The sequence below is a fragment of the Carcharodon carcharias genome, chromosome X, assembly GCF_017639515.1.
Source record: "Carcharodon carcharias isolate sCarCar2 chromosome X, sCarCar2.pri, whole genome shotgun sequence".
In the NCBI taxonomy this organism is placed as follows: Eukaryota; Metazoa; Chordata; class Chondrichthyes; order Lamniformes; family Lamnidae; genus Carcharodon; species Carcharodon carcharias.
Window position 1 is genome coordinate 18995902 of NC_054507.1, and position 72089 is coordinate 19067990.

A 72089-nucleotide genomic window follows, 5' to 3' on the forward strand; every position below is an offset into this window, starting at 1 on the left:
TCCACCTACCCAATAAAGAGACAGACATAGCTGGGGCCCATGCAGGTACCCATAGCCACACCTTTTATTTGGAGGAAGTGAGAGGAGTTGAAGGAGAAATTGTTCAGCGTGAGAACAAGTTCAGCCAGACGGAGGAGAGTAGTGGTGGATGGGGATTGTTCGGGCCTCTGTTCGAGGAAGAAGCTAAGGGCCCTCAGACCATCCTGGTGGGGGATGGAGGTGTAGAGGGATTGGACGTCCATGGTGAAGAGGAAGCGGTTGGGGCAGGGAACTGGAAATTGTTGATGTGACATAAGGTGTCAGAGGAATCACGGATGTAGGTGGGGAGGGACTGGACAAGGGGAGAGAGAAGGGAATCAAGATAACGAGAAATGAGTTCTGTGGGGCAGGAGCAAGCTGAGACGATCGGTATACCGGGGCAGTTCTGTTTGTGGATTTTGGGTAGGAGATAGAAGCGGGCCGTCCGAGGTTGGGCGACTATCAGGTTGGAAGCTGTGGGAGGAAGATCCCCAGAGGAGATGAGGTCAGTGACAGTCCTGGAAACAATGGCTTGATGTTCAGTGGTGGGGTCATGGTCCAGGGAGAGGTAGGAGGAAGTGTCTGTGAGTTGATGCTCAGCCTCTGCGAGGTAGGGATCAGTGCGCCAGACAACAACAGCACCACCCTTGTCAGCAGGTTTGATGACGATGTCAGGGTTGGACCTGAGAGAACGGAGTGCAGTAAGTTCAGCGAGAGAGAAATTAGAATGGGTGAGAGGAGCAGAGAAATTGAGACGACTAATGTCGCGCCGACAGTTCTCAATGAAAAGATCAAGGGAAGGTAAGAATCCAGAGGGAGGGGTCCAGGTGGAGGGAGAATATTGGAGGTGGGTGAAAGGATCCGTTGAACGGGGAGAAGACTCCTGCCCAAAGAAGTGAGCCCGGAGACTAAGACGGCGGAAGAAGAGTTCAGCATCATGCTGAGCCCGAAATTCATTAAGGTGAGGGCGTAGGGGTATGAAACTAAGTCCTTTGCTGAGCACTGAAAGTTCAGCATCGGCGAGGGGAAGGTCAGGGGGTATAGTGAATACACGGCTGGGGCTGGGATTGGAAGATGGAGTGGGGACGGAGGGACAGGCAGGGGTGGAGGGTCCTAGATGGGTGTTGGTGTCGATGAGTTGTTGGAGCTTGCATTCCTTAGCACTTGAGAGAAAGAGAAAAAGTTTCTTCTTGAGGGGTCGGATGGGACGAAGAATAAAATGAAACTGGGGGCACACGCAGCTTTGAAAAAGGGTACGGCGGTGCTGCTGGAGGGAGAGGTCGAGTATGTTCATATGGCGGCGCATGGCACTGAGTGTGGATCTCAGGATGCGACGGGAACAGCAGTCCGAGAAACATTTTATGTCCCAGAGATACCTGTAATCCTGGGTGGGTTCGAAACATGAGAGGTGGAATTTCAGTTGAAATCCACGTGGGGTAATTCGGAGATGGAGACAGTCACTGAGAAAGGAGATATGGCTGTGAAAGCAGGTTTTAGTAAACACCTTGCCAAGCACCAGGAGAGAAATGGAAAGCAATAAAGGTGAACAAGGCAAAAGAGAGATGCTGCCAGACCTGCTGAGTTTTTCCAGGTAATTCTGTTTTTGTTTTGTATTTCCAGCATCCGCAGTTTTTTGTTTTTTGTTTTTATCTCTGTGTTTAATTGACTACCACTGCTCTTCAAGAAATGCCTACCTCCTTGAAGAAGTTCTGTTCGTCTCTGCGACAAGATTTCCGTATCTCTCTTTTGCCTTGTTCACCTTCTGTTCTTTTGTTCTGCTGTCTGTGACATCTTTTGATGATCTGCTTCTATCACTGCTTTTGCCTACAACCACACCACCCCCCTCCACTTCTCTCCCCCCACCCAACCCCACCCCCCCCCACCACCTTTAACCAGCTTATATTTCACCCCTTCCTGGGATTCGCCTAGTTCTGTCGAAGGGTCACGAGGACTCGAAACGTCAACTCTTTTCTTCTCCGCTGATGCTGCCAGACCTGCTGAGTTTTTCCAGGTAATTCTGTTTTTGTTTTGTATTTCCAGCATCCGCAGTTTTTTGTTTTTTGTTTTTATCTAAGTAGGGGAGAGGCCATGGAGGGATTTGAAAACAAGGATGAGAATTTTAAAATCAAGATGTTGCTTGACTGGGAGCCATTGTAGGTCAAAGATCACAGGGGTGATAGGGGAACAGGACTTGGTGTGAGTCAAGACATGGAAGCATGAAAGGTGAAGTCATCCGAACATGCAGCAACACTCTGATCAATTCTTGGCCTGTTCACCCAACAAAAAGGACATCAAATTCCATTTAATCTGTTCTCTGCTTACCAGATCTGAATATTGCAGCTTGAGAGCACATGCTGCATGGCCTGCTGGGAAAAGAACCCGTTACTAACTGTCCCTCATGGATCTGGGTGAAGAGCAGGGGAGGGATCCAGTGCTTCAACGTCAATGTCAGTGGCGACACTCCATTGGCCCAACCTCGGATTGGTGCACTGAATTAAACTCCTCTTTTTTTGTGGAGTTGGAATATAAAATGTATAGTTGATTTGAGGTCTCATTCTTAAAAATAAACAGGGCACCGCTGACATCGACAGTGATCAGTCCTGTCCTTTTTTTTCTGTGGATCCTGGGATTTCTGGAAGGATATTATCCTTGAACATTGCAGATTTGGTGGACCCCTTGAAAACCTCTCGCAGGCCCCTCAGGGGGCTTCAGATCCCCAGTTGAGAACCCCAGAGGAGTTTCGCTAGGCTGATTGCTGGTCTGAAGGGTTTGTCCTATGAAGAAAAGGTTGAGCAGCTTGGGCCTATACCCACTGGAGTTCAGAAGAATGAGAGGTGGTCTTATTGAAACATATAAGATCCTGAGGGGACTTGATAGGGTCGGTGCTGGGAGGATGTTTCCCTTCTTGGAGGAATCTAGAATTAGAGAACGCAGTTTAAAAATAAAGGGTTTTCCATTTAGGAGAGATGAGGATTTTTTTCTCTCAGAGGGTCGTTGGACTTTGGAATTCTCTTTCCCAGACAGCAGTGGAGGCTGGGTCATTGAATATATTCAAGGCTGCATTAGATACGTCTTTGACTGACAAGCAATTCAAGGGTTACAGGGGACAGAGAGGAAAGGGGGGTTGAGGCCACAATGAGATCAGCCATGATCTTATTGAAAAGCAGGAGAGGCTCAAGGGGCCGAACAGCCCACTTGTGCTCTTATTTCTTACGATCTTATGATGTTAACGGAAATTAGGGATGAGCAACAAAAGCTGACCTTGCCAGCGACGCTCACATCCCACAAAAGAATTTTAAAAATTGCCCCAACTGAGGATCATCCATAGCAGTTCAAATTAGGACTCAAACTTTCTGATTTCTAATGGTGGCAGACTTACCCAACATGGGTTTACATAGAGTACAGAAACAAGAGCGTTTTGTATCAGTGTTGCAGCTTCATGAGTCTCCTCCCACCTTACTTCATTTAACCACATCAGGATAGCCTTCTATTCCTTTCTCTCTTCACTTAAATGCATTTATGCGATTTGCCTCGACAATTCACAGTGGTAGTGATTTCCACGTTAAAACTACTCTTTCAGTAAAGATTTTCCACTTGAACTCCTTATTGGATTTATTGGTGACTGCCTTACATTTTATGGTATATATATTTTGGTCTCCCACCACAACATCAGGCTTGATTTTCAAAGCAGCATCATGAACCTGATGCCTGGATAATTTCCGGGTCCTGACTCCATGCCGCAACAGTATTGCCCACGTGACGCTATTTTGAAAAGTAAATGCCCTGCTTGGGCTGGAGGTGAGCTCAGCACCCAATTAGTGGCACCGAGCTTAACAGGAGGGAGGAGTGGCCTACAGAGCGCAAGTGGCAAAGGCAGACGGCAGCTATGATAGGGCCTTGCAGGAGAAAGGAGGCAGCCTCTTGAGGGCCAGCACAAAAGTCACCAAGCACAAAAGTGGCCAAATGGACAATAACGTCCATGATCCAGCAGAAGATACCCAGCTCCCAATATTTTTCAACTTAAAAAATCATTTAACTTCTTCCTGCTTTGAACCCAACAGTTGTGCACTTACGTGCACCAGGCTGTTTGGGTTTGGTGATTCTAACTGAAAATTCCCTTCTTGCCCTGGCCAATTTGTTAACAAGCTCAAGGAGCTTAATTGGCTGTTAATCGGAAGCAGCAGGTTCCTTGATCCCCCCACCCCCCCCCCACGCATCTCCTGCTCAAATTCCTCTAAACACCATTTAATAGTTTTTCACCATTCAAAAATAGCCTATTTTTCTATATTTCTCACCAAAGTGAATAGCCTCACATTTCTCCACATTATACTCCATTGGCCATCTTCTTGCGCACTCACATAACATATCTCTATCTAACTGCCAACTTCTTGGGTTGAAATTTTTGGGGGCTTTGAAGAGTGGTGAGTTTGGTTGACGGAACTGTCCTCAGTGATCCCGGGTGGGGGGCCTGTGGTGTATTGGCAATACCGTTGCCAAGGGGGCCAGCCATTGCCACTCAGGGGCACCTCCATTGGACATGGAGTGCTCATCAACATAGGGCACCCCCCCACCGGAACCCACTTGGTGGTCTCCCCAAGTGGCAGTGGGTCCTGTCAACAAGGGCAAAATATTGGTGGGGGTGGGAAGTGGCTGTTAAGGTTTCCGTCACTGGCGATATGCTGTGGTGGCAGGAAGACACTGGACTCCCCTCCCGACATCTTCCCCTGCCATATTGCTAGTCCATCGCCAATGCCAGGAATATACAGCCCCTTGTGTCATCCTCTCACAGCTTACTTTCTCACCTAGCTTTGTATCATCACCAAGTTCAGATATACTACACTCGGTTCCTTCACCTACATCATGAATGTAGATTGTAAATAGCTGAGGCCCAGCACTGATCCTTGCAGCATCTCCTAATTAACACCTTGCCAACCTGAAAATGACCCATTTATTCCTACTCTCTGCTTTATGTCCTTTAACTAATCCTCTATCCATGCTAATATATTACTCCAACCCTGTGAATCCTTAACTTGGGCAACAACCTTTCATGTGCTCCCTTATTGAATGGCTTTGAAAATCCAACAACATCCATTGGTTCCTCTTTACCTATCCTACTAGTTACATCGTCAAAAAAATCTATTAGCTTTGTTAAACACTAGTTCCCTTTCATAAAACCTGTTGACTCTGCCTAATGGTATTATAATTTCTTAAGTGCCTTGTTACTGCTTCTTTAATAATGGATTCCAGAATTTTACTGATATTTTCCTAACTGGTTTAGAATTCCGTTTTCTCCCCCCACCCCTTCTCTTGAATGTGGCATTAAATTTGCTACCTTCCAATCCGCCTGGATGTTCCAGAATCTAGAGAATTTGGAAATTGCAACTGTGCATCCACTATCTCTTCAACCCTCTCTTTTAGAACCCTAAGACGTGGGCTATTAGTCCCATTAATATTGCCAGTACTTTTTATTTACTCATATTAGTTACTCATTCTCTTGAGAACCTTTCGAGCCCTAGGCTCCCAAATATTTCTGGTACTTTTGCGTCTTCTATTGTGAAGACAGATACAAAATATTTGTTTTAAGGGCTGAATTTTCCTGTTGGCGAGCGGGGGTGGGGCCCACTTGCCGACGTGTAAAATGATGCATGGTGACGTTGGGCGTGCGTCCCGATATCACCGCATGTCAATTAGATTGTTAGTTTGGTGGGCGCGCAGCCGAAGCAGCAGTGTGCCTGCCGAACTGTCAAAGGCCTATTAAGGCCATTAAGAAAGTCATTAAAGTTGTTAAGAATGCTGCCTGTCCAACCTTAAGGTTGGGGAGCAGGCAAAGAGCCCAGGCAGCCTTCGCATTTTTCATGAAACCTCATCCATGGGCGGGATGAGGTTTCATGAAGGGTTTATTAATTAAATAAAAAATTTTGAAACAATTAATCGACGTGTCCCAGCTTATGTGACAGTTTCACATGAGGGGACATGTCCTTAAAATTTTTTTCCACCTTTATTAAACTTTTCACAACTTAATCTAATTTCCCTGAGGCACCTCCATGTCTTGGAGATTTCTACACTCGCACAGAGAGCACACAGTGTAATTGGCCCGTCCATGTAAAATGGTGGCATGCACCCGATCGGGGATGCCGATTGGGTTCACGCTCGCTCCCAACCGCCCTGCACAACCCCCCCAATGGGGGGGGGGGACTTTTTCCAAGTCTCTCCCATTTCCTTATTACCCATTATAATTTCACTTCAGCTTTTATGGGACCCCTCTTTCACTGCTTTCTTCCTTTTTTTCCATATTTGTCAAAGTTCTTACAACCTTTTTGTATTTCTTGCTGATCTACTCTCATATTCTATTTTCTCCCTCGTTATCAATATTTTGGTCTTTCTTTGCTGGTTTCTAAAACTCGCCCAAGCCCCAGGCTTACTACTCTGCTTGAAAATATTACAAGCCAATCTTTTAATCTAATCCTATCCTTAATCTCTTTAGTTAGCCACAGATGGATCACTCTTTCTGTGGCGTTTTTAATTTCTCAAGGGAATGTATATTCATTGAGAACTGTGAAATATTTCTTTAACTGTTCGCCATTGCTTATCTACTGTCACATCTTTTAATTTAATTTTCCAATCTATCTTAGCCAACTCACCCCTCAAACCTATGTAATTAGCTTTATTTAAGTTTAAGACTGTAGTTTTGGACTGGTGTGTCACTCTTGAATGTAATGTGAAATTCTACCATATTATGATCACTCTTTCCCAGAGGATCACTGATTATGAGATCATTTCATAAAACAAGATCTTTCATAATTAGCATATCCTCTCAGTTCTGTTCCCATCCTTTTGAATCTTCTTTTGTATCTTCTCCAGTGCCGCTCCATGGTTTTTATAACTTGGAGACAAGAACTATGTCACTTGGGAACCAGACCAATTTGTTTGAGAAAATTCATAAGAGATTGCTTATTGCCGAATGTGCAAATCTATTAATTTTGTAAATGGCAGCAAAGACGTCTAAGCTCTGATGCAAGTTAATTGTAAAACTACTCAAAACAGTAAACACATATGTAATGTATTATCAAGTTTTATTTCACACTTGGTATCAAGAATGGGACAAAATCCTTCATAATTCCTTATCAATGAGGTCTTGAGGTACATTTTAACCAGCAAAATTTGAAACTCAAAAGTTAAAAATGACTGAAATGATCAGACATATCTTTCTGTATAACACAAATACTTCATTTTCTTGGATAAAAGGGGGACTCAGAGAGTGTCTTGCCATCCTTGGTTTCAATCGTCTTGACGATAAGGGATTTGGTCACTCCGCTTGTTTCCAGCCCACTACGGCTCAAACTTTCGACCTGTAACTGCGGAAATCCAAAACCTGCCAAATGGTTACAGATTTTAACATGTGAGGAAAGAGAAGGAGCAACAATTGCACTGGAAAGCACGACTTTCCTCATCTACCTTTTTATTATATTGAGCAGTAACCTGTGACCAACATTAAACACTGGTGTGGTGCAAACATCTGCAACTGTATCAGAGGGGCATGGAGACAAATTGACTCTTCTAGGTCCATCAGATCTGTGCAACATAACTGACTTAAGGGTCAATCACAACCAATGTCTTACTCCAGGTTCTACACTAAAGGATACCACAACAGGAGTAAATGAAGGGACTCAGGCTCTGGTCATGATCAGCCCAAACAAGGTGCTATGGGCAGTTACCAGGTGAGGGCCAATACTTTCTCAAAACAGCAGAAAAAGAAAAAGAAAAATCAGATGATCAGACCAACTGCTCCATTGACAATAGGACTTTTTTCATGTGGTGTATGGAAGGTGGGATAGCCCTTCCTCCCTGCTTAAAATTCTCATCTATCCTTTCAAAATTCCTCCATGGCCTCATCCCTTGCCATCTCTGTAAAATTCGCCAGCCCTACAACCCTTCAAGATCTGTGTTCCTCCAATTCTGTCATCATGCACATCCCTGATTTTCACTTTTGCACGACTGACAGCCATGCCTTCAGCTGCATAGGCCCTAAGCTCTGGAATTCCCTTCCTAAACCTCTCCTCCTTTAAGACACTCTTTAAAGCTTACCTCTTTGATCATGCTTTTGGCCATCTGTCCTAATATCGCCTTATGTGGCTCAGTGTAAAATTTTGTTTAATGACACTGTTAGGTGCCTTGGGATGTTTTATTATGTTAACGGTGCTATATAAATGCAAGTTGTTCTTGTTGTAGTTGTTGTCATAGTATTCTCTTGCTATGGAGCAAGTGAAAGGCCATGAAATAGTATTGGGTCACTGTTAGCTGGCATCCTACAGCTGGGCAGGCCATTCGCAGAGGTCCAGGGGTGAATAGGAGAGCACCACAGCCAAGGGAAGGCAGGCCACCAAGAGTTCCTGGCTATATTCGGTGCACCACTGGGCTAGAGGATAATTAACATGCCTTTGGCAGGGTTCACATCCCAAATAAAAATATTCAGCACATCAACAAAGCAAGAGATGTTTTATCCCATGGATCATGCTGAATCTATCATGGCAAAACATCCAAAATGGCCATGCACAGGCCCATAGCTGTATAGATACAATAATGCCTTATCCTTCAGGATATCCAGGCTTTCATATTTTTACACCATCTTCTGCTTCTGCTGTCGCTTGTCTCTCTCTACACTCCAATTTTCACAGTGATTTTCCTCAAGGCCTTAGCATATGCAAGGCAGGGGTGGTACAGTTCTACAAATAGTATTCCATACCTGGCCAGAGTGGCAACTCTTTGTATGTGACCCCATAAGTGAATGCAAACAAGCTATTTTACTTTGGGATCAGCGGGGGGGTGGGGTACATAATAGCCAAGCTTGATATTCTCTACTTGGTGGGGTTAATTTTAACTTTGGTTTGAAAATTATAGATTGTGGCCTAGTTTCCTGTCCATTGAAGTCAATGCAAAGTAAATTTGGGCAGGGTGTCTAATGGATGACCAATTTGATATCACCCAAATGTAAAACTGCTCCCTGTTGTCTGGATTTGAGCACTGTCCAGTGGCAGGGTGGGAAGGGTGGGTTACTGGTTAATCAAAAAAGGGCAAAGGTTAATTTGGGACCTTCCGCCACCACTTTCTGACCTAGGAGCACAAAGACACCCCCCCTACCTGTCCCCAACCCCGCATCCCATGTAATACCTCATCCCAGCCCAGGCTACAGGGAAGAGAATGATTGCGTTCTTAGGACTCACTGCCATGCCTTGCCAAATGTATCTTGTTTTGCACAAAATGATCAGATTTTGTAATTTAAATAACTGAGGAGTTCTCTTACTTTTGATTGATTGGTGATAGGTCACATTCACTGGTGTTGATAACCTAAAAGTCAGAGAATAACAGTTAATGGACTGAACACGACCAAACGCACGCGCGCACACACACACATGTGCACGCACACACACACACACACATGTGCACGCACACACACACACACACACATGTGCACGCACATACACACACATGTGCATGCACACACACACACACAGCTTTGAGGATTAAATTATTAGGAGAGGTTGCATCAACTTGGCTTGTATTCTCTTTAAGAGAGGAGATTGAGAGATCAATACCATCAATCTTATAAATATTTATTAGGTTAGATACAGAGAAACTATTTTCTCCAGTGGGAAAACCAGAAGTGAGGCGGCATAATCTTCAAATTAGAGCTAGGGCATTTCAGAGGTAGATCAGGAAGCACATTTTCCACACAAATGGGTCATGGAAATCTGGAACTCTTCCCCAAAAGACAATGGATGCTGGGGGACAATTGGAGCTTTTACAAATGAGATGATAGATTTTCATTAGGCAATGCTATCAAGGGATGTGGAACTCAGGCGAGTAAGTGGGATTGAGATACAGATCAGCCATGATTGACTTGAATAACAGACTAGACTCAATGGGCTGAATGGCCTCCTGTTCCTATGTTAGAGAGGGACTGGTACTTCTTTTTGTTCTGGAAAATGAACAATGTCTAGGTTAAGAGTCAAAACTAGACACTCGTTAACAAGAATCAAAATTAGTTCGAACTTAGTGCCCTCTCATGCACCTCACCATGTATATCTACATTAAAAGTATTATACAAATGCGAGGCAGTGTTAGTAGTAGCATACCTGAGCTGCTTCAACTAAAACCCAAGCGAACTCATCCAGGGGAATAAAAATCATTTAGCATTTGTCCCCGCTCTTGCATTGCAGTGGGAGCTGTTTCAGTCACGCCCAAAGCTGTTGGTGTGGCAGATTTTACATTGCTGCAGAATTCAAGCTGCATTCAAATAGCTGACGGACAAGTGAGCCTCCCAATCTTGTGAAAACACGTGCCAGCACTCTGATTTGTTTATATTGTTAAAGATGCATCACGCTGTAACAGTTAAACATGTACTGCCCCCCACCCACCCCCATCAACATATACAAGTAGTAAGACACAGGATCGGAATAGCTTTAGGCTGGGATACCAGCAGCAAGTTTGCATCGGGCTGGCAGGCACACGTGCCATGACAAACATATCGCCCATGCCCACTTGTTCCATGCAACCTGGAAGATCTGACATGTGCTGATTATGGAATTGGAGGGGGGAGGTGGGGGAAGGAGGTTGTCCCCTCCTACTGCCTGAAACATCAAGATATCAGCCATGTCCAGGTGGACAGGTCCAAAAAACTATTTGTCTTATTGTTTTGAGATCCAGGTTCTTCCTTCTGTCGGGGCTCCCCGGTGTGACCCACTTACAACCACCTGGAAGCTAGTGTATCTCATTTCACTCAGGGTAGTGGTCTTCAGCCCAATGCTGGGTCCCAACTGAGCCAGAGGAGTGGGAAATCTTGGCTTAGAGAGTCCATAACCCTGGCTCTGCCCCCTGAGAGCTTTGCACTCCTCACCCACGCCCCTGCTTTGTATGCAGTGGGCAGAAGTTGTGTCCCCAACAAGCTACAAGGCTTCCCAGGAAGAACTGGAAATGGCAGAGGCCAAATGCAACCAAGTCCTTGGCCACCTTATGATGGGTTCCACTGGACCGACACCAGAAACCCAACAGGACTCTCACCAAATCTCTCTCTCTCTCTTCCTCCTAGGGGCCACATTGCACAACACCCTCAAAAGATACCCTTAACTAGAACCCTTTTTTTGTGCATCCATGAACATAGCCCTCTAGAAAACAGCCAAACTTATTGAACTCATTCAGACCAAGACTCAATGTACTAACCTGTTCTCTTCTCCTTCAAGCAGTTTTTTGTAAGTGGCAATTTCAATGTCCAGGGCAAGTTTAGTGTTCATCAGATCCTGATACTCTCGGACCTGGCGGATCATTTCCTTGTTAGCATTATCTACGACCTCCTGTAATTCGGCAATGCGTTTTTTAGCTTCCATAAGGGCCAGCTCCCCACGTTCCTCTGCTTCTGCGATTGCTGCCTCCAGCTGCTCTTTCTGTAACATATGAGAAACTGTCAGTGCTAAATAAACCAGGCCACAACTTAGGATTTTAATACAGTAGAGAGAACCTACTTCCTCCGGGGGGTGGAGGGGGGGTGGTGCAGTGGTAGAGTTCAGAACAAGGGGGCACAGCCTTAAAATTAGAGTCAGGCCATTCAGGGGTGATGACAGGAAGCACTTCCTCACACAAAGGGGAGTGGGAATCTGGAACTCTTTCTCTCAAAAGCTAATGAGGCTGTGGATTCAATTAAAAATTTCAGAACTGAGATTGATAGATTTTTTGTTGGGCAAAGGTTCTGGAACCAAAGCAGTAGATGGAGTCAAGATATAGACCAACCATAATCTTTTTGAGTGGCAGAACAAACTCAAGGAGCTGAAAGGCCTCCTCCTGTTTGCATACAACAGACTCAAGGGGCTGAATACCCTCATCTTGTTTCCTTGTTCCAAACTGATAATTAGCATTGTAGAGAGAAAGCCCTTCAATTCACTAATGTACATGCACCATTTTAACAAAACAAACACCTTTGCAACTAGTTCTAATTTGCACATTCAGAAAGCAACAGGAATCCTTTTCTGAGTCATGGGACTCAGTTGGTAGCATGCTTGCCTCTGAGTCAGAAGGTTGTAGGTTCAAGGGCTATTCTCGGACCTGAGCACCAAGATCAAGGCTGATATGGCAGCACAGTATTAAAGGAATGCTTCACCATTGGAGGGCCATCTTTCAGATGAGCTGTTAAACTGAGGCCTTGTCCACCCTCCCAGATAGATGTAAAAGATCCTATGTACTACTTTGAAGAAGAGTAGGGGAGTTCTTCCTGGTGTCCTGGCCAATATTTATCCTTCAATTAACATCACAAACACAGATTGCTGTTTGAGGGAGTTTGCTGTGTGCATATTGTTTGCTGTGTTTCCTACATTACAACAGTGATTGGACTTCAAAAAGTACTTAATTGGCTGTAATCCTCCACTCCCATTCCTTGAGCTATCACTGACTTGTCTCTGCCAATGCCCTCTTAGTTAGTCAGTTGGAGTGACACCAGAGCAGCCCAGGCTAGCTTAAGTTGCAAGTTCCCCTTTCTCCTTGTAAGCACATATTTCACATTATTAAATATAAACTGGAAGTTAGCACCGACATTTTCTGCTTTTAAATTCAAGATTGTTTTCATGGATTCAAAGTGCCATATTCACTGACAGTGAACACAAGTATCACAATTCCCTATGTATAATGTTAGAAATGTCTTAACTTGGCTCTTCCTTCCTCCCTGGTCAATTTGCTCCATTTCTAAATTCACCAGGCAGTGTGGAACTGAGCCACACAAATCAGGAAGGCTCCAGGCTCAGTCTGCAGTCTGTGCTGAGTCAGCTGTCCTCAGAATGGTACAGCAGCCCAAGATCAGAGAAGGGACAATCAGCCAGGGCTCTCATTCCTGCTTTGTTGCTCAGAAGCCCCTATTACAAAGGGTGTAGGGCTGACTTCGTGGAAAATGAGTGGTAACGGATCGGCCACCCGCATATACACCCCATTGACTTCAAACCAATCGAGATGGTCATCAAAATAACCCTTGTAAGTAAGGCCAGACATGAAACTTGGCCACTTGACTGAGGTACTGGAGGGCAGTTGGCACTTGTGGAACCAGAAAGTCAACACTTCTAGGAGAAGAGGAGTGGGAATTCCTGGGAGTTACCATTGACCAGAAACTGAACAGGACCAGCTATATAAATATTGTGGCCACAAGAGCAGGTCAGAGGCTGGGAATTCAGTGGCAAGTAACTCACCTCCTAACTCTCCAAAGCCTGTCCGTGAGGCACAAGTCAGGAATGTGATGGAATATTCTCCATTTGCCTGGATGAGTACAGCTCCAACAGCACTAAAGAAGCTTGACACCATCTAGGACAAAGCAGCCTGCTAGATTGGCACCTCAACGACCACCTTCAACATCCACTCCCTCCATCACGATGAACAGTGTGTACCATTTACAAGATGCACTGCAGAAACTCACCAAGGCTCCAAACCTGTGACCTCTACCGCCTAGAAAGACAAAGGCAGCAGACACATGGGAACACCACCATCTGCAATTTCCCTCCAAGTCACTCACCCTCCTGACTTGGAAATATATCACCGTTCCTTCCCTGTCGTTGGGTCAAATTCCTGGAACTCCCTCCCTAACAGCACTGTGGGTGTACCTACAACACATGGATTGCAGCAGTTCAAGAAGGCAGCTCACCACCACCTTCTCAAGGGCAATTAGGGATGGGTCAATAAATGTTGGCCTAACCAATGACGTCACACCCATGAAAGTATAAATGAAAAAAATTTATGGGGGTGGTGGCATTTACAACGAAGAAAAAGCAATGACTTAAGAATTTTGATTTTCTGAAGAACAATCTTACTTGTTTGTTCAGAGCCTGGATTTCAGCGTTTAGGCGTCCAGCTTGTCTTTGCATGTCAGAAATCTCAGTCTTCCTAACACGGAGCTCATCTGCATGTTTCCCAGAATTTTTCTTCATATCGTTGAACTAAAATGGAGAATCAATTTTAAGGTAAAATTCATAATCGTTCTTTAAAGATGCCCAAACCTCCCTTCAATAAAGGTGGCCATTGTGCTGACAGTTTCAACAGAGGGTCTACTCCCAAACATCAACATAATTCACTCTTTGCAGATAAAGATGGACTTGCATTATCTGTTGACTTCTAAATTGTAGCTGTGTTTGCCCTTTTTATCTGTCCTAGTGTTTCTCTTAGTTACTTTTCTTCTTTATTGAGAAACTTGAGGGAATGGCCAAGGCCCATAGTCCAGAAAGGAGTAGGTGGGGGAGGAGGAAAATCAGGAGGCTTTTGTTTTGGAATGTATGACGAAGATAAAACTGAGGAATGCACAGAGATCTGATTGTGGGAAATAATTTACAAACGGAGAGTGTATACACATTAGCAAAGACTGAAGAGGCTAGGTCTCTTTTCTATATAAAAGGGAGGCTGAGGGGGTGATCCGATAGAGACCATTAAGATTATGTAAGGATTCCATAAACTGGACATAGAGATGATGTTTTCTACCTGCTGGGAGGGAAGGTGGGTGGGTGGGGGAGGCAGTGGGGTAAGGGGAGACCAAAATTCAGGGCCACAAATATAACTTATAAACAAATTAAAGAATTGATTCAATATGTGAGGTTCGACATTTTCAAGACAAGTAGCTTTGCGACATTCTCGAAAACTTTGAAATGGAAAGGGATTTATCAAGCATAATGTGATTCACCTAGCAGTAAGGATATCAGTGCTGCAATCCATAGGGAAATCACACAGACCTGGGTTATGTGAGGACTCAGCAATTACTCTGGGGGGATCAGAGCAGTCTTCTACCAGAGTGCCGGTGGAAAGTTGGATAACTCCCGCAAAATTACAGAGCAGTTAGTTACATTTATGAAGGGCCTTATGTTGAAACGAACAAGCACTTGAAATGACTATTAATCACCAGTCTCATACCTTCAAATAAAAATGAATTGGGGTATAAACTGATCTTCTAAGGGGGGGTCAAATTTATCCAGTCCATAATTTGAGCGCAAAGGTTGACCTGAGTGCAGAATGGAATTTCTCATTTGGGATTTTTGAGTGTACTCACTCTGCCTGTTGATTAAAGTTATAGAGGACACAAATTTAGGATAAAAGAGCCAGAAGGGAAACAAGGAGAATTTTCACAACCTGTTGTGATCTGGAATGCACTACCTGAAAGGGTAGTGGAAGCAGATTCAATAGTAACTTTCAAAAGGGGAATTGTATATAAGGAATTGGGTTTGGGGAAGGAGCAGGGGAGTGGAATTAATTGCATCGCCCTTTCTAAACTCTCGCCCAGGCAAAATGGGCTGAATGGTCTCCTTCTGTGCTGTACAATAGGTGAGATTTAACTGAAAAGTTGGTTGAAATTACACTGCAGGACATTAGCAATAAGTACAAATGTGCGTGTAGGAGATTCTCCCCATATTATTCGTCAATATTTATGTCTACACAAGATACTAAGATTGTCTTTTTCTTTTTGTGAATCAAAACATCCTAGAAGGCCGCTCACTGATGCCAGTGCTGATGCCTACTTTCCAATTGGAGATACTCTTTGACAGAGTATGCCAAGCATTACCTTGCCTTCCCATGAGCTCATAGTGTCTTGGCGAATTTTAACTACCATTCCTTCATATTGAGATCGGACATCATCGAGGATGCTGGAAAGGTCCAGTTTACGGCTGGTGTCAACCTCCAGAGTAATAGCAGTATTCTTCATCTGGGCCTGCAGCTCATGGATTTCCTGGGTAGGAAAACAAGCAGATTTACTTCAGTTTAGCAATGCCACTTAACAGTTACAACTCGTGTTTAAATAAAAACATAAAAGCAGACCATATTTGTATTGTACACCATGTGAGAGTTGCGTCAATCAGGCTAACTGGAAAATATTGTGATAAAGGTCACTTCTGTTGGTGCTAATGCACCAGTGTTAGTTTAGTACAAACTTGCGAAATGGCAGCATTGCCCTAGAAGAGGGAGAGCACCTAATCACACCTTCCTCTCCTTCTGGGTTCCTGAACTTACCTGTTGAAAATGGAGCATTCCCTGTGAAAACTCTTTATGTCCTTATCTTCTATAACACAATTTGTTCCTTACCTCTTCAAATATGTCCTTCAGGAAATTAATTTCATCAGTAAGACTCTCAAGCTTAGCCTCCAGGTCCACCTTGTTGAGATAGCTTTCATCAACATCCTACAAGGCAAAGAAAAAGAGAAGGGTAAAGTATAGGAGTTATACAGGGTTGGGCGTGGGGGTTGGGTGGAGGATTTTGAATAGTCTCCATTGGTTTTCATTCTTTTTCTCCAATTTTCACCCCTCTTCTTTTGAAAATGCTTGCCCTGTTTGAAAACCAGTTTCATAATGGCCAGACATTTCTAGTGCCATGCCATTGTGACTGTTCTTTACAATATATGCTTATATTTCCTTCATTGGTGTAGGTGTGGCATGGTAGGATACGTGCCCACCCAATGGGCTCAGCCTTGACACCGGTGAATGTTCTAGGGTCAGCTTAATTTACTTGTTTTCGGCAGATTCCCAGAGGCATTGTCGACTGTGACTAAGCTTATCCCCAGGCTTGTGGTGGGGTTGGGAAGAGGTGGGTATGTGGAAAATAGCAACAGGATCTCCAACGCCTGCAGCAACTTAAAGGGCCAGACAAAGTCCCCACTGTTCATCCAGCAGTAACCTTAACTCAAACAAGAAAATTCCATCTCTCTCTCCATTAAAGTGTCTGCTATGCCCACTGAAGCCTTTTTCACATTTCCCAACACCTAGCAGTGCTGGATAAATCTACTATAATGAGGTGCAAGTTACAACCCACATATCTGAGGAGGCAATAAACCCTGATGCTATGCCATTATTGTTGTCTTATTTAAACACCCCTCTCCGTCCATTTGTGAGGATGCACCTGCAGCATGTGCATGGGTGATGCCAGGAAAATCTGCCAACCATAGAAATGGATGGGAATCCAGTGTAAAGGGTCCTCACCTCACCTTCTGCACCCAGCTGCTGAAAATACCAGCCCCCCGCCACCCCTACCCCCCAGCCAAAAATCCCTCCCGTGTGTCAGCAGGTATTCAACTGTGGGGTTTGGTGGTGGGAGGTGGGGAGGAAATCAGTCGGTTGTCAGGACAGATGGATGGATGGACGGACGTGCCCACACACACCTAAGTACCATTGCGGCACCTTGACTGAAATCAGTTAACTTGGCTCAAATGGAGCTCAAGCTATGGGGTTCCCATTTACAGTACATTTCCCACTAAAGCAGCAGAGATGAGGATTGGCGTTTAGCTTGAACTCACCTTCTTGATCATTACAAATTCGTTCTCCCTCTCGGTACGCAAGTTGATTTCATCTTCATACCTTCAGAACAAAGATAAACATCATCATAAATGATTGCTTGGAAGACCTGACTGTAGAATTTCCAAGTTATTAACTGTAGAATCATAGAATGGTTACAGCACAGAAGGAGGCCAACTCAGCTCAACACACTCCCATGCCCTTGCCCCATTGAACCATAGAAAAGTTATGGTGCATAAAGAGGCCATTCAGCCCATTGTGTTTGCACTGGCCAAAAAAGAGAAAAAAGAAACTAGCCACTTATTTTAATCCCACTTTCCAGCACCTGGTCCATAGCCTTGCCGGTTACAGCACTTCAGGTGCAGATCCAGTCACCTTTTAAATGAGTTGAGCATTTCAGCTTCAACCACCAACTTAGGCAGTGAATTCCAGACCCCCGCCACCCTCTGGGTGAAAAAGGTTTTCCTCATGTCCCCTTTAATCCTTCTACCAATCACCTTAAATCTATGTCCCCTGGTAACTGACCCCTCAGCTAGGGGAAACAAATATTTCCTGTCTACCTATCTAGGCCCCTCATAATTTTGTACACCTCAATTAGGTCACCCCTTAGCCTCCTCTGTTCTAAGTAAAACAACCCTAACCTATCCAATCTCTCCTCATAGCTGCAATTTTCAAGCCCTGGCATTCTCTCCAGGGTGATTATGTCCTTCCTGTAATGTGGTGACCAGAACTGTACACAAAATTCCAGCTGTGGCCTAACCAACTAACTGTAGCCCTGCAAATGTTCCCTCTTCAGCTAATTATCCCATTCCCTTTGTAAGTCATAATTGAATCTGCCTCCACCACACTCTCAGGAAGGGCATTCCAGACCTGCAAAGTATTTCTCAATAGAAGTTACAAAAATCATGAACCATGTTTAATCACTTTTGAAATCACATTTACAGAGTGCACTGATGGTAAATACCCTCCTACAAGTTTACCAGCTTCAGGGTTTTAAAATCCAAGCCACTGCTTCTCGATATGTGCCCCAATCAATCTAATCTCAGTGGTGTCCTGTACCTTAGGCTACAGCCCAACACCATTTCCCTTTCTAGAGGAAGTTTGCAGTGTAAAATTGTCTGTTAATGATGGGCCTTTACAAATTTTAGCTATGTTAAAGGCACTATATAAATCCAAGCTGTTCTTAATATCTTCAAGGTGAGATTGACTGCCCTTGACATCAACGCAGCATTTGACTAAGTGTAGTATCAAGGAGCTCTAGCAAAACTGGAGTCAATGGGAATCAGGGGGAAAACTCTCCACTGGTTGGAGTCAGATCTAGCACAAAGGAAGATGGTTGTGGTTGTTGGAGGTCAATCATCTCAATTCCAGGACATCATTACAGAAGTTCCTCAGGGTAGTGTCCTTGACCCAACCATCCTCAGCTGCTTCATCAGTGACCTTCCTTTCATCATAAGGTCAGAAGTGGGGATGTTCGCTGATGATTGCACAATGTTCAGCACCATTCGCGACTCCTCAGATACTGAAGCAGTCCATGTCCAATTGCAGCAAGACCTGGACAATATCTAGGCTTGGGGTGACAAGTGGCAAGTAACATTCATGCCACCCAAGTCCCAGAAATGACCATCTCCAACAAGGGAGAATCTAAGCATCGCCCCTTAACGTTCAATGGCATTACCATCGCTGAATCCCACACTATCAACATCCGGTGGGAGTGGGGAGGGGGGGGGTGTTTACCATTGACCAGAAACTGAACTGGATCAGCCATATAAATACTATGGCTACAAGAGCAGGTCAGAGGCTAGGAATCCTGTGGCAAGTAACTCACCTCCTGACTCCCCAAAGCCTGTCCACCTTCTACAAGGCACAAGTCAGGAGTGTGATGGAATACTCTCCTCATGCCTGGATGAGTGCAGCTCCAACAACACTCAGGAAGTTCAACACCATCCAGGACAAAGCAGCCCGCTTGATTGGCACTGCATCCACAAACGTTCACCCCCTCCACCACCGATGCACAGTGTGTACCATCTACAAGATGCACTGCAGAAACTCACCAAGCCTCCTTAGACAGCATCTTCCAAACCCACAACAACTACCAACTAGAAGGACAAGGGCAGCAGACACATGGGAACACCACCACCTGGAAGCTCCTCATCGAGCCACAAACCACCCTGACTTGAAACAATATCGCCGTTTCTTCACTGTTGCTGGGTCAAAATCCTGGAATTATCTCCCTAACAGCACTGTGGGTGTACCTACACCACAGGGACTGCAGCAGTTCAAGAAGGCAGCTCACCACAAGGACAATTAGGGATGAGCAATAAATGCTGGCCTAGCCAGCAACATGCACATCCCATGAATGAATAAAAAAAAAAGCCCACAGGAACCCAAATTCCAAATTTGGAGACTACATGGTTAACTGTAACACAGTAAAGGTCATTCAGCATAGGCTGTAAAATCTTTCAAACACCTCAGGATATAAATGTATTTTATGCTTGCATTTTTTGACATAACTGGCACACTACAACATTTTTATAAAATAAAGTAGTATGTTATTTATAAAATTTTATAAATTTTTGATTTCAAAATTGTATGCTACTGATAGCGAAATTATCAACACTGAATATTAATGCCCTAAATTGTAAATGTCCCAAGTCCCATTCACTTATCACTTCTGACCGAGATAAATAGGTTCTTGATTGGTAAGGGGATCAAAGGTTACAGGGAGAAGGCGGGAGAATGGGGTTGAGAAACTTATCAGCCATGATTGAATGGTGGAGCAGACTCGATGGGCCGAATGGCCTAATTTCTGCTCCTATGTCTTATGGTCTTACATTGACTCCTGGTCTTGATTTTAAAATTCTCATCCTTGTCCTCAAATCCCTCTGTTGCTTTGCCCTTCTCTATCTCTATAATCTCCTCCAACCCTCCAAGATATCTGCACTCCTCTAATTCTGACCTCTTGTGCGTTCATGATTTTTACTGCTCCACCATTGGCGGCCGTGCCTTAAGTTGTCTAGGCCCTGAGCTCTGGAGTTTCCTCCCTACACCTCTCTGGGTCTGTACCTCACTTTCTTCCTTTAAGACACTCCTTAAAACTTACCTCTTTGACCAAGCTTTTGATCATCGGACCTAATATCTCCTTATGTGGGTCAGTGTCATATTTAGTTTTAAGATGTTCCTGTGAAGTGCCTTGGGATGTTTTATTATGTTAAAGGCATTACATAAATATACGTTCTTGTTGTTGTTGTTTAACTTCTAACTTATCACACTCTGCTTGTTCACAACAGTCAAAGAGTTTGTTTTTAACTTTGAACACCAGCTCCCCAGTGGTGCAATGCATCATTTGGCAAGGCAATGGAGCTATACACACCAGGACGATCCCAGATTCAATCCAGGATTTCTGTTGAATTGGCTAAGTTGGTCCTTTCTGCTCTTGTGTGATTGCAAGCAAAATTAATTTCATAAAGAGCAGGCTATATGCCTCTTGGACTCGAAACGTTAACTCTGCTTCTCTCTCCACAGACGCTGCTAGGCCTGCTGAGTTTTTCCAGCATTTTGTTTTTATTTCAGATTCCCAGCATCCGAAGTATTTTGCTTTTATCATTATATGAGCCCCAAGCCTGCTCTGCCATTTAATATTAAAATGGCTGAGCTTCAGCCTCAACTTCACTTGCTTGCTCTTTCCCCATATCCCTTTTAGTGCCCAAAAATCTATCTACCCCACTCTTGAACATTGATTGAGCATCCACAGACCTCTGGAGTACTGTAGAGAATTCCAAAGATTCACAACCCCATAAGTCCTATACGTCCATGTCTTTCTACAAGTGTTTGTCAGGGCTAGTTAAATGATAAATTAATACACTCTGTGCAAAGCCACTTATTTGTTCTTTGAGATTGCCCTTTATACTTTGGAATTTATGGTGCTCTGGGGGCATGCTGAAGTGCCAGGGCTTGTAGATAGGAGTCCACAACAGCAGTTACTAACTGACACTAGACTGCTAACCATCAGTCAATAATTACATGGCCAGTTCAGTGGTGCTTTATCTTATGTCGTCATTTTGGCGTTTGTTCATGTGTCATGGGGCATTTGAATTATTTTGATCATGTAAGGGTTAACATGCTCACACAAAATTCCTTTCTGCTTGGTTTCAATGCAGTTGTTCAGCTTGATGAGAATGGGGTCAACCAGTCCATGGCTGTAGCAAATTAAACCACATGAGTGGTTTTGAGAAATATGTGATAGTGCATCAGCTGTGGCTGGGTAGATAACACACTTGCCTCTGAGTCCAAAGGCTGTGGTTTAAGTTCCACTCCAGCGACATGAGCTCATAATCTAGGCTGACACTCCAGTGCAGTTCTGAGGGAGCACTGCACTGTTGGGGGCACTGTCTTTCAGATGAGACTTCGAATTCCAAATTGTCTGATCTCTCAGGTGGATGTAAAATAGCCCATTGCACGATTTAAAGAAGAGCAGGTGAGTACTCCTCAGTATCCTGACCAACATCTTTATCCTTTAACTTTATATCCTTTATCCTTTAACCCTCAGGGCTGATTGCATTTCGGATTTCAGATAATTTTGGTTTTTGGACACTGCATATAAACTTACATTACAATAGCCTAAGCTATGCTAAACTATAGTCTAAAGTAAATAAAATGGCGAGAAAAGTAAGATGCATCACAGAATAATAAATAAAGGGTATGTGTAATAAGTTTCTTTTTGACATGTTCACCACAAAAATCACAAGGTAAACAGTGCAGACAAACAACTAGACTTCCTGTGCTAATAGTCGATGAGGTTCAAATAAAAGTGCAGTTTTTGGATGTGTTCGGTTTTCAGATAAAGAATAGCCAATCTGTAATACCAAACAGATTAACTGGCCATTCATCTCATGGTCTTTATGAGACACTGCGGTGCACAAATTAGCTGCAGCATTTGCCTACAAAACAACCATAATTGCCCTTCAAAGTAACTTGTTGGTTGTAAAGCATTTAATCAGTTCCGGGGATTATAAAAGGGCATTATATAATTTATTGCATTCCAAAGGATATCATTAAAATGATCAATCTTAAGGGGAAGATAAACTTAGGGGTTGTTCACTAACATACTTAGCTCATCTAAATAAGAAATAGCAAATATCATTATAAAGAACTCTTGAGCACCATGTTGAAGCTTAGCCATGTAGACCAGCTCCTGCCTTCAACCAGTGGTCTGTGCCAAATCAGCTAACCTTGGCTCGGAAGTGGCAGAAATCAAACTTGCATCAAGTCCCATTCCACACATCCCCTGGTGCTTGCTGACCTATGTTGGCTCCTAGTCTGGTGACACCTCCAATTTCTCCCTCCCAATCAGGAAGCAAATGTATATGAATGCCCCTCGAGAACAGGATGAGACTCGGACAATGACAAGGAGGTACCACCATCCCACAGTTAGGTAGATTGCTGACACATGCTGTCTAAGCTTGCCTATGAAGAATAGCCACTTGAGTGAGATACCAGTGCCAGTGAAACAGTATCTCCACCTAAGTCAAGCGCCTTTGGGACAGTAGCAAAGAGAATTGAAAAGACTTCATAAGTCGAATGGAAGTTGAACTTTAAATCTGCTTTCTCTCATTCTCATGGACAGCTACCCTTCCACGTATAAAAAAAGGCACTAAGCAGATGGCAGCTATACAATCAGTTAATGAGTGAGTGCTCAGGAAATCAAGTTAATCAGCTTTCTTCCTTTTACCAAGGGGGAGGGGCGGGGGGTGCGGGTAGAGATAAAAGCGAAATGGAAATTTCTATTTCCTTAAAGGGGAATTACAGTATGCAAATAATCAGTTTACAATAACCCAAGAGAGGAGGAAGAGCAGGGGTGAAGTTGATAAGATTGATATTGTGATTAACTTGAGATCCCTAAATCTCTCCATCTCTCTCTCTTCTTTTAAGATGTTCCTTAAAACCTATATTATTTGACCAAGCTTTTGGTCACCTGCTTCTCTCTTTAAGGACCACTGGTTAGGCCCCTTAATGCCTGGTACAAATGGATGGAGCTTGTGTCATATGCGCTCTGTCCACTTCCACCTTAAAATTACAGTCAGGGTCTGATGTATGTCAGGAGACATTGATCTGCCTATTGCAAGTGGCCTCCCACTCAAAACACACGGCATTCTAAACACCCAGCTGGGGCCCCTATCCAAGATGGTGTCAGTCAGAGCACTAGCATAAATTTGGCAGTGAGTGATCCAACAGCATTTTCAGGCCAGTGCTGTCCCAGTAACAGTTAAAATCAGCTCTCATTTATTTTAAACACCAGTGAATTTCTGGTGGTGATGGCAGAAGAGCTAGAATCTCGAGGAACACCGGCTACTTACAGGCAGATGTTCCTTTGGGAATGGGACTTGTGTTTCCTTTAAGCACACAAGGAAGGGAAGGGGAAACCACCTCATATATTCTTTTATAAATATATAAAATTGGTAGCGTGCCCGCCGACAATTATAAGACCTGTTAATGCTATTAAAGTATCAAATAACTTAAATTTTCCACTGCCCATCCAACCATAAGGTTGGCGGGCAGGTGAAAAGGCCAAGGAGCCTTTGCAATTTTTTTTGGAAACCTCATTCACGGGCAGGACGAAAAATACCTGGAAAAGCTCAGCAGGTCTGACAGCATCTGCGGAGAGGAAGAAAGTTAACATTTCGAGTCCGTATGACTCTTCATCAGAACTAAGGAAAAATAGAAATAAGGGGAAATATAAGCTGTTTAAGGGGGGTGGGACAGGTAGAAGTGGATAATAAAAATAAAAATAATTTTCTTAAAATTCCACCTATAGCATGACCCCTCTGTCACACGAGGGGACATGTTTCATAACATTTTTCAAATCTTCACTTTTTTTTGAAAATGCTTCATCTCCCTGAGGCAGCTCTGTGCCTCAGGGAGATTACGAAGCGCTCACTCGCATGAAGTTCCCCGCTCGCCAGCCCCCCCACCCCCCCAAACCAGGCAGCACTCGTGCTGCTGCTCACATTTCACGCTTAATTGGCCTGCCAACATGAAAATGCCTTCCAGCCTCGATCACGGGCAGCAGTCAGCTTCCCAACCGCCGCTGCCTGCCAAGTCAAATTTCTGTCCCTTGAAATCTATATGCACATCAAGGACATCTCTTTATTATCATTTATTTATAATGTCACCATTAGCACATCCTTTAGCTAATATCACCACTGTCAATACCCTTTTGTCCTTTTGTCTATGACAACTTTGGCAATCTCTTCCTGGCCCCCACCTATCACTGACCCCCTATCCAGCTCTACCTGTCTCACCCCCTCTACCAGCTTATATTTCACCTCTTTTCTATTTTTCCTTAGTTCTGATGAAGAGTCATATGGACCTGAAATGTTAATTGTGTTCCTCTCCGCAGATGCTGTCAGACCTGCTGAGTTTTTCCAGGTATTTTTATTTTTGTTTCACATATTCTTTACCCTAGTAATATTAAAAATAGGAGATGCCTATGAGCAACTGAAGAGGAAAGCATAAGACTATGAAGTAAAGAGAAAAACAGCAGAGAACCTGGCCTTGGGCAGATCACCACTACAAAATAGCCAAAAACTTTTTATGCAGACCCATTAACCTATCTGCTTCCAAGGAGAATTAACGCACCTATTGTCTGCAACTGGGGGCTATCAGAACTGGCTACAGATCTACTGAAGTAAATTGCTTTGGGCGTAGTGTCCTATTGAGGGGAAAGATTTCAAAGCTAATCCTTGGGTTGTCCAGGTGCACATATTGACAGGTGTGTTGAAAGATAGCTGAACTACTCCAGTTAACTTTATTTGCTGCCTGCTCACAGAACTCTCCTTTGAGGGGTGTTGATATAGAAGTAATGCTAAAAGAAATTATAACTTATTTCAAAAAATATTACAGACTATGTGTACATGGGAACTGGGCCAAAACAGAGCAGGAAAGTACTGTGTTTGATTCCTATCTCAGCTGAACAAGTAATGGGACTGTTTTGCAATGTGCTTCAGGGCCCCTGGGCTTAGGAACAAGAAGAAATCAAACAAAACAGTTCCTTCAACCTGATTACCACATAATGGCTCCTGTTGTAAAGCACGTGTGAACACAAAGGGCAGGGCTAGGAATGAACAGCACTGATGCCCCTCCCCAGGCAAACAATAAACTGACTAGGCTGGTGTATGAAGAATAATCACTCTGGGCAAGGTAGAGATAAGGGCTGCACGCCCAGTATGAGTCATTGCCTTTGGATACATGGCAGCGGTAGAGCTGGGGCATGGGGGTTGGTACGGAGAACCAAACAAACTTATCAATATAAAGGATCTACAAGGAGCTTAAAGTCCTTCAAGTCTTCTACACTAATTTTAACCCCAATTCACCCAGAGACCAACCAATGGGATCAGGCGGATGAAGATAATAAAGTCAGGAGGATATCAAACGGGCGACCAATCCAATACCATCAATCTCTCGGTTACAATTACCCCCATAGCTTCTCACTTTGGGTTACAATATTGAACAAATTGAAAGTCAATATTTTAATAAGCATGATTATTGCTATTGAAGCACTCCAAGATCGGTATACCACATAAGAAGCTAGATTCTGCACAAGCGAGAATGGGAGTTCACACCTTGCTGGAGTCAACAGACCTCAAAACCTTTAAGAGTGCTCTTTGAATTTAGCATGTCTAAACTCAAGTCCAGCATGGCATCAAATGCTCACGTGAATATATTATCTCCTTCTGCTCATCAAAGTGAATCAAACCTTTTCCTGTCACCACCCCCCACCTCCCATTTCTCTGCTGACTCATGCTGAGGTGTGGTTCAGTCAGGCAGCCTCCAGTGGCCATATTTCACCTGTGAATCGAGGCAGTGAGTGTGGGCTGACTATTTGATCTAGAAAGTAGCACAGCCAAGCTCGATCCTGACCCCATCCTTACATGCACACTATGCCGTAATGTTACACAGAATTTGAACACAGGAGCAGCTAATTTGTCCCCACTAGTCCCACTCTGGTGTTTTGACTCCAAGTGAGCAAAGTGTTCATTAGATGGGTTGGGAACCTTTGAGTTTTTGGTCTCCCCTCCCTAATCCAGGCTTTTCATAGTATCGCATTCACCACCTTGGCTGAGATCAGCTAATTAGGCACAAACTGAGAATCAAATATGGGAGCCTTTTGATCTGTATAATTTCAGTCTGCACTGGACAATGTATTTAGGTGACTGAACCACCAAGAAAGGTTTAAAAGCCTCTTCAAAACTTTGGTGGTTAATAGTCAAATCAGACATATTTGGTGCTGTGGATTAGTTGCTGCATTCCCCTACATGACAACAGTGACTACACTTCCATAACACACTTATTTTGCAGTGAAGCATTTTGGCACATCCTTGGGATGTGAAAGGTGGTATATAAATGCACCCCTTTTCTTTCTTTAAACAGTTAGAACAGTAGAATCCTATCATGTTTCAGGAAGAATGGTATGCCAAGTGAAACATAAGAGTCAACAAGCCCAGACTTGTGTCCAATGGAATTAACTGTACAAAGATTAAGCATTACAAGCAACTTATATGCAACTTTACTAGTCATATGTTTATGTCTGGAAGACAAATTGCCTCATAATGTTTCATAAACTTTCTCCTATTTATTGTTGCATCTCCCAATGCCCTGATCAATTTTTATCCCTCAACCAAAATCATGAAAAACAGATGATCTGGTCAGTTATTGCACTGCTGTTTGTGGGATCTTGCTGTACGTAAATTTACTGTCACCTTCCCCGACACTACAACAGTGAATAGACTTCCAAAGTGCTTCATTATCTGTGAAGTACTTTGTGAATTTGAGGCTGTGAAGGGAGCTTTCTTACATTGAAGGTTGATGGTAATGGTGCCATAACAATACTGTTTGCAAAGTCCACCTGTCCATTATGTTTTGTCCCTGCGGCACATTCTAATTCAAGCACCCCACATGAGATTCCTGAGCTACTTACTAGGTAAGAGTAGATGAGGTGGTTTTCTGCTGCTTTCCCTATGGTTTTTAATCTTTTAAGTATCTTCTCCTCAGTGGAGTGCAAACAAAGCTAAGGAGTTCCACCAACATTTTATCTGGTCTCTACTTACTAGAGCTGTCTGGGACCCAGTCCTAACATTGGTCCACAGAGCTGCCCATCATTCCTCTCTGGATGTTAACCCAATGTTAAGAAACCACATTCCAGTCTTCACTCGGGGCTGGGGGTGGGGGGTGGGGGGGGGGGGGGGGGGGGGGGGGGGGGGGCTGCTGCTGCTGCTGCTGCTGCTGCTGTTAGGAGTGGGATTCACATGAACGTTGCCTGTAAGATTTTGTCGCTGTGCTTTCAGTGCATGGTGCTTTTAAATATTTTTGCCTAAAAAAGCCTGCATGGTACCTTGTAGGCCGCTATACAGCTGTGTGTATGCACAGCTTAGAATCTGTGAGGCTCAGAGGCGTTGGCTCATTGCTTCAAACACATCGCACTGTAAAGCTCGGGATATTCTAGTTTCTCTGGACTGACCTCAGCTGCATGCACATTTCCAGATCTAAAATATTAATGGGGAGCTCAGTTTGGTTTAATCTTTGTTTTGTACAGAGTTTCTGAATTTTTTTTTTAAATAAGCCAAATCATTTGAGCTTGCTGTTCAAAGAATACTGTCCAAGTCTTCAGCTCGAAGATAATTCCTCAGACAAACCAGTGAGAAAGTGAATTAAAGGGGAACTCTGTCAGCGAAGTTCTGCTATTGTTTGTAGTGGAGTCACTGCTCAGTTAGATGCAGCAGGTCTACTAGCCCCATTTTTCATACTGCTATAAAAAGTGGTGTTCCCACGGAATCATAGAGCACAGGAGGCCACTTGGCCCATTGTGCCTGTGCTGGCTCTTTGAAAGAGCTATCCAATTAACTCCACTCCTTTGCTCTTTCCCCATTGTCCAGCAATTTTTCCCCTTTTCAAGTATATATCCATTCCACCTTTTGAAAGTTATGATTAATCTACATTTGTTTAAGTACTGCATTCCAGATCATAACTTACTGCTTAGTATATATAAAAAATCTCCTGTCAGGTCCTTTTGCCAAAAGGATTGTAGCTGGTGTTGGTTTGGCAAGACCTCTGGGCGTTGAAACCAATAAAGCCTCAATTACCTTACAAAATGTCTTTGCGCTTAACTCAACCACCTCTTTTGTTTTAGCTGCGGGTAGTGTTCTGAGAGCCCTTGTGAATGAAGAGCAGAAACCCTGAGCTGTATTTGCGCTGATCATCCAACATAGTTCCAGTGGCCAATCGGAAGAGCCCTTAAGGAAATCTCAGTGGTAATGACAGTGACAGTGTGACCTGAGATCACTTTGCACTCTGTTGGGTTGTCTCTGTCTGCAGTTCTACTACCGATTCTGTGTCCAATCCACACAAATGCATTGGAATCACACTGAGAGAGATAATGTGTGTTAACACATGTATATGCAATTCCCTTGTCCCCCTACTTTAAAACAAGTTAAACTTATAAAAGTTTGCAGGTTTGCTTAAACAGCAGCCAGAGGAATTTCATGGGAACATGTTAACACAGTTATAACTTATATTAACGTAAAACATAACTTATATTACATACAACTTCTGCAGTCAAATTGGTGCTTCTCTCCCTATCGCTAAAATTCACGCCTATTCTAGTCCAACCAAATTAGCTCATTTTCTCATGCGCAAAATACCGCACAGAGGAATTTCACCCTCCCCCTGTAAAAAATTCAAAGGGCATTTTTGAACATCTGCGCGTACTTGGTTTTGTAGTCTTCCACCAGCCCCTGCATGCCCTCCAGCTCGGCTTGCAGGCGAATTTTCTCCTGGGCCAAGGCATCGATCTGCTGCCTGAGGTTGTTGGAATAAACTTGGAATACGCTGTCAATGTTGGAACTGCGCACACCTTTCTCCTGCAGCAGCTTCCAGTGCATTTCCAATTGCTTGTTGCGTTGTTCCAATGTCCGCACCTTGAAACACAAACAAATACACTGGGGAGTTTAGAAAGACAGTCACCACACGGGTACTTAAAACACGCTTTTCATGCGGGAACTTAGAACATTTTATAGAATACAGATTTTTTTTAAACCCGCTTGCATTCCAGGGTAGGTGGAGTAAAATATTACAAAGAAGAGTCATATAGACTCGAAGCGTTAACTCTGGTTTCTCTCTCCACAGATGCTGCCACACCTGCTGAGTTTTTCCAGCGTTTTCTGTTTCAATTACAAAATAATAGATGTCTCGGGCGATGGCGCAAAACGGGCGATATCGGATGGGTTTGCCTGTCATAAAGGGAGCCTGACATTTAGTTCCATTGCAGTCAGTGGAATTAAATATCAGACGGTGCTTCTAACGGGTTGCCCATCCAATATCGCACTTTTTTGTGACACTTTCAAGCCCAACAGGTCTCCATTGCGCTATATCAGCACCAATGCAAAAAGGTAATATAGTTGGTCACAAACTGCAAATATATATATATATAAAATGATCCGGAAACTCCCTATTTAACTGTCAAAACACCAGAAATTTGTTTTAATATAGAACAACAGGACGAAAGAATAAGTCAATAATTTCAAATGGTACTGGGATAATGAGATTTTTGTTTTAAGATCCCTAAGTCCTTAAGTTGAAATGACCAAAGTAAAATTTGTTATATTTCGCAAGGAAAGGGTCTAAGCAACTTTCCCCTCCCTAACCCGGTCAGCCTCCTTTTCTTATAATAATTTGGCCCTCATCTTTAAATCCAAACGGTCAGATGTTGCAAAAGAACGGGACAGCTTGGAATTACACGAAAAGAATCCCATTAAACTGCTTAACTCGCACTCTGCTGTGAAGTTCAATTTGTTCCTTTGATGCTTCATTGTTCCACCTGCACCGTTAAGGAGAGTCCTCGTACTGTTATACACAAGGTGCATTAGCCCTGGGGCGACCTCGTTTTAAAGGTGTCTGGTTTCAGTGTTTACGTAACCATTTACAATGTTTGAAAGGTTTCAGACACATAACACTTTAATATTTTAAAATAATGCTTTATCAGCTAGTTCAATACTTTGAAAATGCTTTATATTTCATAGTTGAATATCTTGTTACTGTTTATATTTAAGTTTAATATTTTGCTAGTTTTTGCTCTTACCTTGTCGATGAAACGAGCGAACTGGTTATTTAACCCTTTGATCTGTTCCTTCTCTTGGATACGAAGCTCCTGGAAAGCCTGGCCGCCTTCGAAGCTGGGGTTCTCGAGGGAGATTTTGCCCAGGGGTAAAGCGGCCAATCGCTGGCCGGCCCCCATGCCCAAGACCGCTCGGCTCGACCGTTGAATGGTCGCGCCAGGGGTGTAAGACTGGCTGCTGAAGTGGGTTCGGGAGCGGAACGAGCGGCTGGACATTTTTTTTAAGTTTTAGCTCCCAACTTTAGAAAAGTTTGGATTAACTGGAGAAAGGGAGGAGGGGGAAATTCTCAGAAACCGCTGTCCAATCTTGTTTGCCCCGCGGCAAATGTGCTCCCGTTAGCGGCTGCATGGAATATAGCAAAATCTCTGGCTCTCCTATTGGAGGAGAAATTGTGTCAGAAGCGATTGCCATGGTTATTGGACACAACCCTGGGCCAATCGGCGATGGCCAGAAGGTATTAAAGTTTCTCAACTTTCCGCGAGTTCGTTATTGATCAGTTCCTGCAAACATCCAGATTCCCCTTTGCCGCAAGGATGAGTTTCAAAAGCTATTCCTCACTGTCAACTCACAGTGGCCCCATCTCCCTGCGGAGATCCGTGCCTCTGCAGTCCAGCGCCAGCAGCATCAGTGGCTTTGGCCACAGGATGACTGTGAGCCGGGTATCGGGCGTATCCCGGGTCGGCAGCCTGGGCAGCGGCCCTGGCGCCGGCCTTGGCATCGGCGGTATCGGGGGCATCAGCAACCAGAAGGAGACCATGCAGGACCTGAACGATCGCCTGGCTAGCTACCTGGAGAAGGTGCGCAGCCTGGAGACGGGCAACACCAACCTGGAGCTGCAGATCAAGGAGCATCTGGACGCCAGGGGGCCCAGCGTTCGAGACTGGAGCCTCTACGAGAAGCCGCTGAATGAGCTTCGCAAAGAGGTACAAATTCCAATTGCTTGGGTGGGTGAGTGGGAGGGAGAGGGGGCTCCCCTGGCACATGGTGCTTTGCCCACCATGCCACCTTCCGGAAGGAAGGAGAGAGAGCTATGCAGGGCAGCTGCTGAGACCCCTGCCTCAAAGCTGAGCCCTGCCCAGCAAAACGGTTCCCCGTTGAATTTTCAGAAGTTTGACTTCCTCCTCCTGCACAATACCTGGAGCAGAGGTTTACTGTCAGGGATAAACCTTTCCTGCGCCAGTTCATCAGGGGCAGCTTTGTTCTTAATCTTTTGCAAGGAAGGTAATGTACGGGGTGCACATCATTTTAATCTATATATTTAAATCTTCCAGGTCTATGACATGACCGTAGATAACGCTCGTTTGATACTTCAGATCGATAATGCTCGCCTGGCTGCTGACGACTTTAGAGTGAAGTGAGTTTTCTCTCTCACACACATTTACCCGTCCACATATCCTCTTATACACTCATTAAACAAAGTGTAACAATGTCGCGAACTCAGCATTCAATGGAAAGAGGTCGTTTTTTTGTTGTTTAAGATTTCAATTCCCCTATTTCGTGGTGCTTAAATGTTGCCATTGTTGAACTTCATTGAATCAAGGGTGAACCTTCCACCCTTGGAAGGGGGTTCGGGGCGGGCATCAAAGTCTCCCCACGTTCGAGCTCCTTTAACGCGGCCTCTTGCTGGTTGTCTTTCCCCCGAGTAGATGGGAGTCCGAGCTGAGCATCAGGCAGTCTGTGGAAAATGACATCAACGGACTACGCAAAGTCATCGACGACACCAACATTGGGCGCCTGCACCTGGAGGGCGAGATCGAGTCTCTGAAAGAGGAGCTCATCTACATCAGGAAGAATCACGAGGAGGTAAGTTCCACAGAGCAGTGGCTGTGTGATAAGGAGCTATGAGGATAATAATGACCGAGTTCTGGAAAGTGTGTAGAATTCACCAGTGCCTGACGGTCTATAGGATGCTGTAACTCGAGAGATTGCAATATACTATTGGAAAACCAATTATTGGTACAAAAGTAATTTCCTTGTGAGAAATAGTAATCTGTACAAAAGATATGTTAATAAAATAAAATGTATAATGGGGAAATGGGCTATGAAATTATGTACTTCTGCCCCATTTTGACTCTCCGATCCTTTGTATTCTAGATTTAGAGCAGGATATGGACAGTTTGGTAAAGATAGAGTGGAAGTAATGTGTTTTAATTCCACAGGAAGTGAAAGCTCTTCGCTCCCAGATCACTGAGTCTAGTGTGCATGTTGAAGTGGATTCTCCTCAAGGTCCAGATCTGGCTAAGGTCATTGCTGATATCAGGAAACAATATGAGGAGGTGGCACAGAAAAACAAGGAAGATGCGGAGAACTGGTACAAGAACCAGGTAAATGAAATGCTATTTAAAAAAAAAACCTGCACATAATGCTTCCAATGATAACATGACTGATTGATCATTCCAAACAGAAAGACTGCAAGGTGACTAAATTACCTCAAAATATCAGAATGGGAATGTTGGTGAAAAGTGCTGGCTCTTAATTACATTCCTTTTTATTGCAGATGGACAGCTACAAAGTTGAAGTCCAACACAATACTGATGAACTGAGAAGTGCAAAGGGACAAGTCACTGAACTGCATCGCCAGATACAGTCTCTGGAAGTTGAGCTGGAGAGTCTTCTAAGCATGGTGAGGACTCCATTCTGAACAAGTGTCATTCAAACCAAAGCCTAGAATCACATATCAAATGCAATACTGACAGATATCTAATTGAATGATCATATTCATAAGATACAAAATCACCAAGCTGTGTTTTTGTTTTTCATTCTAGAAAAACTCACTAGAAGGTACTCTCAAAGATACAGAGCTGAGGTATGAGATGGAGCTGCAGAGCCTAAATGGCATGATCAGTAAGCTGGAGGGAGATCTATTTCAGATCCGCAGTGATATGCAGTCTCAGGTCAGAGAGTATGAAATCCTACTGAACATAAAGATGAAACTGGAGGCTGAAATAGCAACATACAGACGCCTGCTGGATGGAGAGGACATCAAGTAAGTAGCTTCAGCTGAAATGGTAGAAAAAGTAAAGATTGTTACCATTATGGCAAAATGGTGAAACCCTTTGCCCCCCACACCTTGGTTTATATGTATAATTGTCCTGGGCTGATTGAATTCTGTCTCACATTCCTTTTCCCCTTGTTTTTACAGCACACTTGTTGAGTCAACTTCAGGTAAGACCATTCTAGTTGCTCTCAGGAGATTTGTTTGTAATTTTATACATGTTCCTACTGTAAAGGATAGGTTTTCATCTGCTCTGCCTGGTTGGTAACCTGCCCCTTATGAAACTCGCTTGCTTCATATTCTGTTGAAATGAATGGGATGAGACTTGGGGGAGGTGGGGGGATTCTACAAAGGACATGTGATCCATCCAGCCAGGAAGGATGGAAATCTATTGCATGCTAAACTTTATGAACATATCTGCTCACAACTTGATTTATTTGCATAAACAGGTGTTACCTCACAAACTATCAAGAAGACTACAGTCACCAAAGTCATTGATGGAAAAATGATGTCTGATGAGTCAGTCCTCATCAACTAAATGGAATGAAGCCATGTCCACCTTCCAATTGTCATGACAGATCACTTGTAGCTACATTGAGAAATGTAATGTTCTGAAGTTTGTTGGCATTTCTGAATATTGTCAAAAATAAAGCTCATGCTTGACTTTCAATCTTGACTTGTCTTTTTAAAGAGCGGTTAGAAAATAATCTTCAATGGAATCTTAACAAAAGCTGCTACATAACAGCAAAGAAGTCAGCTGCAACGCAGTGCACAGTGACAAAATCCTTAAGCCATTGCCTAGGTCAGAATGATCCAATCTTGGGTTGTGTAGATCAAATCCAGACTACTCTTATCGACCCTGTGATATTTCATCTTTTGATTCCCTCCCAATAGAATTGCATAGACTTTACACAGAAACAGGTCATTCAGGCTGTGCTGGTATTTATGCCTCACACGAACCTCTTTCCACCACAGTAGCAGAAACAAGTGATATGCAGATGGATCCATAGGAAGTTTTTTTAAAGTCAGCGCATCCCAGCTTTGTCAGCTGGAGTATGCTGGATTGATACATAGCTCTCACTCACACAAGCGGGCTTCTGCTCCAGTTCTGAAGTGTTGTGGACTCTGAAGGTAGGTTCAAACTGAAGGAGAGCAGAACTGATGCTTACAGGTCAATCCAGGTATATTCCTGCTGACAAAAGTCAGGAGCGCTGCCTAATGTTAAAACAATTCCCAAGAGAAAATCAATCGTTACCGGCAAGTTTTACAGAGGTTAATGCTTTTTGTTAAGAGCATTCATCTGTATCTCTGCAGCTACCATTGTACTATCTGTATTGGGTGTAGGAGCAGTAAGAGGATATCCTATCTTGGTACAACTGTTTGGAAAAGGGTCAACCTAGGGGTGATAGCATCCCTGTCCCCAATATGCAGACAGCAGGTATTGTACAGAAGTACTTCCCATAATGCCCCAGACACAATGGCTACATTATGAACTGCTCACCCACTTCAGGCCTGACGCTACTGCTTCTACCTGCTGCACAAGTCCCCTATTGCTGCTGCAGGCTCCAGCTCAGTCATTTGCTAGAGTCCCTCTCTGCACATTTACTCTATAACTTTACTGTGAGTGCCAGTGTCCCACAACCATACTGTAAATGCAACCTGAATTGCTTTCTCGTGCAACCAACCCCCCAGCCATTTGTTTCATTCTCTTTCCACCTTCAACAGCAACTTGCATTCATATAGCACCTCTAATGTAGTAAAATGTCCCAAGGCACTTCATAGAAGTATCATCAGATAAACTTTGACACTGAGCCACATAAGGAAATATTATGACAGGTGACCAAAATCTTGGTCAAAGAGGTATATTTTAAGAGATATACTTTAAGGAGAGGGTAGAGGTTTAGGGAGGGAATTCCAGAGCTTGTGTCTGGGCAGCTGAAGGCATGGCTGCCAGTGGGGTGAAGGAAATCATGGATGCACAAGAGACAAGAATTGGAGAATTGCAGGGTTCTCAGAGGGCTATAGGGCTGGAGAAGGTTTCTGTAATAAGAACGGAGAGGCCATGTTGGGATTTGAACACATGAGAATTTTAAAATTGAAACATTGCTGGACCAGAAGCCTATGTAGGTCAGCGAGCACAGAAGTGATGGGTGAATGGGATTTGGTGCATGTTAGGATAGTGGCAGCAGAGGTTTGGATGAGCTGAAGTTTATAGAATTCACTTCAGTCTTTCTGTCTAACACTGATGTGTCTCCCCCTCCCCGTGATCTTTTATCTTTCTTTTCTTCTGTTTTCCTTTCTTACTCCTTTGTTTTTATTTCTTTTCACTTCTGCAACTGTGGCCAGTTACAGAGCTGTTTGCTTGCTACATGGGCAGGTCGAGTTTGTATTCTGTTTAGTTAATCCTAGCAAACACCATTAACTAGCTTGTATCCTGTATAATGAAATCCCAATTAACTAGTTGAGCAACAAATTTTAAAGGTTCCACCTGAAAAATGCTTTCATCAAGAAGTTTACAAATAGATTTTTAAAAATCAGCCAGTTTTTGCAAATCTTTATACCATTTATAATTATTCACTTTCAATCATGTGCATGTGATTGTGTAGGGGGAGGGGGAATATTTTAATATTATTTGTGGTTATATTGCATCTTTCACATTGAAACAGCTCAACTCTGGTCTCTTGAATATCCCTGACCTTCACCTATATTGGGGGCCAAACCTTCAACTGGCTGCAAAGCCCTAAGCTCTAGAATTCCCTCCTCTTCACATCGCCACCTATCTCTGCTCCTTAAAACATACCTCTTTGATGAAATGTTTGGTCACTTGCCTTAAATTACTTTGCGTTCATGGATGTGAGTGTCGCTGGCAATGCCAACATTTGTTGCCCATCTCAAATTGTCCTTGTCCAAATGCCTCCTTTCCTTGGCTTGGTATCAATTCTGATCTGATTATGCCCCTGCGAAGAACCTTGAGACATTTACCACAGTAAAGGGGCTATATAAATGTAAGTTGTTGTTCAGATGAATGAGCGTATAATGTGCCCTTAATCAAATACAGTTAACTCAGTGATTGAGACATATGGATCTGGGCCACTGCTCCAAAAGGTTAGACACTTCTGGCTTTGGTAACTCCAATTATACACAGCCAAGGATCAAGTAGTTAATAGAAACTCTCTGAGTCTTGCTTTTTGCTGCTATTTAAAGGATTACCAGAGTAGTTTCACTTCTGAAGACACTACCTCCAAGATCAGTGAAATGTTGGATTTTCACCTTTTTTCAAAAATAATTTTGCTGCCTTTCGACTAGTCTTTTTTAAAATAATTTTCAAATAATTCCGTAAAGATTCCTCTGAAACAAAACTGGAAAAGGGAACTTGTAACTGTGGCCTGCAGTACTTAGATGTCCAGGAAAGAGCGAAACTCCAACAACATCTGAAGTGATAATTGTTGGTCACGTGATCCATGGCAGAAATCTTTGATACTTAGAAAAACATTCCTGTGAAATTATCTTTTGATTCATACAGGAGAGATGAAGCATGCACCATAACAATAAAGGTAATAATTTGAAGCCAAGCAATTTGAAATGCATTTAATAATTTGAAACTGAAATAGAAGTAGGTAATTTAGCGCCTCGATGAGATCATGGCTGATCTGCGACCTATCTCCACACACCCACCCTTTGTCCTATATCCCTTAATATCTTCAGTAAACAAAAATCTATCAGTCTCAGTTTTGCATCAATTGCTATTTGTGGAAGAAAGTTCCAAACTTTTGTCACCATGCAGAAGTGTTTCCTAATTCCACTCCTGAAAGGTCTGGCTCTAATTTTTAGACTATACTGCCAAGTCCAAGATTCCCAGCCAGCAGAAATAGTTTCTCTCTATCTACCCTATATGTTTGCCAGAATATCTTGAAAACTTTAATCAAATCAACCTTTAACCTTTGAATATTGCATAATATATATTAAGACTATTCCAAGATCATAATTTGATATGAGTTATTAACATAACCATACAGAGGAGCCATTTTTAAAATTTGTTTCTTCACGGGATTTAGGTGTTGCTGGTTAGACAAGCATTTATTACCCATCCCTAATTGCCTTTGAGAAATTGGTGATGAGTTGCCTTCCTGAACTGCTGCAGTCGATCTGGTGCAGGGACACCCACAGTGCTGTTAGGGAGTTCCAGGACTTTGACCCAGCCACAGTGAAGGAATGGCGATATATTTCTAAGTCAGGATGTTGAGCAGCTTGGAGGGGAACTTGCAGGTGGTGGTGTTCCCATGTATCTGCTGCCCTTTTCCTTCTAGATGGTACAGGTCACGGGTTTGGAAGTTGCTGTCAATGAAGCCTTGGTGAACTGATACAGTGCACATTATAGATGGTACACACTACTGCCACTGTTTGTCAGTGGTGGAGGGACTGAATGTTTAAGGTGGTGGATGGGGTGCCAATTAAGCAGGCTGCTTTGTCCTGGATGGTGTTGAGCTTCTGGAGTGTTGTCGGAGCTGCACTCACCCAGGCAGATGGAGAGCATTCCATCACACTTCTGACTTGTGCCTTGTAGATGGTGGACAGGCTTTGAGGAGTCAGGAGCTGAGTTAGTTGCCACAGAATTCCCAGCCTCTGACCTGCTCTTGTAGCCACAGTATTGATATGGCTAGTCCATGTCAGTTCTGATCACAGGTAAAAAGGATCAAAGATGTTGATAGCTCAGCAATGGCAATGCCATTGAATGTCAAAGGAAAATAGTAGATTCTCTCTTGTTGGAGATGGTCACTGCCTGGCACTTGTGTGGCACGAATGTTACTTGCCACTTATCAGCTTCAGTCCGAATGTTGTCCAAGTCTTGCTGCATATGGACACGGACTGCTTCAGTATCTGAGGTGTTGCGAATGGTGCTGAACATTCTGCAGTCATCAGTGAACATCCCCACTTCTGACCTTATGATGGAGGAAGGTCATTGATGAAGCAGCTAAAGATGGCTAGGCCTAGGACACTACCCCGAGGAACTCCTGCAGTGATGTCCTGGGACTGAGATGATTGACCTCCAACAACCACAGCCATCTTCCTTTGTGCTAGGTATGACTCCAACCAGCAGAGAGTGTACACCCTGATTCCCATTGACTTCAGTTTTGTTGGGGCTCCTTGATGCCACACTAGGTCAAAAGCTGCCTTGATGTCAATGGCAGTCACCCTCCCTTCACCTCTTGAGTTCAGCTCTTTCATCCATGTTTAGATCAAGGCTGTAATGAGGTCAGGTGCCGAGTGGCCCTGGCGGAACCCAAGCTGAGCATCAGTGAGCAGGCTATTGCTGAGTTAAGTGCCACGTGATAGCACTGTTGATGACTCCTTCCATCACTTTGCTGATGATCGAGTATAGAGTGATGGGGCAATAAATGGCCGGATTGGCTTTGTCCTGCTTTTTGTGTACAGGACAAATCTGGGCAATTTTACACATTGCTGGATAGATGACTGTGTTGTAGCTGTACTGGAACAGCTTGGCTAGAGGCTTGGCTCATTCTGGAGCACAAGTCTTCAGAGATATTGCCAGAATATTGTCAGGGCCCTTAGCCTTTGCAGTATCCAGTGAATCAAATTGGCTGAAGAATGGCATCTGTGATGCTGGGGACCTGTCATGGAGAGATGGATCATCCACTCGGCACTTCTGGCTGAAGATGGTGTAAATGCTTCAGCTTTATCTTTTGCACTGATGTGCTGGGATTCTCCATCATTGAGAATGGGGATATTTGTGGAGCCTCATCCTCTCATTATTTGTTTAATTGTCCTTCACCATTCACAACTGGATGTGCCAGGACTGCGGAGCTTAGATTTGATCTGTTGGTTGTGGGATTGCTTAGCTTTGTCTATCGCGTCTGCTTCCACTGTTTGGCTCGTGTTGCTCCTGGCATGCTCTCCTGCACTCTTCATTGAACCAGAGTTGATCCCCTAGCTTGATAGTAACGGTAGTGTGAGGGATATGCCAGCCCATGAGGTTACAGATTATGGAGACTTTGTGGGGTCCAAAGTCAATGTTGAGGACTCCAGGGCGATTCCCTCCTAACTGCATACTACTGTGCTGCCATCTCTGTTGGGTCTGTCCTGCCGGTGGGACAAGACATACCCAGGGATGGTGATGGTGCTGTCTGGGATATTGTCTGTAAGATATGATTCAATGAGTACAACTATGTCAGGCCGTTGCTTGACTAGTCTGTGGGACAGCTCACCCAATTTTGACACAAGCTCCCAGATGTTAGTAAAGAGGACTTTGCAGGGTCAACAGGGCTAGGTTTGCCATTGTCGTTTCTGGTGCCTTTCTCGATGCCAGGGGGTTCTTCAGGTTTCATTCCTTTCATACTTCATAGTAGTTTGATACAACTGAATGGCTTGCTTGGCCATTTCAGAGGGCATTTACACTACCTTTAAGAACTCCTGCAGTGATGTCCTGAAGCTGAGATGACTGACCTCCAACAACCACAACCATCTTCCTTTATGCTAAGTATGACTCCAACAAGAAGAGAGTGTGCATCCTGATTCCCATTGACTTCAGTTTTGCTAGGGTTCCTTGATGCCACACTAGGTCAAAAGCTGCCTTGATGTCAATGGCAGTCACTCTCACCTCACCTCTTGAGTTCAGCTCATTATGTCACATGTAGGCCAAACCAGGTAAAGAAGACAGATTTCCTTCCCTAAAGGACATTAGTGAACCAGATGGATTTTTACTTGGGTGCACTCATACAAGGAACACAGAAAGCGTGCAGGTACACCAAGCAATTAGGAAGGCAAATGGCATGTTGGCCTTTATTGCAAGGGGACTGGAGTACAAGAATAAAGAAGTCTTGCCATAATTGTACAGGGCTTTGGCGAGACCACAGGTGAAATATCGTGCACAGTTTTAGTCTTCCTATTTAAGAAAGGATGTACTTAGATTCTGGAGGGTGGTTGGCTGAGTTGGCTAGATAGCTAGCATGTGGGTCAGAATAACATCAACAGCGTGGGTTCAATTCCCATTCTGGTCAAGATAGACTTTGGACCTGCCTCTTCACCCTACCCCTGAGAGTGGAAGACAATGGCAAACCACCACTGACAAAAACTGCCAAGAAATCAGCAGACAATGGTGCAGAGCACACATACCATACCATACTGTATTTGTATTGGAGGTGGTACAGTGAAGGTTCACTAGGTTGGTCCCTGGGATGAGGGGGTTGTCCTAGAGGCTGAGTAAATTTGGCCTATATTCTCTGGAGTTTAGAAGAATGAGAGCTGATCTCATTGGACATACAAGATTCTGAAGAGGATTTACAGGGTAGGTACTGAGAAATTGTTTCCATTGGTTGGGGGATCTAGAACATGGGAGGGCACAGTCTCAGGATAAGGGGACAATCATTTAAGACTGAGATGAGGAGAAATTACTTCATTCAAAGGGTTCTGAATCTTTGGAATTCTCTACCCCAGACGGTTGTGGATTCTACATAATTGAATATATTTAAGACTGAGATAGACAGATTTTTGGTCTCTCAGGGAATCAAGGAATATGGGTAGCAGACAGAAAAGTGGAGTTGAAGCCCAAGACCAGCCATGAATAATGGAGCAGGCTCAAGAGACCATACGGTCTACTCTTGCTCCTATTTCTAATGTTCTTGTGTTCAGAAAGTGGGCACCAATCACAGCAGGGGTTGAAGTAATTTCAACACAGTGAAAAATAAATGCAAGTAATTTTAAAACAGAACCAATACTTCCATCTTTTAATACTCAGGCTATCATGTGAAGCAATATTGTCATGAGAAGTTAATTGCTGAATACCTATTATTAGTGATCATTTTGCTAGGTTTCAAAGTCCCCTCTTGAAAGTGGAAAGAACAGGATTACGCTATATCTAGCTCGTCTGAACTCGAGCAAATTTCATTCTTTGCCACTAACTTTGAGTTGGAATTCACAATTTATCAAAAAATCTTTAAACTTGGTTAAGCTTTACATTTTAATGGTAGATTTCTTCCATTTTCTTGAAACAGGTTACCATCATTTATAACTTTTTTTATATCCACAGCAGAAACAATGCCAATGTAAGTGGCCTGAAAACTTGCCTTACAACCCTGTGGTATCTTAGCAAGAAGCCTGTTGAGTTTTGTTGACAGCTGAAACTCAGTAGTTACAAAATCTCTTTAGATCAAGTTACACTGTAATGTTGTTCAGGTTTGGGATTTGATGTTAACCTCCCACTGCAAACATTAAAAGTGATCTTATATCCTATCTCTTTAAGCAACATTCATAGGTACAAAAGTTAAGAATTAAGAACACAGTATAATGTCTGTCTATTGTAACATTAATAATTTAATGTTTCAGTCTTTTTGGCTTTCAAACTTTATGGTTTCAGTGTTTCAAATCCTGTGGTATTCATGTAGTTGGTCATGCAATATAGACAGTACTTTCATTTGAGGTTGACGATTGCTGCGATGCAATTACATAGGTGCCCATTGGTAACTAACCCAAGTCACTAGTCTTGAAGTGTGAGCCTATGCACTGAGCGTCAACAGGACAGTTTGCTGGAAGCAACATTAGAGCTGGGCCCAATCCTGTCCCTGCTCAACTTTCACACAGCCCTCTTATCTTGCAGAGGATGCTTTAATAGTGATCAAGAGCAAGCACCCTTGCCCGTTCTCCACTTCCTAAATCAGGGCACCAAGGGCAATTGTAAAACTGCTCCTATCACCTTGGCTGAGGTTAACTAACTTGGCAAAGACAATGAATTAAGCCTGATGTTCCAGGCTTTGTGGCAAGGCCAAACATTGTCATCAGAGAAGCAATATATGACAACGTAAACATTTACATTGATATCCATTGGTTTCCCTGATTGAATTTTACCATAATATCAAATTTAGGGGGGGAATTTTCTCCTGTCGGGCGGGCTGGTTGGGAGCGGGCGTGGGTGGGCGCAGAGTCGATCACCGCCCGTGATCGGCTGCACGTCGCCATTTTATGTGGGCAGGCCAATTAAGGCCCGCCCAGCGTGGCGCGCACCCGGAAGCACTCAGTGCTACCTGTGCAGGCTGGGGGAGGAGAGAGAGTCAGGGCCTGTGCTCTTTCGCACATGCACAAGAAAGAGTGCAGAAATCACCCTGAGGCATGGAGCTGCCTCAGGGAGATTACTTTCATTGTCAAAAATTGAAAAAAAAAATTAAAAAAATTATTCAGACACGTCCCCTCATGGGACAGTGTCACATGAGCTGGGACATGTCTATAAATTTTGATAAAAAATTTTATTTCATTAATAAATCCTTCATGAAACCTCATCCCGCCCATGGATGAGGTTCCATGAAAAATGCGAAGGCTGCCTGGGCTCTTTGCCTGCCCACCAACCTTAAGATTGGACAGACAGCCCTGTCAATTTGTTTACCTGGATTATTAATGGCCTTAACAGGCCTTTGACGGTTTAGTGGGCACACAGCCGACTCTGGTGCGCACCTGCCAAACTGAAGATCTGAATGACGCACGGTGACGTCGGGACCCTGTAGACCAAAGAGAAAATTTAGCCCTAGGTGTTTGATTATAATTATTGAACTGTTAAACATGGGAGCTAAACATAACTGTACCAAATATCTTATTATGTAGAACTTCCAAACTAAGGAGCCTTCAAATACAAAATTGTGATGTAAATGTAAATACTATTCAATTTCAGATCTTCATACTTCACAGCCATACAACAAGGTGCTGAGAACACAGGCCTTTGCTTGGTCCTAAGGTTCAGCTCAATGTTATTCCATGCGCGTTTCATGAATCAGCCAAAGTAGCTGCTTTCCCTATGTGTGTATCAAGTTCTACATTAAGGGTCAGACTGTCTGTCACCTGAGATAGCAGACTTTGCTCAGCACTTCCAGCAGGGTGTTATTTAGTTTGATCAGGAGCAGAAATGCAACACGACCACGGGTTTTCTTGATGCTTATAGTCAGGGAGGACAAGTGCTCTCTCAGTTATAGCTTTGGAACTCCGACATCGGGGTAAAATGGCTTTAAGCCCACCCAAGCAGTGGGTGGCTTGGCAATTTTACTGGAGGCGACCTCCTTTTAACGATGACAGGTGGGCTTCTGATGCCTCAGCATCTCCACTGGGAGAGGTGGGTGCTGCTGAGGAAGTTGGGGACTGGGGGGAAGAGTGGCCACCTCAAAATGGAGGTGCCCTCAGACAGGTAAGTAAAATTTTAAATTCAGGATGGCCATGGGCCATAGGCTAAGTTGGTTGCAGAGCTAACCTCTCTGGTGGCAGGGGGGTGGGGAACGTTGGAGCCGGCACCCCTGTTAAGTGACGCTTAAATAAGCCATTTATTTGCAAATCGCCTTCCCACCTCTATGGGCACAGCTCTCCGCCATTTTATCGACCCCTCCGCTTCTATTCCCTCCACCTGGTGGCCAATAAATTTCAGCCCAGGTTTCAGCCTGGATTATGTGCTCAAATCTCTGGAGTAATCTTAAATCCTTAGCCTTCTGATTCAGAGGCTATATTGCTTTTCCTTCGCTGTCCAGGAACTCCCTTCCTAACCGCACTGTGGGCGTAACTACACCACATGGTTCAAGGAGTTCAAGAAGGCGGCTCACCACCACCTTCTCAAGGGCAATTAGTGTTGGGCAACAAATGCAGGGCTAGCCAGCGATATCCACATCCTATGAAAGAATAAAAAGGTATGACTCACTGAGCTAATGCAGATACATCATTTATACTACTTCAATAGCCAACATGTTGCAATTAGCAAGATTACAGTTTAGCTTCAGACAAGCTTCATATGACTCATCATTAGCAATAACATTTTGGGAAAAGCCAAAGAGAAAGGAAACAGAAGATAAAAAAATGACACTATAGAGGAGTCAGTACTAAAGAAGAATATAATTCTTAAAGAGGATGATAACTACAAGTACTTGCCATTAACTTTCTTTTCTTAACTGTAATTTTTACATTTTACTGTCATACTAATGATTTTATCATTAATAATGTCAAAACAAATATGCATAGATCTGTGAGGCTTCTCATTTTAAAGAGTGTTTTCTGGGGTTTCGGTTTAGTGTCTCACCCTAAAGACAGCAGCGCTCCCTTGATACTGAATTGGAGCATCAGCCTAGATTGTTATGCTCAAATCTCTGAAATGGAAATTGAACTCATGGTCTTCTGACACATGCTTTGTGCTATTGTGTGTTGTGCTTGCAGTTAACAAAAAAATACTGTGTCAAACATTTTTCTTTATTTAATATTTATGTTATTGCTTCTTTTGAAGAAGAGCAGGTGTCCTGGTTGACATATATTCCTCTAGAAAAATCATTAAAAAACAATTATCTAATCATTGATTCCATTGCTGTTTTTGGTACCTTGATGTGCACAAAACGGATGCTGTGTTTTCCTACAATAGTGATTACACTTCACAAATATTTCATGGACTTTGGGGCATCTTGAGGTCATGATAGGGACTCTATAAATGCAAGTTATTTCTTCCTTATGAAAATTGTGCTCCTTTAATATTGTGAGAAGTCTGGTTGGAAAAGAGGGTCATTCTATTGGTTATAACTATTGGAAACAAATGCTGGCATTGCCAGTTATGCTCACATCCCATGAATGAATAAAAAAATACAGAGAGAAGCTTCACCTTCTCATGTGACATGCATGTACAAGTCTAAACCTGGCATTGCAGAGGAAAGCTTTGGATCCTGCTCCATCTCAAATACTCTCTTCCCACCAGTTCTTTGAAAGCAGGCATTCTGTTGAGCTATTGTTGCAGTGGGTAATTCCAGAACAATGCTCTGTGTTGTATGGCAGACTCCTTTATAAAGTCTCCTTTACTCAATGTTAAATTACTGGATCATGTACCTACCTGGTAGCTGGTAGAGCATTAATAAGAGCCAATGGCATTAGAAATGAAGGAGGCAATCTTTGTCTGTGTTGGGCAAACTAGCAGGCGATGAGCAGGATATGCACTGCACCCACCAGGAGGATTCAGCTGGAGCTTATTTGTAAGGCTCAGCCTCATTATCATAGAACGGTTACAGCACAGGAGGAGGCTATTCGTCCCGTCATGTCCGTGCCAGCTCTCTGCAACAGCAACTCACTGAGTCCCACTCCTCCGCCTTTTCCCCATAGCCCTGCAAATTTTTTCTTTACTATGGAGTTGGCAAGCTGCCAGTGGGAAAGTTGCCCCCAGTAAGCAACTTGCCAACCCGGTGTAACTCTTTCGAGTACAAACCCATTTCCATCTGTTTCAGATGAAGTTACATTGTTTCGCCATCGTGAGATTTGAACTCTTGATCCTATTCAGATGAAATTACATTGCTTCATAGTTTGCCATGGTGAGATTTGAACTCTTGATCTTGGGGTTACAAGCCCAGTACCATAACCACTTGGCTATTTAGGCCAAGCTAGGTCTGCCTGTAACTCTTTTGAGTACAAACATGTTTCCATCTGTTTCAGATGAAGTTACACTGTTTTATAGTTTGTCATTGTGAGATTTGAACTCTTGATACTCTTTTGAGTAAACCTGTTTCCATCTGTTTCAGATGAAGTTACATTGTTTCATAGTTTGCCATTGTGAGATTTGAACTCTTGATCGTGGGGTTACAAACCCAGTACCATAACCACTTGGCTATTTAGGCCAAGCTTTTTTTTTAGATGAAACATCTGATGAGCGTAATACTCTCTGATGTTAGGGACAATGTTTCATAGTTTGCCATTGTGAGATTTGAACTCTTGATCTTGGGGTTACAAACCCAGTACCATAACCACTTGGCTATTTAGGCCAAGCCGCCAACCCAGTGTAGGGGATTGAGAAGCAGAACAACTCATCAAGACTGCTGGTTAAAGGGGAGGTGTATTTTTCAGACAGGAACCCAAAAAAAGAACACTGTGGAGCAATAGGCAACAATTTCAGAACCTACCACATAAGCTTTCAAATCTGTTACAGTGGAAAATGTTAATGGTATGTTAATTGTATTATTAAGTTTAAGGACATACAGGTGGAGGGCATTGATTGATTAAGTACCTTGAGCACATTTCAAGAGAGACTGCTAGGACACTGGGTGTTGTTTAGGAAGGAGTCAGATATTTGTAATGAGGCATTCTGTAACTAAATCTAGTATTAAGCAAAGGATTGGTGTCTGGTTTCCTACTTCACCATCTGGCTTAAGAATGAATCAGCAGAAGATCCCCACTGAGCTGGCAGAAACATATCCCCCAAAACTCCAGCTGGCTTTACCTGAGAACAATTGAGAACTTAAAGGGATTCCCAGTTGTATCTTTGGAAGTGTCTCCTGACTTTTCCTGCCCAACATTGGTAGGCAATAGCAGGAGCAGGCGGTAGTCAACCAGTGATTGACGGAAACACTGTTGGGGCCTAAATGGCATCACTTGACCCCAACTTGCCTGTATACATACGGTTCACACCTGTTTCTAATAGAAGTTCAAGGCCACCTGAAAATCAGAGCAGACATCAAAGTAGCAGGAAATGAATGTGACTAACACTCCGTTTTTGACTGCACACAGGGTGAGAGAGAGAGGAAAGTCTCCTCAGATTGCGAGTGGAGAAGTCAGCCCCATTACACTCCCTGCTATAGTGGTAAAATGCAGCAGAAGCATGTCTGGCAGGACAATTCTTAAGGGATTTGACAGGGTAAATGCTGAGAAAATGGCTCTGTTGGCTGGGGAATCTAAAACACAAGATAACAATCTCAGAATAAAGAGTTAGCCATTTAGGACCGGGATGAGGAGAAATTTCTTCACTCAAAGGGTTGTGAGTCTTAGGAATTCTCTGTCTCAGAGGGCTGTGATGCTTAGTTGTTCAGTACACTCAAGGCTGGGATTGATAGATTTTTGGATACTAAGGGAATTAAGGGATACAGGGATAATGCAAGAAGGTGGAGTTGAGGTAAAAGATCAGTCATGATTTTGTTCAATGGCAGAACAGGCTCAAAGGGCCTACCCCAGCTCCTATTTCTTACCTTATGTTCAATGAGGCATCATTGTTTGTGAAATGATAGCTGATTATCATAGGCACTTTGAAAACATGTCATATTTGAGCTTAACCATGATTTTTCAAAAAAATACTTGTGGTGAGACTTCCTCCCTGATGGGTTAACAAAGGCTGATTTAAATTATGCCATTGGTGTGTGTGTTTGGTATTACCCAATGTGTGTAATATCTGAGTAATATCTGTTTATGTTAGGTGATAATTTTTGAGATCAGCTTTGGGTATCCAGAGCACCCCATACCCAAACCATATCTCATCTCATTAGCACTCAATTAAAACAACCTGCATGTCACAACACATTGTGGTGATAGAAATGCATTGGTTTTTCCACCAGCTCGTGTTTCACATACACTTAATGCTACCAAGTCCATAGTATAACAATACCTGTTAAAAATAATGAAAAATGAGGGCACATTAAATTGCCTGTGCAGCAATGTACACTGGAGCATCAGTGACAAAACAAGGGAATTGGAGGCACTAGTTCTATCTCATCTCATGCCTTCTCCAAGCTCATCTTGTACATGAGTTTCACTTCCTATTCCCTCGACCCTATTCCCAACAATTGACCGCCCAATTTCACTCCCTGGCACCCATGTTAGCTAATATTGTTAAATACTCAACCTCCTCAGGTACTGTCCCACTCTTCGTCAAATCTGCTGTCATCACCTTCCCACCTCAAATTACCAACTGTCCTTGCAATGTACCATCCCATCTTCAACCACCAAAATCCTTGAACTTTTTGCTGCCTCCCAAATCCGGGTCCGTCTTTCCCGCAACTCCATGTTTGAACCATTCCAATCAGGTTTCTGCCCCTGCCGCAGTACTGAAACAGCCCTTGTCAAATTCACAAATTACTTCTGCTATGAGATTGACTGCGGGGTGCTATCCCTCCTCAGCATTCTCAACCTCTCTGCAGCCTTTGACACATCTGGCCACCCCATCCTCCTCCAATGCCTCTCCTGCTTTCTCCTGCTGGGTGGATCTTCACTGGTTCCATCTGTCCAGACATAGCTAATGAATTTCTGCAATGACTTCTCTTCCTGCTCCCGCATTGTTAACTCTGGTGTCCGCCAAGGATCTATCCTTGGCCCCCCTCTTGTTTCTCAGCTATATGCTGCCCCTCAGCGACATCATCTGGAAATACAATGTCAGATTCCACATGTACGCTGATGCTCACTCAGTTCTACCTCAACATCACCTCTCTCGATTCTTCCACTGCTTTTGATTTGACAAACTGCTTGCCTGAGATCCAGTACTGGGTGAGCAGCAATTTCTTTCTGCTAAATATTAGGAAAACAGATGCAGGGAGAAACAAGAGACGACAGTTGAGTCCTCCATGGTCTCACCACTCTCTAACTGTAACCTTCCCCAGCCCCATCTGAGAACTTTACATTCCTCCAATTCTGGCCTCTTGTGCATCCCCAATTTCCTTTACCCTGCCATTGGTGGCCATGCCTCCAGCTGCCCAGGCCCTACATTCCCTTCCTAAACTCTGCCTCTCTGTCTTTAAGACACTCCTTGAAACCTGCCTTTCTGACTAAGCTTTTGGTGATCTGCCCTAATATCTCCTTTTGTGGTTCAGTGTAAAATTTTGTTCAATAATCACATCTGCGAAGCCTTGGGATGTTTTCCTATGTTAAAGGAGCTATATAAAGAAAAGTAGTTGTTGAGCATTGATCATGACAGTATTGACAATGCGGGGAGAGGCAAGAAAGGTTATGACACAGAAAGGGAAAGAGATAACCATCATAATCCTGTTCCCTGAAGTTGAAGGATTTCTGGTTGGACTGCATTCCATGCTTATTCATCGTAAGTTTACCAAACATGTTATCATACTGCAGGATGAGAGCTCACCTGTTACCAAAAATGTGTCACACGCTGAATTCCTTTTGAAACAAGACTACATTGACCTTGTCTCAGTAATCAGTCAGAATACAGTTTAACCTTTCACTGACAGTATTTGGCTTTAGCACTGAGGACTGGGGATGAATTGTTTGTAAAGTAATGCTTTAAACTGGATAATGGGCACAGCACAATGACTTTGTAAAACCCAGTTTGATGATTGTGCCTGACTGCTGAAAGAACTTGCATTTAAATAGAGCCTTGCATGACCTCAGGACTCCCCAAAGCAATTTACAGTCAGTTAACTATTTTCTCGAAGTGCAGTCCCTGTTGTAAAGTAGAAGATGCAGCAACCAATTTACACACAGCAAGATCCCACAAACTGCAATGTGATGATAATCATAAATTTTCTTTTAGTGATGTTGATTGAGTGATAAACATTGGCCATGCTACAAGGGAGAACTCTGCTCTTCCTTTTCAAATAATGTCATGGGATCTTTTACACCCACATGAGAGGGCAGATGGGGGCTTGGTTTAGCATCTCATCTGAAAGACAGCACCTCTGACAGTGCAGCACTCCCTCAGTGCCTCAGTAGAAGTTATGCTCACATTTCTGGAATGGGACTTGAACCCACAATCTACATACGTAAAGGCTACCCACTGAGCCATGGTTGACTGCGTTAGATTGACTCTAACACAGTTTCCAAACAATGAAAGTAATTGTAATATTGTATTTGGATTATTACTACAAAATTGTTTAGTGAACTTATAAATAACAAGCTCCTTTATAAATATATAAAAATAAAAACAAAAAACTGCGCATGCTGCAAATCCAAAACAAAAACAGAATTACTTGGAAAAACTCAGCAGGTCTGGCAGCATCGGCGGAGAAGAAAAGAGTTGACGTTTCGAGTCCTCATGACCCTTCCACAGAACTGAGTGAATAAATCTAAATCCTTTATAAATATTCTACTTAGCTTAAGTTGTTTGAAGTATCCCAGCCAGAAAGGGGCAGAAAGAGTTCAGTGGAATAGTGCATTGTCCATACAAAGGAGTCACATGCTCTGTCATGTGTACAGGATAAAGGGGTTGACTCTATCAAAACAGGTGAAAGTTTTTCTCTTACAAAATGTTCCGTGATGTTATTTTTCTTACCAGCTCCACTGCTAATTTGTGAAATTCCTTTTGTCATTGGCTCTTCCAATCTTTAACCTCCCTTTTCTTCACCAAGGGAACATATCATCACCACGTGACTTAGTATCCACCTCCCTCCATCCTACCCACCTTTGAATTACTGTAGTCCAGTTTTCAGACTGCCCATAGTGCCGAACCTGCCCTGATCAAGGTCACCAGCAGTATCCTTTGTGGCCACAAGCAGGACATGCTCTCCTTGTCCTCTTCAATTGGTGTCCCACAGTCCGCCTCCCTCCACCATCTCTGCTTTGTGGTGGACCTCGGCAGCACCATCACCACTTCCTTCCATGCCTGTCTGTCCCAATGTGGCCTGCAGATCTTCCTTCCACCTCTTCACTCTACAGTTCACTCAGGTGAACACAAAAGATCCAACATTTCCCATTGGCACCAGGCCCTGAATCCTCCCTCAGGAGCCTAGGCCCCACAACCTGAGCCACCTCTCAGTAAACCTCTCCCAAACATTTTACTCCGCGCAGAGGGCTTTCCTGTACGGGCTGCTCTTGCATACCCTCCACTTCCTTGCCCTTGTTGACCATCCAGGTACGCCATGGCATTCTACCCTGCTGTCTCGAGTAGATAGGGGCCCCTGGTGGAGGGCTTTCTATGCAATGATCCTCTCTTTGTCCACCGGGGGTCTGGCATGGAGGGTGTTGCATGCAGCCTGTAATTTCTGCAGCCTGGAGGAGTCTGTGTTTGATATTTATGTAGCCTGTGAGAGGTTGCAGCCCCTCTTCCATTACTTGAAGGGGCTGCTCCTTAATTTCCAGTTGCAGTTCAGCCCCACACTCCTCATCTTTGGCCACCCAGTGCAGGGTGGTGGTGGTGGGCAGATGAGAGGACCTCTTCATGGGGCTACTCCTAGGCCTGGCCAAGGTGGCCATAAACAGGTCCAGGCAGCAGGCGGTTGAGGGGGGTCGTTCTGCCTGACCGCTTGCCTCTCTCCCATGGTTATATCTATGCCCAGGTGTCCCTGGAGAAGGAGCATGCAGGATGTTTGAGGCCTTCTGCAACTGGTGGGCACCAGGGTGTTGGAGTGTATCATCAACACCAGGAATGACATCTTAATCTGATAAATTTCTTTTAAAGTTTTAGTTTTCATTACACTGAGTTAATAGTGCCCATTTCAGATGGGGCACTTAATTGGTTTATTGCTATCAAAAGAGATATTCCTTGTCCACATGCTTCCTCTTCATGATAGTCTGTAAATGCTTCTATAGCTGTGGGTACACTTTGAAAGCTGCTAATTTGTTTCATTCTCTTTCATGTTATACTGGTTATCAACATACAGTCAACCTTAAAAATCCAAGCCTACATATTTTAGTGTAGATTAGTGTTTATATTAAATTACCACAACTGAAGTATTACATGGGACATATAGAGCTTTTCATTGTACCAGATATCCAAACTACTTGCTGAAATTTGAATAACTGGTAATAAAATGTAAAGGACTGAATATTTCAAGATGACTATTGTACTTTTTAGTTGCAAAACCTCAAATATCTATCACTGGATGACAACAGAATGTCTCTTGAATGACACATTGCTATTACACCATTCTGTCAATGCTTTGCCCATGAAATGCACCTCCTGCACCCTTAACACCATTCTTTCTTGAAAGTCAACTCCCCAACTTCCTTTCCTGGCTCCTCATGTTATCTGACATTGCAAATGGTTTCCTTTCCTCAGGTACCATCCCTCTCCCATTCAAAACCATAGTCATCAGCCCCACTCCCACCTCACAAAAATCTACCCTTAACCCCTCTGTCCTACTAAACTGTCAAACATCTCCAACCTCCTTCTCCTCTCAAAAGTTGTTGAACAGGCTCCCACAGCTACCTCGACTGCAGCTCCTCACACCCTGCTTCCTGTAAGGACTCCATCCCATTTTCTCAGTTCCTTCGCCTGCGTCGCATCTGTTCTGATGATGCCACTTTCCAAAACGGTGCTTCTTCTTTTTTAACCAAGGTTTCCCATCCACTGTGGTTGACAGGGCCCTCAACCGTGTCTGACCCATCTCCCGCACCTCTGCCCTCACACCTTCCCCTCCCTCCCAGAGCCACGATAGCGTCCCCCTTGTCCTCACTTTTCACCCCATCAGCCTCCGCATTCAAAGGATCATCCTCTGTCATTTCTACCAACTCCAGCATGACGCCATCACCAAACACATCTTCCCCTCACGCCCCCATCAGCATTCCGTAGGGACCGCTCCCTCTGGGACACCCTGGTCCACTCCTCCATCACCCCCCAACACCTCATGCCCTTCCCATGGCACCTTCCCATGCAATCGCAGAAGGTGCAACACTTGCCCCTTTGCCTCCTCCCTCCTCACCCAAACACTCCTTTCAGGTGAAGCGGCACTTCACTTTCACCTCCTTCAATTTGGTCTACTCCAGTCGCTGCTCCCAATGCGGTTTCCTCTACATTGGAGAGACCAAACGCAGACGTGATGACCGCTTTGCAGAACACCTTCAGTCTGTCTGCAAGCGTGACCCAGACCTTCCTGTTGCTTGCCATTTCAACACTCCACCCTGCTCTCATGCCCACATGTCCGTCCAATGGCCTGCTGCATTGTTCCAGTGAAGCTCAACGCAATCTGGAGGAATAGCACCTTATCTTCCGATTAGGCACTTTACAGCCTTCCGGAGTTAACGTTGAATTCAACAACTTCAGACCATGCGCTCTCTCCTCTATCTTCACCCATTTTTTAATCCCTTTTTTCAATTTTTATTTTTTATCCACATTTTTATTTTTAGTCATTGTTTTATCCCCTTTTTCATCCCCCCTTTTTATCCCATTTTCTATCCTTTTTTCCCCTCACCCCCACAAGAGCCATCTGTTACTTGTTCCATGTTGTTCTTTCACAGAATGCTTACCCTTGTTCTGCTATTAACACATTCTGCTTTCTTACCTTTATGCCACTATCAGCGCCTTTTTAGCTCTTACCACTACCATTTACACTCCCTTTGCCTTTTTGTTCATGACATCTTTGTCAATCTCTCCTTTGCTCCCACCTATCACTGGCCTTCTATCCAGCTTCACCTGCTCCAGCACCACTCTCCCACCTTAAACAGTATAAATATCATCACATTTCTACTTCTCTTTGGCTCTGAAGAAGGGTCATATGGACTCAAAATGTCAACTATCTCTCTCTCCACAGATGCTGTTAGATCTGCTGATTTTTTCAGCATTTTCTGTTTTTGTTTCTTGAATGTGTTGCCGCCTCTCAAATCCATGCTAGTCTTTTCAGCAATTCCATGCTTGAATCCCTCCAATCAGGTTTCCAGCCTTGTCACAGCATTGAAATGGCCTGCAGGGAGCCATTTCCTGGGCTGTCTTTTCCACTTGGCTTTGCTCCTGCTCACTTGCGCTTGAATCATCCTTTGCCAAGCCACCTCTAACTCACTATCCATACCACCCCGGAGTGCCGATCTCTGCATTGGCCCTTGGGCAAGTATAAGTGAGTAGCACAGGCTTGGTGCCAATCTATCTGTCTGTGTAGCTGAGGGACTGAGCTAGATCCTGGATGGATGGAGGAAAAGAACGTGCAAGGGGAGAAAGCGGCTGGGTAAAGGAAAGTATGTACATTGGGAAGTATCAAGGAATTTCAGAGAAATGTGAGAATGGATCAAAGACCACACAAAATAAAAGTAGACTGTTGTGTGTGTCAGTCTTAAGGGCTGTTGTTGGTATTGTATATAAGCAGGAGTGCCCAGTACCCTGTCCTGTGGTTGGAAGAGGGTTATGCAGAGGTGGAGAGAAGGATTGGATGTGCTGAGGGGGAATGTTGTGCGCCTGTGTTGTGTTCAGAGAAGAGGGATATGAAGAGGAGTCTTAGCTTGGTAGCCCTGGTAAGGTCATTAAACATTGCAGACAGCACTGCAGCCCACTCCTGGCAATGACATTGCTGGCATTGACCTGCCCAGCCACCTCTCTCTCTGGGCTCCTTTCTTACTTGGTGTAGCACCTGTCTGCCATCAGAAGGAAACAGGACCTCCTTCCTGGCCGTGACTTTTTCAGTTAGCATCTCCACCCAGTGTCCTAAAGTCAGTGTGTTTTGGCCAGTGACATTGTGCCTGCTGCTCCACAACCCCCCCCTTTAAGAAGCGACATGCCCGCCAGATCTCCTGCCCTCCCAAATAGTGAGCTGTCTAGCATTTACCCGATTAGCACTGATGGCTCGCCACTCATTTCAATGAAGCCCGATGGGCAAACTCAATCGGGCCTCCCAGTGGATCTTTGGGTGTGCAGAATGGACATGGCACCCACCACATGTGCCACTGTATGCCAGAAATGAAAATCAAGTAGTTATACTGAGATTGCAGTGGGGCACAAATTTATTGTAATTTAAGCTGCGGGGTAGCTTATCAATTATATTGCGTGGAAGAAACTGATGTGCGTAAACATGCATTTTTTGCAGTGGTGGATTTAGATTCTTCTGAAGGTGGGGATGTATGTAGAAATGTATCATAAATACATTGACCACTAATAAATACAATAAGTAATAGAAATTTCTTTACCCAGAGAATGGTGAGAATGTGGACCTCGCTCCCACAGGGAGTGATTGAGGCAAATAATACAGGTGCATTTAAAGAGAAACTGGATAAACGCGAGGGAGAAAGGAATATGTTGATCGGGTTAGATGAAGTAAATAGAGTAGGAGGAGGCTCATGTGGAACACAAACACTGGCAAGGACCAGTTGGGCTGAATGGCCTGTTTCTGTGCTATAAATTCTATGACTCAGCTAACGTAGCATCAAGCAGGGATTCTTTCTGGTCTGAATGTCTCAGTGCCTTACTGGGCCATGCACTGAGTGAGTTGCATGGGATCACTTGAAAAGGAGCATTCATTCAATAGGATGAAAATGAGATTCAAACGAAGACAGTGCCAGAGTGGCGGCTTCTTGCAAAACCTAATCAGCTGGTGAAAGGGTGAAAAATGCATTTACAATGGTGATGCATTATTTAATCACTGTGTGAAACTGTCTATGACCCATGTGTTACAGGTGGAATAACAGCCACTTAGGATAGAATTACAATGCTGAAACACATTTGAGGGAGTTGAATGGAACTGTAACAACCAAATTCATTTCCGAATTCTGTTGTGAGCTTTTGATCGTTATCTTTTTATTTATTTATGCTCCCTTTATAAGTTCGGTTATTTTCTTTCTTGCTCTCCTAGTGCCACATGCCATTCCTTGGTTCAAATTGATGGATCTTTTTGTCGCAATCACAGTGTAAATGCAGCCCCAGCCTTGCTCTTTCTCAGCTAAAATTAGAACTTGGAACAGGCTTTTCCATGCCTGCTGGTGTTGGGTGTGTTCGGTGGCGTGAGCGGACAATATGGCGCGATCGGTTTCACAGTTTGCAATTGTCCGCTCAGCCCGCCAATGGCGGGCTGCATTTCCCACCATTGGATGTTGGGATCCTCATTGTAACACATCTGAATATCATTATTAGGCCAGCCCTCTAGAATTGTCTCCCCTCCCCGCTGGATCGTCTGTCCACGCGGCGGGAAAGCACGCCGATGTGTTTCACAACAGCATATAAAAGGCATGCACTTGGCGAGCTGCACTTTGAGGGGAACTTGCAGGTGAGTACACAGCAATGATGCGCAGCGTTTGCCAGGATCGCGTGTTGGACTTCAAGCTTGAGGCACATGGGCGGGGGGGGGGGTCAAGGGCTGCCTTGCGTTGAGGCAACTTGGGGGGGGGCACGGGGGCGCGCAAGGACAGTCCTGCCATTGAGGCAACTAATTTGCTGGGGTTGGGGGGCAAGGGCTGCCTCGCGGTTGAATACATTGCACAAGCATTCGGGGTGGGAGGTGGTGGGTGCAGGGTGGGGGGTAGGGTGGGCGAGGGAAGTGGATACGCATTAGGGGCACCTTATATAAAGTGACTAATCCTCTGCAAATGAGACAGGTCATTGATATGATTGGAGTTGGGCTTCTAGCTTATATGCCCACTCAAGCAATGCAGAAGCATCAAAATGCTCCAGAGCTTTTCACTCCCCCTGGCACAGATTGCAAAATAGTGAGCATTTTAGTGGAATGCAGAACAGTTGTGCGACTGCAATTGTTGTACAATCTCCTTGCTAAAGCTGGACCATGGAGGAGTCACTGGTGGAGGCGCTCACAGCCCCTTGCAATGTCAGCATCCCGGTTTGGACCAGTCTCCCCAGTGGTTCAAGCTAACAGTGCAGCCTTGCAGCACAGGTTAGGAGAATGCCTGTGCCCGAGCTGAGAGCACAGCAGGCAGTCCAGTGGGACAATTAGTCAGGTGGAGTGGGGTGGAGGTGGGTGGGGTCTCAGGCAGCCATACAGCACACTAATTTCTGGCCATCCAAGTGGTGGCCAGTACTCTCCAGGAAGCGTCAAGGGGGCTTCAGACTTAACCAGGACAGGTTCTTAGTACACCCATGCTAACCATGTGTCTCTTTCTTTCACCCTGCAGAAGGAGTATATCAGGAGCATGGAGCCTGGTGAATTATCTGTATGCCTGATGACCCACAGAGAGCAAAGACAACAGAGTAGGTAGCGACTGAGGCTCCTGGCTGCGCAGAGGCAGGAGCAGCAACCTCAAGAAGGGATGGTTGGGGCTCCCGCACACACCGCCGAAGAGCCACAGCAAGTTGTCGCTGGTCAGGGCCTAGCAACACCCATGGTCTATAGATGCCGCCTTTCATTCCTGCAGATGACTGAGAACCACTGTCTCTGAAGACTGTGCACGTCTAGAGAACTGGTCGGTCACATCTGCCACCTGCTGCAGGATTTGGCGCCACAGGGACGTGGAGGGCATCCATTGCCAGTGGCTGTGAAAGTGACAGTGGCACTTAATTTTTATGCCAGTCCTTTCAGGGCTCCATAGGTGACCTCTGTGGGATTGCACAAGCCTTGACTCACAAATGCTTCCCTGAGGTCATGGATGCCATCTTTGTGAGGGCACACAACTTTGTGCATTTCACCTGGGACCAGGACAGCCAGGATGCAAGAGCAATCGGATTTGTCCAGATCTTGGGTTTCCCACAAATGCAGGGTGCGATCAATTGCACTCACGTGGTGCTCAGGTCTCCGTCACAATGCGCAGTCAACTACATTAACCACAAGGGGATCCACTTACTGAATGTGCAGCTGGTGTGCGACTACCAGAAACGCCTCCTGCATGTGTGCACATAGTTTCCAGGGAGTGTGCATGACTCCTACATCCTCAGTTGGTCACAGATCCCTGGAGTCTTCCAGGGTCCACAGAGGCTGCAGGGTTGGCTCCTTGTGGACAAGGGCTACCTGTAGAGGATATGGCTGATGACACCCATGCGGCGGTCTCAGACTGCAGCAGAGCGAAGGTATAATGAGGCTCATGCTGCCGCTCGCAACTTAGTGGAGCAGACCATTGGGATGCTGAAAATGAGGTTCCGGTGCCTGAACCGGTCTGGTGGAACCCTGTAATACAGTCCACAGAGGGCGTCACACATCGTTGTCATCTGCCTCACCCTTTACAACCTGGTGCTGCAACAGGGAGAGTAGCTGGCTGAGGAGGAGATGGAGGAGCTGGAGGTCTCCTCTGATAAGGAGGACGCTGACGGGGATGAGGGTGAGAAGGTCCTCAAAGGCGGCGATGACAGGGATGAGGCCCTTGCACTGGCCAGATGAGGCAGGCATGCTCGGGGAGCCCTCATAGCTGCTAGATTGTGGAGGTTGGTGATGACAACAATGCAGTGAGGAGACCCCATAGATCCTCACATTGCATCTGTGAACGTTTGACTCCAGTCTGGCTTATGGCAACGCACCATAATGTTCTCTGTGATAACGTTCCTGTCATGGAGACACAATGGAGGCCCTCATAGTCGCTCGATTGCAGGAGGATGATGACAACATGCAGTGAGGACACTCCATAGATCCTCACATAGCCTCTGAGAATGTCCAACTCCTGTCTGGCTGAGGGCAGCTTGCTTGCGCTCTGTGACCAGGGTCATATCATAGAGACGCAGCCATGAAACTTTAGAAGCATCTGATCTGATCATTTGTCCGCCTTCAACACCTGAGCCCTTCAGGAGCACAGCATCACTGGTCACAGATGCTGAAGAGATGGGGCCAGCCCCACCTTAAAGGTGCTGAGAGCATACAGAGAGAATGACGGAACTCTGTGACGCCTGCCCACTACGTTCTGGCAGCAATGACAAGCACCATTGAGGTGCAGGCATCTGTAATGTGTCCAAGGAGTGTGAGGCCAGATCATCACTTTGGTTTGAAGGCTGCACAAAGCACAGGGAAGAGGCTCTGGACTGAGACACCTGCTTTTATCTTGTGCAGAATGGTTTCACATCTGAGTGACACTGCTCATCAGAACAAGGAGCCATAGGTAGGGAGACATTCTTGGGAGCGTATTGACAATAGTGAAAATTATGTCCAAGTGACTAACACCCGTGCCCAGGCTGTGCAACTAATTCTTCTTAACTTTCCTAACCCTGCTGCTATGTCTTGGTGCTCCCCCCGGACATCCACAGCAGAGGTGGAGGCAGCCTGCTGACTGTGACACCCTGTCCGCGATGACCTTGGCGGGCGTCCCCTGGAAGGCCAAGACCTGGAGGGCCCCGGCCTGCTTTCGGGGTCCTTCTGTGTGGCAGTGTCACCCTCCTCAGCCTGTGGAGCTGGAGCTGCTGAGGTCACAGAAAGAGGGGATTCGGATGGGCCAGAGACTCCCGGAGTCACCTGGGCGGATGGCCCCGTGTGCACCTGCTGATCCTCCTCCCTATGAGTGCCCGAGGGCCCCAGACTGACTCCTTGAGGAGAAGGGGGTAGCTGGAGTGAGATCGAGCTGCCCGGCACCCCTCTCATGTACACACTGTTGGAGGCCAATTATGGCATCAGCAATGGAGTTGAACCCACACAGCAGTGCAGGAGCGACGTCCTGGACCAAGGTCTCCATGGTGGCTGCCATCCTACCAGTGTTGACCTCAGGGCCGGCATGCCAACACACCATCAACTCAGAGTGAAGGCAGATGGAATCCTCCATCGTGCCTTGCAATCTGAGGAGTGCAGCAGACATCCCTTCCTGTTGTTCCCTAGCTTGCCTTTGCAGCTCCAGCAACTGTGACATGACCGAGTCCAGAGGCTTGTCATCTGACTCGGACTCAACAAATTTCTGGCCTCCTGCAGTCCTCTAAGTGCTGGACACCTGGGGACGTCCCTGCTACCGCCTACTGTGGATTAGACAGTGCAATGTGCTCACCAGATTGTGATCCTGAGGCTATTCTAAAGTTAGGTCCCACCGAGGTGTGTGTCTCTGCACTGTTGGAGGGTGTGGGTGAGCACTGTGACGGGAATTCAAGGAGGGTGCCTTCAGATTCCTCTTCAGAGGTTTCTCCAGGGCTTGATTGGAGGCCTTGGGTCTTGGACTCTATCGGCTGTTTGGCAGATGTGCCTGCAAAAGCAAGGAGAGATAATTAGTGCATGGCAGTGGTGTGTGAAACAGGACACATCACTCACGGCATGGTTGTCTGATGGATGTTGCACTGCTGGACCTTCACTTGGTAGAGCACCGCCAACCTCCCCATTGGCACAGGACCGGTCCAGATCGTCGCCGGCAAGTTGGATGGCTCTGTTTTCAAAGTCTGTGAGGATCATGATTTCAGGCATTCCTCCACGGTCTGCAACCTCCCCCTCTTGTTATGTGCCAGCTTGTCCTGCATGAATAGAGATGGAGAGAGATGGAAAGAGTGTAAGCAGGACGCCTGCCAGGCCAGATGATAAGTATGCCTGGCATGTGTGGGCGGTGAGTGGTCCCATTGACAGGATGAGGACAATGATGGTGAGTGCGAATGGTCCCTTGAACTGACAGTGGATGTGTGATGGGTTTGAGGGTGTGTGGGTTGAGAGTGATGAGAAGAGTGACTTACTTTAGCGGAACGGAGGAGATCATTCATCCTCTTGCGGCAGTGGGTGGCTGTCCTCTTTTGAAGGGCACTGGCACTGACCACCACTGCCACCGCCTCCCAAGCCTGGTTGGTTACGCCGCTGCCCATCCTGCGGCCAGAGCTGGGATAGAGGAGATCCCGGCAGGCCTCCACGGCATCCAAAAGGCGTTCCAGTGAAGTGTTGCTAAACCTGGGGGCTGCAGTCTTCTTGCCTTTCATGGACATCTTCCCTGCAGTTGTGGGCTGGAAGCACTGAGATGTGCGCGGCTAGGCTTTAAATATGGCACCCAACGTGATGAAGCGGCGAGGTGATGACAGGTGAGCAAATAAAAGCCCATCCGCCATCAAAATGGCATGTTTTCCGGGAATCATAAACAATGTGGCGGGTTTGGGATAATACGGCGTGAAAATCCACCATTGCGGCCGGCAGGTAAAACGTTGTTTTACCCGCCCGCTACCGCATTTAGTGCAAATTTGGGACCATTCCGCCCTTCATGTTGGTTAGTGGGGAATGTCAGTGTCAATTGGTCAGAAGGTCACGGGTTTGAATCCCATTCCAGAGACTTGGCACCATAATCCATGCTGACATTCCAGTGCAGTACTGAGGGAGTGCTACACTGTTAGGGATGCTGTCTTTCAGGTGAGATGTTAAACCGATTTCTACTTTTCAGGTAGAAGATCCCATGCTGCCATTTTGAAGAAGAACAAGGGACTTCTCCCTGGTGTCCTGGCCAATATTTATCCCTCAACCAACATCATTAAACAGATTATCTAGTCATTACCACATTGCTGTGTGTGGAAGCTTGCTGTGTGCAAGTAGGCTGAGTTTCAATCAAACTTCCTTTGTGGCAGAGTGGGGAAGGTCCTGAGGGAATTCACTCCAATGATCTGAGCAGGGATTCAAATCTTCACCAGCCACTCTATTTCAGACCGAGAACCATTTCAAGTTAATTCACAACACCCAATATTTTTCCAGCTCCCTTCGCAACATAAGGGCACACATGATACTAAGCACATTATGTCGCTTGACATTTACACACCATCATCTGCCTTTAAGTATTGGCTTGGCTCTGATTCTGAAGGGACAAGCCATACTCCAGGATTGAACTCCTAATCTAGGCCGTAATTTCAATGTGGTGCTACACTGTCGGAGGTGCCATCTTTCAGATGAGACGTTGAACTGAAGCCCCATCTGCCCTCTCAGATGGATGTCAAAGATCCCATGGCACTCTTTGTAGAAGAATGGAGACTTGTCCTGGCCAACACTTATCCCTTCATCAACCCAACCAAATACAGATTAATTGATCATTCATTCATTTGCTGCCTCTGGGTGTAAATTGACCACAGTGTTTGCCAACAAAACAGTGAATGCGCTTGAAAATTACAGCTTTGGTTGTAAAACATTTATGCTGGGTATACCACCAGAATGGCCATTGTTTGTGGGTGAGCCTGGATATTTAGTGTTGAAAGGATATTCATCTGTTGGCTCCATCAATGTTTAAAGTGGTGAGCCCACCCAATGAACATTTTATTACAACATTGTAAACCTGTCCGATATCATTAGTTTGAGGTCCCAGTTATTTGAATAATTGAATATGGTAGTAAAATGGTTATGTCCCTTGAGCTAATATTCCAGGAACCTATGCTAACCTTGCAGCTTGGCAGCTTTGAGTTTGAACTTAGTTTTAAAAAACTGAATTAAAAAGCGGGTTTCAGTAAAAGTGACCATGAAGCTGCTGAATTGTTGGAAAAACCCAACTGGTTCAATAATACTGCTTAGGAAAGGAAACTTGCCAGTTTTACCTGGTCTAGGCCTTGTTCTTGGGATGTGGGTGTCACTGGTAAGGCCAACATTTATTGCCCATCCCCAATTGCTCTTGACAAGGTAGTGGTGAGCCGCCCTTCTTGAACTGCTGCAGTCCACATGGTGTACTACACAATGCTGTTAGAGAGGAAGTTCCAGGATTTTGATCCAGGGACAGTGAAGGAACAATATAGTTCCAAGTCAGGATGGTGTGTGGCTTGGAGGGAAACTTCCAGGTGTTGGTGTTGTCACATGCTTGCTGCCCTTGCCCTTCTAGGTGGTAGAGGTTGTGGGTTTGAAAGATACTGCCGAAGGAGCCTTGGCAAGTTAAGGAACTTGAGGGATGAGCTATAATTGGTGCAGGAGCTTTTGTTTTCTCAACTGAGTGGCTTGCTAGGCCACTTCATGGGGCAGCTAGTTAAGAGTCAAACATGTTGGTGTGGGACTGGAGTCTCATGTAGGCCTAGACCAGGTAAGAATGGCAAGTTTCCTTCCCTAAGCAGTATTATTGAACCAGTTGGGTTTTTCCAACAATTCAGCAGCTTCATGGTTACTTTTACTGAAACCCTTTTTTAAAACTGAATTCAAACTCTCAAAGCTGCCAAGGTGGCATCTGAACTCACATTATTAGCATAGGCTCCTGGATTATTAGCTCAATGGACATAACCACTGTATCACCATATTCATTTATTCAAATAACTGAGACCTCAAATTGATGATATCTGACAGGTTTTACAATCTTGCATCCCGCACCTCCCCTGCTCCATCTGCTTGAAACTCGCTCCCAATTAAATCCTTTCCCCAAGTACATCTACCATTAGAACAATTGCTCAGGGGTTTGTGATTGCCATTGTTGACTCCAAAATTCATCTGCCTCGAACTAGACACCTAATATTGATACCATTTGCCCAAGACGAAAGCACGTGTGTCCAACTCCCTTTCTCCCCGCACCAGCAATGCCCCCACCCTGTCACTTGCTCTTCACCACTAAACCACATTTACCAAGATACCAACACATAGGCTTTTTACTGTGGCTGTACTTGTCCAGGGGTAGGCAGCTTTTATCTGCCACCTTATATATGACAGGGACACAGGAAAGGGCATGTACTCACAGATGGGTTGGGCCAAATGCCATCTTGACAAAATGGTGTGAAGCAGCCCAACATATTCTGAGTGCAGCTGAATTTCAAGCACTTGCAAGGTTTCGCAAAGTGGCCCTGGTTTGGGTCAGTGTGGGTTAAACGTTCAGTGTCAACTCATCCGCACATGCAGCTGGGATCCAGGTCGCCTGGACACATCATCCAAATTCACATCAGTTTGCAAAGCAGTATGCTTTGAGACTTGTGAATGATGCAAATCTGCTGTGTCGTGTGCCTGTATTTTAACCGGTTTGGGTTCCATAGTTCTCATGCTCTGAAGAATTAAAGAGGCATTGCTGACAGCCCTTTGCAAGAAGGGCTCGACTGTCAGCTCCCAGAGAGATCCAGAGCAGCCCTGCACCAGCTGCTGCTCAGGGGAGTGCAACCAAGTGTTGAGTGGGACCCGAGGAACCTTGCTTCAAGCAAAACTCCACCAGAGAGCACGTAAAACACAGCGGCACTAGGGGTTATTCTCAACACCACGGTCTGGCCGCTAAAATTGGCAGAGGGAAATTATCCACTCATTGTAGAACCCGCCCAATTATCATCCTGATCGATTTCACTTGGACTTAAATTGGCCAGGTTCTACAAAGTGGTGATCCTGCTGTCAGCTGCGGCTCAGTTGGTAGCACTTTTGTCTCCACGTCAGAAGGTTCATATCCCGTTCTAGGACTTGAGCATCAAAATCTAGGCTGACACTCCAGTGCAGTACTGAGGGAGAGCTCCACTGTCAGAAGTGCTGTCTTTCGGATGAGGCATTAAACTGAGGGCCCTGTCTGTCTATTCAGGTAGACTGAATAGACGGACAGGGTGTTCTGCCTGGTGTCCTGGTCAATATATCTATCCCTCAACCAACATCACAAAAATTAGACTATCTGGTCATTATCACATTGCTGTTTGTGGAAGCTTGCTGTGTACAAATTGGCTGCTGTTTCCTACATTACAACAGTGACTACACTTCAAAAAGTACTTCATTGGCTATAAAGATTCACTAACTGGACTAGTAATCCAGAGACCCAGGGTAATGATCTGGGGACCTGGGTTCGAATCCCGCCATGGCAGATGGTGGAATTTGAATTAAATAAAAATCTGGAATTAAAAAGTCTAATGATGACCATGAAACCATTGTCGATTGTCGTAAAAAGCCATCTGGTTCACTAATGTCCCTTTAGGGAAGGAAATCTGTCATCCTTACCTGGTCTGGCCTACATGTGACTCCAGACCCACAGCAATGTGGTTAACTCTTAAATGCCCCTAAACAAGGGCAACTAGGGATTGGCAATAAATGCTGACCCAGACAGCAAAGCCCTCATCCTGTGAATGAATTAAAAAAAAGTGCTTTGAAATGTCAGATGGTTGTGAAAGGCACTATATAAATGCAAGCCTTTTTTTTTCAGCCAGCCAGAGTACTTGCTTTGTCCACCACAACCCCGTAGCCTAGATTTTCTCATCAGTGTTCTGAGTGCCAGTGTTAACCCATTTAAAATCAGTTGTTTAACCACAATGTTAATGTATATAATTCTTAGAGGGCTTCACAAGTTAGATACAGAGAACCTGTTTCCTCCTGGCTGAAGGGTCTAGAACATGGGGGCACAGTCTCAGGAAAAGGGGCCTCACTTAGGACTGAGATGAGGAGAATTTTTTTCACTCAGAGGGTTAGTGAATCTTTGGAACATTTTACTCCAGAGGGTGTGGATGCTCAGTTAGAGTATATTCAAGACAGAGGTCAGTAGATATTTGGGTACTAAGGGAATTAAGGGATGTAGGGGTAGAGTGGGAAAATGGAGTTGAGGCAGAAGATCAACCATGATTTTATTGAATGGTGGAGCAGGCCTGAGGGGCTGAATGGCCAACTCCTGCTCTTATTTCTTAAGTTCTTATAAGTCTCTTGGACAAGAATTCAACTGCTAAATTGCTATCGGAATGACTGCATGAGCAGGAATTTAGGATTACCTAAATATTTAAGATCAGAGATATCTAACCTCGTTTGCACTGATGTCTGGAGGAACTCCAGTCGCGGGTACCATAGTGATAAGGACCAGAATCCACTCTTGTAACAAGCAGAGCACAGTGGAGAAGCGCAAACAGATAATAGCTGTGAACAAGTTGCATGCAAATCCAGTGAAAACCAGAAGATTTGCAGATGTGGTGTTGCCTGGTAACGCTGATAAAGTTGTGAGGAGCTATCCCAGAGCTGTAATTCAATCCTGAGCTCCGTATCATTTTGCTTTCACAGGCGAGTGTGTTTTATGTCAGCACAACATGGTGGCTGCTGCTCTCTGATTTCTTTTTTATTCCAGTATCTCCTCATGTTTGACTGATCAGAGTTTCTGAGGAAAATAAAAATAGCACCTTTCTGCTTCAGATGTTCTTTTTGCAAACTTCTTCACACTGGAAGTTGTTTGGTCAAAGTGAGCAATGGCATCAACTGGCAAACTCATGGCTGCAGAGGCCCCTGGTGAAAGTGGGATTCATGCCAGTCTCATTCTGTGGGGGCTGCCCCATTCACACCACCCCACAGGGGACAGCTGACTCACCACAGACCAGGGATCAAACCTGGGCCCTTTTCTTGGTTTCAATTCCAATGAGTTCAGGCAAAGCTCACCTCAAAGTGTCTGGTTCCTCCGTGGTGTTCTTGTTCAATTCAGTGGGGCAAAACAATGGTGAAAACAAATGGTTAAAGAAAATGATACTAAAGCCTGACTGGATGAACCTTTTCTTTGTGAATGAGGTAAATCCTGACAAGTCAACCCATAATTTGGACTTGTAGATGTGGGGCTGGGATGTCTTCGTGACACATGATACCAGGTTTATTTTGAATTCAAGCATCTCTTACCCCCACTCGGACTTATTGTAGACATTAATGTTGACCCTTACCAATAAATCAAAATTGTACATTCCATACAATGTGAACAGCCACATTCACCAAAATGGGTCACACACCTGGTCTGTGTGATACCATGAAAAGGGTTGGAATAAATACCACTTCCCCTCTGTTCCTGAATGCACTGGTTCACTTGGCTATGGTTACGCTGGCAATCGCAGACCGCATCCCAATTTTAATCACTCCGCCACTGGTGGCTGTCTCTTCAGTGGATTGGCACCCCATCCACAAACATTCACTCCCTCCACCACTGACGCACAGTCGCAGCAGTGTGTACCATCTACAAGGTGCACTGCAGCAACTCACTAAGGCTCCTTCGACATCAACTTCCAAACCTGCAACCTCTACCATCTAGAAGGACAAGGGCAGCAGATGTATGGGAACACCTCCAACTGCAATTTCCCTCCAAGTCACACACCATCCTGACTTGGAAATATATTGCTGTTCCTTCACTGTCACTGGGTCAAAGTCCTGGAACTCCCTCCCTAGCAGCATTGTGGGTGTACCTATACCACATGGACTGCAGCGGTTCAAGAAGGCAGCTCACCACCACATTCTCAAGGGATATTAGGGATGGGCAGCAAATGATGGCCTAGCCAGCGATGCCCACATCCCGTGAACAAATAAAAAGCTCAGGAATTCCCTACCTAAGATTTCTGCCCCTCCATCTCCCTCACTCTCCTCCTCCTATCAGTTACTCCTTAAAACCTACCTCCTTGACAAAGCTTTTATCTTGGAGATATCTTAGCAGTGCCCCTCCAATTCGGAATTTGACCTGAAAGCTAGGTGCTGCTTGATCCAGATGTTTGAATATGGAAGGGCAGCCAGACAGACGTGCTCTGAGGCAGACCAATATCCTCACCTGCCAATCATAATAATTAGTGCAGCTTCTGGATGCTCCAGGGCACATCTTACAAGATTGATGTCCGGTAGTGGAAGCAATTTCAGTGCCAGACATGCATATCCTTGAAAGTGCGCCCTGAAGCGTTATTACCATCAAAGCCTTGTGTGCAAAGGCTTATAAGTTATCTCCACATACTGCATGCCGCTTCCCAGAGAGCGTGTCTGTTTACAACAATAACAGTCTGCATTTCTACCATGCCTTTAATGTACAAATCAGCCCAAGATGATTTAACAGATGGGAACAGGTTGGGATTAGAAGGGACGGCGGTCACAAGGTGGGCTTTCAGAGGGTTTTTAAAGATAGAGTGGGAAGGGTTTAGGGAGTAAGCCCAAAGCAGTCAAAAGGGTCTGCAACCAAAGGTGGGTGAAAGGAAATGATGATACACAAAAGGATAGCAGGGAGATATGAAGCTGCAGGAGATACGAAGCTGCAGGAGGTTCCAGAGATGGAACAGACTAAGGCTCTGGAGGGGTTTGAAGATTGAGGTAGAGAAGTCTTTTTTTATTGAATCTGCTGGTTGATGGGAAACCAGTAAGCATAAGCAGCAGGCAAAAGTGAGACTTCGTGCAGCACAAGATAAGGGCTGCTGTTTTCGAGCAAGTCAGAGGTTGTGGAAGAGAAAAGACCAATAAGGAAACCATTGGAATAATGGATTCTTGAGGTCACAAAAGCAGGGATAAAGATCTCAGCAAAGGAGGGGCAGAGGTAAGGGCTGGAGCAGTTAATATTGCAAACCTTGGAGATAGGTAGGTCATCAGATTTGTAGCTTAGCTTCTGGTTGAAGAAGATGCTGACATTTTATGTGGTCTAGTTCAGTATGGGTGGGGAGCAGTGGGGAAGGAATCAGCAGGAAAGGAGCACCCAAAATACTCAATACTTGGAATTTTACATTAGATGGTTGCTGCCAGAATTTCCTTTGTGTTGAGAAAGAAAGAAAATAATTGCATATATATAGTACCTTTCACAACCACAGGCCGCCGCAAAGTGCTTAGCCAATTTTTGTAATCACTGTTGTACTGGAAGAAATAAGAACATAAGAAAAAGGAAAAGGAGTAGGCTATTCAGCCCCTCAAGCCTGCCCCACCATTCAATAAGATCATGGATGATCTGCCCCAGGCCTCAATGCAGGAGCCTGTTACACAGCAAACTCTCACAAACAGCAATTTAATAACTGACCATAGAATCTGCTTTTGTGATGTTGGTTGAAGGATAAATATTGGCCAGGACACTGGGAATAACTCCTCTTTTTGCCGTTGAACTGTTGGGATCTATTAACTACACTTGAGAGGACAAATGGGGCCATGTTGAAAGCCTCATCCAATTGACAACATCTCAATTGCAGCACTTCCTCAGTACTTAACTGGAGTGTTGGCTTAGATTTTTTATGTAAGTCTCTAGAGTAGGACTCAAACCCAGGACCTTATGACTTAGAGCAAAACCCACTGAGCCACAGCATTGTCTCTATCTTCCAATTGTATTTTGCTTCCATATAAATGTGCAACTTAAAATAAATGTCATTTATGTTTTAGCCTGAAATATCTGTCTGTCAGTGTTAAGTTCTACCAGAGGTGTCAATGGGGAATGTTCACTGTTTTGGTGTATACCTTAGCAGGACAAGGATAGATTGCTAACATCGAGGCATGTTATCCCAATCACTACGCATACAGCGGGGGCAATCTTAACCTCACTCACCTGGTTAGAACCCGACAGAATCGTGTAGGACACTGATTATACACACTGCCTGATATTACTCACCATTAACTTCTATGGAGAGCAAAATGTGAACTTTTCCTCAGGAAATGAGAAGGGCTGAGTGGCACTCATAATGGAATGGATTATACTTGAACTATAGAACAAGTATGATTAATGTCTTTTCCTCATTTGATGCTTTGTTGTGTTAATTCTCCTCAGGCTACTAATTCGCTGCCTGGATTACCCTTAATTGAAGTAATTTGATACAAGGGAATGATAAATTAATGATGGAATGGAAGAAGGATACCTAACTACTGCACTGGACGAAAAGTGGAGGGAGGTTGAGAACAGGCCTGAATTCAGCTTGAAGAGCAAGCACTTGGTCGAGGTACTGGAGGAAACCTGGAGAACAGGACCCCTGTCACAAGTCAGTGTCCTCAGGGGCCAGGAATTTAAAGGCCTGAGGAAATTAGTGCAGAAGTGATTGTAGTAACTAATTAAAGGTGTGTTTCTGTGGATTAATAACTACTCTGCATTGTGGCTAAAAGAGGATAAACTGCTCCAAGTGCACAGAATGCCCAAATTACTGTGTAATTTAAGCAGTTCTCAGGGTAGCAGAAAACCTTCATTTTGCAGCATGGCCTTTACTGCAAAGAACAAAATAATTACAATGAACAAGGGCTGGAACAAGATATTGGAGGAATGGTCTGTTTATTGTCCTGATGTTGGACTGGAGCCTGGCATTTCCTTTTGAAAAGTGAGATTAGTTTTACACAAAGCTTCAGGTGTTATCTTTCAAAACAGCATTTACCTGGGATGGGTTGAATAAGCATCCAAACTCTGAATGGAATTAGAGTGGGGTCACTTTCTGGCAGGAACCATCCAATTTGGAAATGTCTCTAAAGCTTGTCCATAGATTGAAGGACTAGTGGCCATGACAGCAAAGGTACAGGCAATAAGAGACATTGGAAAACTTAAGATCCTGGTTGATATTGTAATTTGCTGACTAAAAGTAAACATGCCAACTTTAAAGCTTGGTGTGGCAAGATTGTAATATAAATATTAATATAAAAATGTATATAAATATTTGTCTATTTGAAGGCATTCATCCAGTGCAGTTTAATAAGATTGCAGAACATATCTAGGTGGCACCTTAGGTACAACCATGGAACATAGGCCTGAATTTTTCAGGCAGCGGGCGGGCTTGACGGGAGTGATCGTGGAGCCAATCGCCGCCCTCAATCGGTTCTGCACCGCCATTTTACATGGGTGGGCCAATTAAGGCCCACCCAGTGTAATACTCGAGCCATAGCACTCAGTGCTACCTGTGCGGGCGGGGGGAGGAGGGAGAGTCGGGGCCAGCGCTCTTTTGTGCATGCACATGAAAGAGCACTTCAATCTCCCTGGGGCACAGAGCTGCCTCAGGGAGATTGAATCGATATTAAAATAATTAAATAAAGGATTTAAAAAGTTATTTAAACATATCCCCTCATGTGACTGTGTCACATGAGATGGGACATGTTTTTTATATTTATGAAAATGTATTTATTTATTAAAAGCTTTAGGAAACCTCATCCTGCTCATGGATGAGGTTTCCTAAAAAACGCGAAGGCCGCTTGGGCTTTTCGCTAGCCCACCAACCATAAGGTTGGACAGTCAGCATTAACAATGACAATAATTACTTTGTTAATGACCTTAATAGGCCGTTTACATTTTGGCGGGCGCACGTCTGACTCTGACGCGCGCCTGCTGAACAAAATATCGTGGGACTGTGCGATGACATCGGGACACACACCCAACATCACTACGCGTCATTTTACGTGTCGGCGTGTCAAGCCCGCCCTCGCACACCGACTGAAAAATCCTGCCCACGGGATTGTTTTAATTCTTAGACTGTGGCCAATGCTGGCAAGGCCCTATTTTTGCCCATCCTAAACTGCCCTAAGAAGATGGCAGTGGCCTTCCTGAACATTTCCAGTCCATGTGGCGACTGTGCTCCCCATGGTAATGGTAACATGGGATTATCAGTGATTATTGCCACGGGATCCTTACAGCCTATCAGAAGAGGGTTTCTCAATCACTTAGTAAATGAAAATGCTCTCCACTGTGGCACTGAGGCCAACAGACCAGGGAGCCCTCAGGATCGATCCATCCGTCATTCACGCTAAGTTGGTTGATCTCGGCTGGGACAGTACTTGGTGAGGCCAACAATTGCTCTCAGCACTTCTCAGAAACAGAGGGAAAAGTCACTTGCTTTTCCTATTCCTAATTATCGGGCATGATTTTAGCTCATTCATAACCCATCCGCTTTCACATTTAAAATCGGGCCTGTGATCTCTGCCTGGGAGGTCTTGTGATGCAGTGGTAGTGTCCCTACCTTTGGCGTAGAAGCTCTGGGTTCAAGTCCCACTTCAAGTCTTGATGGCCATGCAAGATGCATTCATAACATAGCCAAACAGGTTGATTATCAGCCTATAAATCCTTCCAATACACCTGATGGTAGGCAGTAAGAGCAGGAAAATTTCTTGGTCAGCCATCCTGCAGAAGGCAATGGCAAACCACTGCAGTACTTTGCCAAGCATTTTCATGAACAAGTTGTGCCTGGACAGCTTCCAGGAACACTTGAAGAAAACAGCAAAGGTCAAAACCAAAAACAACTTACTGGACCTACATGATGCTCTGCTGCCACAACACTCAGACCTCAGCACTTGCCCTATCATACTCACAGCAGAGTACTGTGCACCTGTCTGCCAAAGGTCATCACATACATACATTGTTGACATTCAACTGAATGCAACAATGCGCATCATAACTGGAACTCTCCGCTCAACACTTCTCCCCTCACTTCCTATCCTTGCAAACATCACTCCCCCACACATCCGCTGACTGACAAAAACCCTCAAGCTTGTTGAAACCATCATGCTGCACCTCACTTACCACTCCATGATGACCTGTTTAACCCACCTACTTCCTGCCTTCCAGCTCTGCATCCCATATGCAGCACCCTTCCTGAGCAAGATCTACTAGCAGACATCCTTTGGATCAAGGGATGGGAAACACTGGAAGTCGCTAACAAGTTCCTTGTGTCAAACCCCATCTGTCGAATGGCAGACTTTGAGCTACCATGGCAATGGTGTCCTTGCTAAGTAAGTTCAGGACAGGCCAGGACCCCTGTGCAGCCAAGTTCCACTGCTAGGGCCTCAGTACAAACCCTTTTTTTTTGAAAAATATACTTTATTCATAAAATACCTGAACGA

At 44.6% G+C, this 72089-nt stretch overlaps 2 protein-coding genes across 3 annotated transcripts; one reads left to right on the plus strand and one right to left on the minus strand.

Moving 5' to 3' along the window:
• Window positions 1–7074: 7074 nt before the first annotated feature.
• Window positions 7075–30806, minus strand: LOC121273229 (keratin, type II cytoskeletal 8-like). Its single transcript, XM_041180244.1, has 9 exons — window positions 30440–30806; window positions 29071–29279; window positions 17310–17370; window positions 16105–16200; window positions 15587–15751; window positions 13854–13979; window positions 11236–11456; window positions 9320–9363; window positions 7075–7390 (listed from the first exon to the last, which is right to left on the minus strand). The coding sequence occupies exons 1-9, from the start codon at window positions 30689–30691 to the stop codon at window positions 7245–7247; spliced, it is 1320 nt and encodes a 439-aa protein (XP_041036178.1). The 5' UTR covers window positions 30692–30806; the 3' UTR covers window positions 7075–7244.
• A 162-nt stretch (window positions 30807–30968) lies between these two features.
• LOC121273230 (keratin, type I cytoskeletal 18-like) lies at window positions 30969–34141 on the plus strand. 2 transcript variants are annotated; one of them, XM_041180245.1, is made up of 8 exons: window positions 30969–31399; window positions 31748–31830; window positions 32123–32279; window positions 32636–32800; window positions 32974–33099; window positions 33242–33462; window positions 33619–33641; window positions 33921–34141. In XM_041180245.1, exons 1-8 carry the CDS (start codon window positions 31010–31012, stop codon window positions 34007–34009), a joined length of 1254 nt encoding a protein of 417 aa, XP_041036179.1. In that variant the 5' UTR covers window positions 30969–31009; the 3' UTR covers window positions 34010–34141. The 2 variants fall into 2 exon arrangements, with proteins under 2 accessions (XP_041036179.1, XP_041036180.1); XM_041180246.1 differs by lacking the exons at window positions 33619–33641; window positions 33921–34141 and having other exon boundaries at window positions 33242–33466.
• The last annotated feature ends 37948 nt before the right edge of the window (window positions 34142–72089 follow it).

Excerpts from the sequence above, each read along its gene's own strand:
- LOC121273229 (XM_041180244.1), bottom strand. The coding sequence starts at position 30,691 with ATGTCCAGCCGCTCGTTCCGCTCCCGAACCCACTTCAGCAGCCAGTCT. Across the intron at positions 13,980-15,586 it reads TGAGCTCATGGGAAGGCAAG|TTCAACGATATGAAGAAAAA; the intron begins GTAATGCTTGGC and ends TCTCCATTTTAG. Across the intron at positions 11,457-13,853 it reads TCCAGGCTCTGAACAAACAA|AAAGAGCAGCTGGAGGCAGC; the intron begins GTAAGATTGTTC and ends CATATGTTACAG.
- LOC121273230 (XM_041180245.1), top strand. The coding sequence starts at position 31,010 with ATGAGTTTCAAAAGCTATTCCTCACTGTCAACTCACAGTGGCCCCATC. Across the intron at positions 31,400-31,747 it reads TGAATGAGCTTCGCAAAGAG|GTCTATGACATGACCGTAGA; the intron begins GTACAAATTCCA and ends TAAATCTTCCAG. Across the intron at positions 33,463-33,618 it reads CTGGATGGAGAGGACATCAA|CACACTTGTTGAGTCAACTT; the intron begins GTAAGTAGCTTC and ends TTGTTTTTACAG.